We start from the raw sequence: 72,089 nt of genomic DNA on the forward strand, positions 1-72,089 counted from the left end.
TAATTGGATTTGCATTAATTTGGAAAGGATCAATATGATAAAGATACATTTTTATGTTTCTATTGAGAATATGATATATTTATCCACTTTTTCCACAGACTTCAATAAGATTTCATAGTTTCTTTAGTATTGGACCTGTGTCTTTATTGTCAAGTTGATTTGTAGATGATTTAGTTTTTATTGATATTGTGAAGACATTGTCAAGTTGACTTCCATTGCCTAAATTACAAAGGCTTGACCTCTCACCCACATGGTACCTGAGTCCAGCCGTTCTCTAAGTGTTCCCCAGTTACACTCGGACACTTCCAAGGACTCTCTGGTCTGGCCTTGCAGTTGCCGGAAGGCATCTGTCTTTCTTCCCCAAATCTCTGGCTCTCCCTCTCTGTTCTCCACCAGGTGGGAAGTCTTCTTGCCGCCAAGGCAAAGGATCATGTTGAGTACGATGACACCTTTGCCCAGCTAACATCTCCAGGCGCCTCCATAGGTGTCCATTCTCAGGGGCCCAGAGAGGTGCTGGGTCCCATGAGAGGCAGGGAGGAGATAGCTTTTCCCTAACGTCATGCCACCTCTCATCACCTGGTCCCAGGTGGCTCTGCTCGGTCTCAGAATCTCCTGAGGTCACACCTGCACAGGCCCATCAGCGGGTGGTCCTCATCCCTCATCGCTTTCCCTGCTGGGCGAAGGGCCAGAGAAGAACAGCCTTTTCTCCTCTCAGCTCAAACCCATTTCTTCCCAAAATGAAAGTAGCATAGTTTCTTCAGGGACAGTAACTTTTCCTGTCCCACTTCTGTGTTTTTAACTCTTTGGGTCCTCAGCACTTGTAATGAGCTCCATTTCAGCAGGAGGTCACTTGGCTTCCTTATAAAAAGCTAAAAGGCTGAGTGGGTTCTCCTAGATCAAGGACAGAACTGTCCCAGAGAGGTTTAACCCCCACTTATTATAACAGTGTAACTATTGAATATTGAAAAGTCTAGTTTTCTTCTATCATCCTCATCAAAGTTTTGAAATTCAAAGATGCAACTTTCCCCCAGACCATATCCGCGGTCCTGTGTGCCTCCCTGCCCCCCAGCAGCCCCTGCCGGGAGGAAGTTTCTCTGGAGCATGTATATAGCCCATGATGACAGCGTGGACTGTCAGGGTCATGATACAATTTATCAAGGATCTCACATAAATATCTGATTCGGTCCTCATACCAATCCTAGAAGATAGAGCTTACTTTCCCTCATTTCACTGATGAAGAAACTGAGGCTGAGAAGAGCTGAAGGAATTGTGCAAGTAGTGACAATAACGGAATCCAAACCCAGGTCTGACTCCACAGACCAGCTGTTTTGACTGTTTTAATATATCTCCTGGAGGGAAAATCCTACTATAAACCTTAGTTAATCTGAGTACTCAGTCCACCCACTCTCCTTGGAGTCCCGAGGCCTTGAACAACTTCTTGTGCTAAAGCGCCTGGTCTGCCATGTCCCTTTTTCACCAGATGACGCTGACCCTGTTACATGGTATTTACATGTGGCCTAATGATCTTTATTTTACAGCTGACTACAGGAAAGCTCAGAGGGCTTACAAAAGAAAGGGAGCAGGGTGCATATGGTAACATGCACATTGAGAATGAAGGTAAAGAATTGGCACACAGCATCAACTATCACATTCAGTTATGGTCAGTCATTTTACTGGTTTTAGCTTGTCGTTGAACATGTATTTGATTTGTAAATGTCTGTATTTTGGGGCTTTATTTAACTTATAATTTTGGTTTCTAATTTTATAAGCTTAAGGAATTTACACTCAGTGTATTTTTGTTCATATTTAAGTAATGCTAAATAATAATAATAATGATAATTATTATTATTATTTAAGTCAACATTAGAGGCTCCATGAAAATATTTCCCCTTATAAGCCTATCACCTAGAGAAATACTAAAACCCAGCTTCCCCTTGGATCCTCCCCTCAGCCCTGTGAGGCATGTATTCTCACACCAGTTTATGGATCAAGAAACAGGGGCTTGAGTAGACATATGCCCAGCCCACATGAGCAGATCCAGGAGGTGATAGGGGCCGGACAGAAAGCAGGGTTGAGCCAAGGTCTACAGCCCTTTTCTTGAAACTTCTCCTTCTTACCAATGAGACTTTATTTCACACATTCGGCAGAAATGTTCTTTGTTAGATGTGATGTGTCTCATCTTAAAAACAATGATATTCAATCTTAAGGAGTTTAAAAATAATTCCTCTGAGAAGCCTATTTCAGCAAGCCTGACAAGGCATTCAGCATTCAAATTAGATTTAGTACAAAGGCTAAAACATTTTTTAAAAGTCATTTGAATCATATTGTGCCCCATGTGGTGTTTTGGTGGTGATGGCGGGGGGGGGCGGGGGGCGGGGATCTGGTGGGTGTAGGGAGAGCAAGGTGAGGGTGAGAGTTAGGGTCACAGCCCAGATATTCTCATCAGGGGGAAACAAAAGAAATGATTAGACTACATCAAGTTTCCGATCTTGGAAGTAGGAGAGCTACTTTCAATATTTTTAAAAAAGTCTAACATAAGAAAAGGAACAAGATAATTTAAACATTAGGCTTCTTTGTTTTGGCTATAATTCTATTAACTCAGTGAAGGTATCACTGGTTTGCTCATGCTCAATAGAAATTCAGATGAGAAGTTATATATAATTTGGGTTAATAAAGTTAGGAAAATAAATGGACTATTTACTAAATTGCATTTGTTGAATACATAAAATCTTCAGAGCCATTTATTTGTTCAATCAATAATTAGTGTGAGTTGACTAAGTGACAGGCAGTAGGTACACAAAGATGAATGACAAATAGTCCCTGTCCTCAAGGGCATGTGTGTTTGTGTGTATGTGTGTATGTTGCGGGGGGCAGGGGGTGGGGGGTTGATGATGAGCACAGGGCAGATTTCGTAATTCAATGTGAAAAGATGACAATGAAATAATGTATAGAGGATTAGAAGGCCAGGAAGAGCTGAAGAATGAGAATTCTAACTGGGCCTTAGGGATGGGGTGAAGTTGCTGGGTCAGAGAAGGCTTTCTCTGGCCTTAGGAAATGAGCTGAATCTTACAGGATGAGTCAGAGAGGAAGGGAGTGAATTCTGGCCAGAGGGAGACATGCCAGAAAAGGCCTGGAGGTGAGAAACCACATGATGGTTTGACAGGGAATTATAAGCAGTTTGGTGTTGCTGCTGCATAAATTGTGAAGCCAGGATATCTGAGAAGTCAATAAGGGGCCACATATTAAAAGTCCCTTATGTAGAGTGATCATGAAATGTATCATCCAAACTGGGGCACTTTAGAAAATAAAAGGAGGACACTTCTAATAATTATACCAGAACAACAGGTGCAAACAAGAGAACCTGGGCAAATGGCCAGCCTATTGACAAGCCGCGTCTCACAGCTTAGGTTCCTCAGTGAGTGGCGGGAACCATTGAGGGCTTCTCAGCACAGAAGACACAGGGTGAAACTTGAGTTTTAAGTAGGTTTTTATGAATAATGAATTCAAAGAGGAGAAGCTACAGGAAAAGCTCTATCCTCCAGGTGTATTTATTCAAGAAACCTTGTTTGCCAGCTGCCATGTGTTGGCACTATATAGGGGGTAGGCATCCCGTGTGAACAAAGCCAGAATTGATTCCTGCCTTCAAAAAGTTTGCAGTGAGTGGGGGAAGACGGTCAATAATCCAATAGCACACAAATAATTGTAAAAGTGCAAATGTGAAAAGTCTGAAGGGGAGGAAACAGATGCTATAAGAACACATCGTAGGGCATGGAGAGGTCAGAAATGAGTAGCAGAATCTGACTGACTGAAGAGAAGAGGGAAGGACAGAAACAAGAAGCTACGCAAAGACCCTGTGGTAAGAGGTGTGGAATGTCTGACAACACAGAACTAATGGAGTTTGGTGTGCAGCCAAGAAGGCATTATATGGTGACAGCACAGTATGTGCTTTTGTGATCCTTCCCCGGGCAAACGGTATACTATGGATGAGTCTCAGCTCTGAGCTCCTCTGACCTTCTCACTGTGAGTAGCTAAAGTGACAACCCAACTTCTATGCCTCCTCTGAGGAATTAGAAGGCCATGGGTAGCAATGTTTATTTCCTACCTTTATCTTGGATTGATCCTTTACACTGTTTGCTGAGCCAGTAGTAAACTGATGTTAAACCAACTAAAGAAACCAAGACGAACTCATCATCTTTTTAGATCTTCAAACCCAGACCTGCCTTTCTCGACTGACCTGGTGCAGAGGGAGCACAGCCATCTAAAGGCCAGTGTGGCTACATTGAGGAAAGCAACAGGGTGTGAGGGGGAGTGTGAAATAAGACCAGTCTAATGAGATTGACAGGGGCCAGACCAAATAGACTTTTCGTGCTGTTGTGAACGTAAAAACATTCAAACCTGTAAAGATTTTTTGTGAGTTTATTTGAGCCAAACTGTCTACAGTTGCCTGGAAGCAGAATCTCAATGGACTGGGATAATTCTCCAGAGAATGGCGGTTTTTTATCTATTTTTATACATTACAATCAAAGGAGGAGACTAGGTGGGTTACATGAAATGCATTGGTGATAGATTAGGAAGGCAGGAGAAAGCAAAGCAGGGAAACCTCTGGGACTGGATAAAAAGTAAAGTGATAGACACATACTTCTTTTACTTAGGTGGCTGCAGGATAGTTAACAGTCAACAACTAACATGGTAACAATAACAATGAAGGAATTTATGGTCTCTGTCCTGGCACCCAGGAGCATTTGGTTGTGCCCTGAGGGGTCCAGAAAAAGGGAAGTTACAAGTTACCCAGACATTTCACAAGGATATTATCTTTTTTAAAAAATATATATTTTATTGATTTTTTACAGAGAGGAAGGGAGAGGGATAGAGAGTTAGAAACATCGATGAGAGAGAAACATCAATCAGCTGCCTCCTGCACACCTCCTACTGGGGATGTGCCCACAACCAAGGTACATGCCCTTGACCGGAATCGAACCTGGGACCTCTCAGTCCGCAGGCCAATGCTCTGTCCACTAAGCCAAACCAGTTAGGGCGACAAGGATGTTATCTTATATGCAAAACGACAATAGGCTCAGTTAAGGTAAAAATTTACCTTCATAAGGAAAGATACTGGTCTAGGACATGACTACCCACTATAAACTGCTTTAGTTAAAGTTTTAATTTTTGATCACCCTTTGTGGTTACTTTAGATCTTTGAGTTTGCAAAACCACCATGAGCTTGTCAGGTTAGCATGTGGCATTTTTTTTCATCCACACTGTTAAGAATTTGTGGTTAGATCCTATGACTAAAGGGAAGCCAATGTTGACCTTTTAGGTCTTCAGTTAAGAAGACTGTTCTAGAAAGAAGAACTAAGGGATAGGTAAGAATGGAAGATGAGATACCAGTAAAGAGGTTATTCTACTGGTCCAAATCAAAGATGATAATAGTTCTGTCTAAGGGGATGGGATAGAGATAACTGGTACCTACCAAATATTAATTGTGTCTATGCACTTCCTAGTCTACATTGTAGTTAAATAAGTTCATGTGATTAGTTGTAGCTAATGGCATCTGAACAGCTTGATGAGTGTCACTTCTGGGCTATTCAGAGGCAACAGGTGAGCTGGCCTGTCTCTCTCTTCCCTAGCTGTGGTGACCTTGGGGAGCCTGAGTTCATGTGGCAGAGTTCCAGGATGGGGGAGGAATGGTTGATTTGTATTGCATTGTAGTGAGGAATAAAGCTTTGCTGTGTGAAGGGGGTATATTTGTGACCAAAGCATGGATTATCCTCGTTTGTTTAATATAGGAATAGATAATGGAGAGAAAAGTGGATGGACTTGATTGAGAGGTATTCTTGTCGCAATAGCAGTGGGCCTAGAGAAGATGGATTAGAGATGGAGCTGTGAGGAAGAGAAAGGTGTCAAGGATGGCACCTCAGTTACTGGGTGAATATTTAAGTGGATAGTGGGATCTGTCACTGAGATGAAAGACAATCAAATTTCTAAAGATAGATCAGATGTATTTATGTCATCTCTGAAAGGAACATGAACAGTGGGAAGGATCACACGATCCCAAGTAAAAAAACTGGTAGATTTTCAATAAGTATCTATGACTAGTGACTTATTGTTGCTAATTAGCTATTCTCTTAGGTAATTTGCTTTATTTAACATGGTCTTAGTTACCTAAATGAATATAAAGCAATAGAAATCTGTATCTTCTTTAAAGATTATTTAATTTGAAGAGAAGATGAAGTAATATCTGGTTATAGGAATAGAAGTATTTGTTGGCACTAGTCATCTCCTGGAATATGACTAATGACTCATAGCCTATTGTCAAGAATTCTTAGAAGTAGTTATCGAGGGAAATTTTGTTGAATAATAATCCACTGTAATGATCAGATTTTATTTTTAACCCAGGTTTCTCTCAACCTGAGTACTATATTAGCTATCAATTGCTACATAACAAATTACTGCAGAATTTAGCAGCTTAAAAGAACAAACATTTATTATGTTACTGTTCCTGTGGGTCACAGATCCAGCTGTGGCTTACCTGGGTGCCTCTGGCTCAAGATCTCTCATGAGGTTGCTGTCAAGCTGTTATCTGGGGCTATGAGCTCAATTGGGGAGTATCTGTTTCCCAGCTTATTACTCTGGTTGTTGGAAGACCTCAGCTGGTCTGTCCCCAAGCTCACTCACATAGGTGTCTCCATAGGGCTGCCTCACAACAGGGCAGCTGGCTTCCACCGAAGTGAGCAAGCCCCCAAGATAGAAGCCACAGTGTATGTTTAGCTCATCTTGGAAATGACATCTCATTACTTCTGCCGTATGCTGTTCATTGGAAGCAAGTCAATGAATCCCAAGGGAGTGGATTTTACAAGAGCCTGAATAACAGAAGGTAGGAATCACTGGGGGACCATCTCAGAAGCAGCCTGTCACACCAGTGGCTTGACTTACATAGAAGAAAGAGTTTATCAATCTATTTGGCTGAGAAGAAGTGTTACTGTTTTCTTTTCATCAAAAGTAACCATCTATGAGCTACCAAAGTTATGAAAATTCCAGGTGAATTATGTAAACTCCTGGCTCATTGATATTTTGTCCAGTTTATCTTGGGCTAAGTTCTCAAGAGATTCGACAGCTCAGATTTTCCTACCAAAAACCCAGGGGCACACAGGCAACCATTTGCCACGTTCCTAGAATGTTGTCTCTCATGAGGTTAGATCCATGGTACTCAGAGTCTTGCCCAGGAGCTTGACACTGGGAGAGTCTACGGGGGCCCAGGCATTTGCTCCTAGCTTAGAGAATGGGGTGAGCCAAAATGCTTTCTTCCTAATCGGCAAGTCTTTGTGCTGACAAGGAACTGAGATGGGGACAAACGGGTCTTTTTCTTTCTTTTAAAAATTCTTTTGCTGTGACCCATCTTTGGCTATTTATTTATTTATTTATTTATTTATTTATTTTTGTAATGTAATAGAGCACGTGGTTATAAACCTTTGGATTCTAGAGAGTGAGAGCGCAGAGGAAAGTCTCGATTATGCCTCTTCCTAGCTGTGGAATCTTAGCTGAAGCTTCTGTAACAAAGGGAAACCGTCAGTGTTTACCACACAGGAGTAAGTTAATGCATGAAAAGCACTTAAAGTACCTGACACACAAAAGACACGAAAAAAATATTCAGTATCCTTATTGCTCTAACTCTTCTTGTGTCAAAGATGTTATCTGTCTGAGATGCCAGACAGCACTGCAGGCAAAGCTATGAAAGAATAGGACAAAAGCAATGATTCTTCCTTCCTCCTTACATCCTGTTTGCCCCCAGAATCCACACACTTTACCAGTTCCTCCTCCCATTCCTCAGCCTCCTCCCTCTCCCCACCCTCCTCCTCCTCCTCATCTTTATCCTCCTTCTTTTTCTCTTCTTTTAACTCTTTTAAAAAATATAATTATCTTTCATTGTATGGCACAGAATTAGAATTTGAATAATTATTGTGTTAGATGTATGAAAGGACATGGGAATATTTGTATGTGTGTGAATATATAAATGAAGAAATAAATTGCCTTTCTCTTCCATCTCTACCTGATAAAATACTCTTTTTTAAAGATCCATTTAAATTATTACCATGTCTAAAAATGTCTTCCTAAGTCCCCAACACATGTGATCACTACAGTTTCACTTTCTTTTTTTAAAAAAAGTGTTTATTTAAGAGAGAGAGAGGGAGGGAGGGAGGGAGAGAGAGAGAGAGAACAGGCACTGGGGATGTGCCCTGACCAGAATCGAACCCTTCACCTTTTGGTGCACAGGGCTATGCTCAAATAACTGAGCCACATTGGCGAGGACCCTGTCTTGCTTTCTATAAACAACCTAATTGTATTTCCCTTGAGATATTTGATGTGCTATATTCAAATTTTCAGCCAGTGGAAAGCAGTCACTGCTTTCAGAATAGCCAAAGACCCCTTCATCCTGATTTCTCTATGCCCACTTCATATCCTATTTAGTAAAAGAAACACTCGTAAAACACTTTGTCCTAATAAGTTGGCAATGCATCAGCCACCCTTACGAGTCAAATGGAAAATCCCCTAAATGTCACTTGTCCACTGGGGAATGTGATCCACCGGGAGTTGTGTGGTGGCACCTCAAATTGGGGCCAGGGCACAGTTCCTGCTTAAAACTCACTCTCCTGAAATTCTTGAACACATCCACTTCTAAAATTAGAGAGGACACCTAGCAGAACAGCTTGGCAGGGTGTAAGGAAAGGGATGAATGTTTCCCAAGGAGAAATTTCTAGGACATCAAGCCACAGAACAGGAAAAAATAGGACAAACAGAACAGGCCAATCAAACGGAGAGTTCACTCCCTCTAGCCTAAAGGCACCTTATGTAGAAAATGTTATCTCTAAAAACATGAGAAACAAAGAGTAAATAAAATCAATGGTTTCAATATATTGAAAAGAGTCCAACCCTCATGATAGGACTTTTCAAAAATGATGAAGAAACATTTATCATGATTTTTAAAGCATAAGAAATGTAATGTTCCTTCCACTCTAGGTTTCTGTCAAACTCAACCGTAGTGGATGCTGTAGTGTGCCACTCAGATTGCTCCTTCCGGGTGACCCACACTCCCCCAGCAGTCAGGCGTGCTGCCTACTGACCACTCACGGTTGAGTGATGAACTACCCTTGGTGGAATGGAGATGCTTCATCCAAAGTTTTGCACCCTCCCTGTGGGCAGCCTGCATCCCGTTGTTGTGTAAGCACAAAAAACTGCCCACTTGGCTCAACCCACAGCAACTCTGAAGGGAGAGCTGAGGTCTCTGTTGCAAATGAATTGTGGTTCAACTTCTCCCTCTACCTGTGTCTGCAGCACTCGCTTCCTCAGGGGTGCTGTTGAAGCTCCTGCTTGCAGATCTCTGCCTTGTGCTCTATTTCCAGGGAATACAGCTTAACTCCCCTCTATTCTATTCTATGTAATAGTTAATAAAGAAATTTACCACGTGTTCAGAACCTGTGCTGACAACACGCATTCATTCTTTCATTTAATCCTCACAACAGCCCTATGAAGTCGTATTTTTATCCCCATTTTTACAGTTGAGAATATTGAGGCTCAAGAAGTTTAATAAATTGCCCAAGGTAGGATAGTTATTAAGCAGCAGAATCAGAACTCAAGTCAGAGTGAGGGTTAAAGGACATCACATTTTCAAACTCCTTATACGGTGCTTGGCACAGAGTGTTTAGTAAATGGTAATTATGTTTGTCAAGCAATCCTAATCAGAGATTTTAGCAAGCTGGACCATTTACCAGGAGTTAAAACCAGCTCACATAATGTACAAATCTACACCCCAGAGGTTATCTAAAATATGATGAGAAATGAGTAGGCAATGGCCAAGTGGGGTGATTGCATTATGAGTAACAACAGAGCCAGCTGTTTATCTTGTCACAGAGGCATGTGGGCTGCTTGGGGAATAAACAGGTTGCTGCTGGAAATGTAATATCTTAAAAAGCAGCGAGACTTTATATTTTTTTAAAGCAGCTAGACTTTAAAAGAAACCTGATTCGATTGAGTGGCATTCTCCCCAGTCCCTAGCACAGAGTTTGGCCCTGAGTGTGTGCTTTAGTCAGTGTTTATGAACTGCTTGCATCTGATTGGGGGCAAAATTCACTTGCCCAGTTCAGAGGCAAATAATGAATATCTCTGTAAATTATAATAATGAATATTTTATAAGCATCCATGTATGGCTCAGTGCTTCATTTATTTCATGCAAAATTAGGGGGGGGGGGGCTATGCTACATTTAAAAAGCTCAATTTAAGCCTATCGTATTGAATTTTAACAAAATAAGGAGCCCATAGTTAAACCGATGGTGCTGGTGCGAGTGAGGAAAACATATTTCATCTCTGAGGACTAAGGGGATCCTCAGAGCCTTTCCATGGCCTTGATGGATATAGCCACAGAGCCTTGAAATGACAGCCAGCTTTAAGTTGTAGGTCCAGTGCTAGGCTGCATGAGAGGATTCCTCATGATAGGTTAAACTAGATTAATTTCCACCATGTCTGCTCACGTTTTCTGGTTGGAATTAGTGGATGCAAATCAAACAGCTTATTTGGTTTCTATCTTAGTGACAACGTCATTCTACTATTATGAGGGAAAGAATCAAGAAGCAGCTAAATTCTAAGTGTTCATGAGGAGAGAGCACATTTCAAGTGGCTCATTCATTCATTCGTTCATTCATTCAACACTTATGGAGAAGCCAGCAGTTACTGGGCCAAATACTAGGGATAGAAAAAAGGAGAAATATCACCCTTTTTCTGCCTTTGAGGCCCCTACAGGGGTTCTCTCAGTAAACTATACTTACAATAATGTGTGGTAATAAAGAAGTATAATGGATGTGTGTGCAAATGCTCAGGGAGCCCAGAAGAGTGGGGAGGCGGAGGAGGCTGCACAGAAGAGCTGGCACTAGGCTGGGGGCTGGAAGATGAGGGAGGGAATTTGCGAGGAAGAGAAATATCAGGAGAGAATTCCAGTCCAAGGTGTGAAGACTTGAGAAATGATACCCATAGGTATAACCCCCATCCCAATCAGTTTGAAACTGATCTTTCTTTAGTTTGCTGATATCTGAGCTGTTTCTTTTAGCCTTTCTGCTTCCCAGGCCCAGAATTTGTTGGGTCCAGTTCCACAAGTTTCCTACTGTAAAATGAGGTGTTGAATGAGATGGTCTCTATAGCTCCTTCCAGCTGGAATATTCCATGATCTTATGATTCCATGATTTTATTCCAGCTCCCACTCCTCTGGAGAATTAATTCCTTCTGCTCCCAACTCATTATTTACCTCTGTTTTCCTTTCTTCTTCTCTTAGATAGATTCCTTTGTTCACATGCCATTTCCACCTCTAAACAGGGTCAACCTGTTGCTTGCCTATGGGTTTCTTTTTACCTTGCCTATCTCTAGAGACTATTTGCCCAATACAAATGGACATTTTTAGAGCACTAATGTTGAGATGAGTCTTTCCAAAGGTCAAGAGGGGCCAAGAACAAAACACTTCTGCCAGACATTTTGGCAACTCCAAGTTATCAATTAATTGAATATTTATTTAGCCTTTCTCATGAGCCAGCAGTGGGCAGAGGCACAGACGAGTATATAGGGAAGAGTAAGAAAGAACACCTCCATTAAGGCCTTATAGTCTAGTAGGGAAAGAAAGTAAGTATACAATGACTATCACACAAAAAGGAGCAATCATCACTCATTCAATGCAACGTCAACAACAGTAAAAAATAATGCACCGAAATGTATAAATAGTAAATTATTTGAAGCATGTAGAAAAAAAAAACCACGTAGTAATTTTTAAAAGTAGGTGATTGGTAGTCATGATATTTTGATGGGCGAAAGACAGAGGTACAGTTCTCAGCGTTTTCTGCTCAATGTAAGGAAAAGGAACTAGAAATAGCAGGGAGAAGAAGAAAGCCATTAGGAGGAGAAACCACTTGACCCTTTAGTGAAAAGTCCTAGGGAAAAGATAGCACACAAGTAAGAGTGGCGATACCCTGTTATGTGCCTATCCTGTTGAGATTTAACCACATGCTCTAACACAAGCTGTTCATTTGCTCCATACCCTAGTCAGTGGCATCATCACCTACAGGCCACAGGCTGCTGAATTGCAATGATGAATATCTCTTGAACCATGTCCTACTTTCCATTTCTATTGCCCTGTCTGAGGTTAGATGTTCTCTCTCCCCTGAATTAAAAAAACAACAACAAACAAACACACACAAAAACCCAGAAAACAGGCTGTTCTGCTTGCTTCTGCTCCATCATGTATTCGGCTTCAGACAGAGTTTTCTAGAGTGCCTCTCTGACTCTAGTTCACTATTCAGAAATCTTATGGCCTCCCAATGCCTATGGGGGAAAAAAAACAACGTAAACTTCTTAGCCTGGCAACCAACACTTTCTATAGTTTGGCTTTTATCTTTTTTTTTTTTCTCAACTCCTTCATTCGTCTGGTATTTAAACTGCATGATGTATGCAGTTTCCCTTTGTACCTCTAGGTCTTTGTTCTCTCCGTTCCATTTATCGGACTATCCCTCTTCTCCATTCCCACCTTCCAAAGTCCAACTGCCTTAATTATAAGGATCCAGGAGTAAGAGGACTCTTAGGCCTCGGAGAACAGCTGTTGCCAAAAAAGTGGAAAGGCAAGGAGGTTTCCTCTCTCCCTGTGAGCCTCTCAAATCAGGCTATTGGGTACAAAGCCCAGGCTTTTAACAAACAGGCTTTAATGGGTTTATAAGTGTCTGAGAAATTCATTTGAATCGATGGGGCTCTGCCATTGGCATAAAGAGTGACTTAAAGAGGCTTCCTGTTGTCTGCATCATGAGCCTGAGTCTGCTGAGCACTCTTGAGAAAGGCAAGTGCAGGGATTGGCTTTCTCTGCCCACCCTCACACTCTTTGCTTAGTGTAAGGTGAGAAATTGTACTCCCTCGCATTAATTAACTCAAGCTTAAGCCCATCACAAAACAACAAGTACTGGTATCTAATAGTTTGATGTTGATAAACATTTTAGTTTTCTCCAAAACTCAGCTGGTTTCTGCATATGTCGGTAGCCTTCAAAAATTAGGAACAATATACAACTCTTCATAAAAAGTTCATTCACTCACTCATCCAGTATTTACCGATCATATGCATGGCAGGCATTTTATGTAAGGCACACTATCTACCCTGCAAGGATAGAATTACTGTGACCATGAGCAATAGCTGACCCTGGTGGAGTCATCTCCTCTAGCCAAAGGTGCTCACATTGCAATGGAGAACCATAGATTACTCCTCTGATCTCGACCTTATTTTCCCATAATTTCTGAACATTCTTAGCCTTTAGTGCACAAGAGGATGGCATGGTTGCGCAAGTATTCCTCCTTTTCCCTACTATGTAATTGACCCTTTTCCTCAAGCCAGTCAGGGCCAGTTAACCCTGCCAATATGGGGACTACTCCCCTGCTGGTCCATGGACATAGGAGCCCCAAACTACTCTGGTGGCATTTGGAGCTTGTGGTTCAATGAGACCTTAGTTGTGCCTGCTGACAAGAGTGTGCCCTCTTTGGGAACCAGGGCTTCCAGCCCTATAGAGCCCAGAGTTGTGGGGATGGGAAGGATAAAATCCCCAAGTGGATTATTGGGAGTAATACTAAGTGGGCCACTCTCACTTACTTACACATCTTGGTTCCCAGACCCAGGCTTCTTCCAGTGCGGGCCACGGCATCGTATTGAGTTTCTGATTTAATGCATAGACTGCTTCCTGAAGGAGAGCGCCCCACACCTCCTACCATGTTCACTAGCCCAGGTCTTCCTAGAAGCAGACGCCAAGCTGGGATTAGATACTAGGAGAGAAAGGAGGAAGGAAGGTCTTAGACCGCAGTGCTGCTCTCAGAAAATTTTGGCAAGGTCAATACGAAGTTCCAAATCTCTCAGAAATGGGGTTCCTTAATATCCCTACTGCATACAGTCTTTGGTTGGAGGCAGGCAGTGAGGAGAACAGTTACCCGGAGGTGGATGTGACCAGTGGGGGAGGGGAGGGGACATCTGTCAATTACACTCTTGCAGTAGGAAAGCTGAGAAGTACATGGTGCATTTTCATGGGCACCACAACACTGTTTTAAGCACTAGGGACACAGGAGTGAGCAAGAGAGATATGGCCTCTGCCTCATGGAGCATACACCCTAGTCGGAGACAGAAGCAATCACAGCTCAGAGCGACAACTGCCATGAGGCAGGGTTCAGGAAGGGCTTCCTGGGGAGCCACCTAGAAGAGCAGTAAAGGGCCCAAGGCGTGGATTGGAATCCAAACCTCCCTATTTGCCAGCTCTGTGTCCTTGTAACCCCTCTGTGCCTCAGTTTCCTCATCTACAAAGCGGGGAGAATGTAGTACCCATTTCCTAGGGGGCTTGTGGTGGTAAAATCCCATAATATGGACCACTGAGAAGAGTTCCTGGAGCATGGTGTCCAAGGGCGCTGCTTGTTACTGCTCTGAGACCGGAGGTGTGGGCTGGCCAGTTCACAGCAGAGCCTGGTGTGCAAACTAATCTCTAGTCATTTTCCAAGAGCCAGAGAGCAGCGATGCCTGCCCAACAGGGGACTAGCTATCCGGTGGCGTTTCAGTGGCTCTCGACCTTCTGGCCCTTTAAATACAGTTCCTCATGTTGTGACCCAACCATAAAATTATTTTCGTTGCTGCTTCATAACTGTAATGTTGCTACTGTTATGAATCGTCATGTAAATATCTGATATGCAGGATGGTCTTAGGCGACCCCTGTGAAAGGGTCGTTAGACTGCCAAAGGGGTCGCGACCCACAGGTTGAGAACCGCTGCTTCTTAGGTCCTGCAGGGATGGTGGCTCCAAGTTGCTAGAAAAGCTGTTCTGGCCGAGGCTGAGTCCCTGTCTAGGCATTATCAATGCCCTCCAGGCAGGGAGAATCTGGGCAACCCGAGTGCTCACTCCTCCGTTAGAACCTGGAGATGTTGACGAAGCTGCTCTGGACTTATCCTCAGCCAGTGCCCCGCTGACCTGAGTCAGCCTCTCCCAGGAAAAAGGGTCAGGTGGCCCTCACCTGCATATGCAGCCCCCTGGGGCCTGTGAGCCTGTTGGCCCTTTTGGTTTTAGCTCTTTTTCCCTCTCTTGTTGTTTAAAGTTCGTCTTGTTCACACTTGTCTGACAGCTTCTGTTTATGCTTCAGTGCTCAAGTCCAGATTTGTTCATGTCCCCCTCCCATCTATGAGGTCTGGGAAACTTGCAACATTACCATTAAAAAAAAAACACGAAACTTTTTGGTAACCCATTTGGAGGAGGGATTTTCTTCCTTTCTGCTAGCTTCTGATATTCGAGAGCCCAGGGATCTACTGGCCTGAAGTTCTGGGCCCCAGTGGGTCTAAGCTCCACTAGTGAAATATGTGTTCTGGATTTTTTTTTCAATCAAGGACCATTTTAGCACAAGAAGCAGATGAACAAAATCTCATTTTACTTAATCTCTGACCCCAAATGTGAATGACTGGTATTTTCTCCAGAGCTCTGATTCACTCTGCAAAGTTCAAGTTGTTAGAACTGCTGAGCTCTCTTCCATCACTTAGAACCCTCGTGGGAGCTGGGAGAAGGTACAGATGAGGACATGGTGCCTGCTGCTTCTGAGCCTGGAGGAGGGGAAAGAGGGCAAAGGGAATGTGCACTTACTGAGCATCCATAATGGTCCAACCTTTGTGAGAGGTAGTTTGTATTTATTCTCTCCTTAATCCTCATAACATCCCTAGAGTCATATACTTTGACATCTGTTCTTTGCAGGAGCAAATAGAAATTCAGGAAGAACAAATACGTTGCTCATTATCCCACAAGCAGAAAGAGGCAGATCTGGTATTTTGAGCTCCAAAGCCCCTAATGCTCTTCCCCTAGTCCCCCTACTTGATTTTACTCCTTCTGCCCAATCACCTCCATTCTACTCCTGATCATCTAGCTCTAAAGCCTGTTATATTCTCCTCTGTTTTTCATTCATGTCTAATTGCTGAGTCCTGGCATTTCTTCTTTCTACATTTCTTGTATCCATCCTCCCTTGATGGCACCATGTTGGTTCAGGCTCCTGTTTTGAAATAACTGCAATAATGGCCTATGCAGTCACTCTTTCTGCAGCCCCCATCCTTGTCATCCACATTGTAGAAGAAACTCCCTGCTGGTAAAATTGAATTCTGAACTTACTCCCTGCCTCAAACCCATCAGTGATCTTTCTGCCAAGGTCACACAACCCCAAACTTTCGTTTGACATTTAGGATCCATTTCACTCCTTCTTTCCTATCTCTCATGATTTTCCCTAAACACAAAACCTCCGCTGCATTCAAACAGGTCTGCTGACCATCTCCAGAGCACAGCAGGAGCATTCCTGTCTCCTGGCTTCTGGTTGTGCCAGCCTCTCTCCTAGGACACCCTTCTCTGTCTTTCCTCTCTAATCGGAAGCCACCCTCCAGGCACCAGGAGGACATGCTCTCAGCCTAATTGGAAGCCCCTCTGCATTGAGCAAAGACGGCTGATAAATTTGGCTGCCGTTTTACAGCTAAGGCCACTTCCCCTGGGACATGGTAAGTGTGTGAAGATGAGGACTTGAATTTCTACCGAACTTCCTTTCTTCAGTTGTGGCTGTCATTAAAACCAGGTGCCTGGTGAGTGCTTCATTAAAATGAGTTAGCTGCTTGTGAGAATGGATAGGCAAGACTTAGGGAGACATGGTGGGCCTATATCTAGCCCGGTCATGCTGGAGGCCAGGGCCCGTAGAAAATGACAACCCTGTTCTGTACCTTGAAGCCAGAAGCGCCTCCCTGAATGGATGCAAGAACACGTAAGTGGCCTCCCTTCTTCCAGCCTCTTCTCACCAAGCTCTCCTGGCATGACCAGGCACCTCCTGGCGATGCAGGGTTGACCCGCTCTGACTCATTGCTTCTGCTGCTCTTCTCGTCCTTTTTGCTGACCATCTCGTTACTCCTTTCTTCCACCCTTCTCATGCCTTCCAAAAGGCTACTTTGAAGAGGAAGAGGACAGGATCTGGCATGATCAAGCCTCTGGGAAGTCACATTCCAGGCTTTTCTAATCAGGACAGCTGTCCTGACTTATCCCAAAGAGTTCATGTGGTTCCCTGAGAACATGGGCCAAACCCCAACATTGCCGGGCGAGGAGTGTCTGCCTCAGAGAAGACGCGGAGGATGATGGCAGAGTGCGGCTGAGTTTTGGGTTCGTGTGTGCTTTCTTTCTCTGTGACTATCAGCCTGCAGAGATCCCAGCTTCCCGCAAACATTTCTCACAAAGAGACAACACATGAGGATCTAGGGCAGGGAATATGCAGGCCAGATACTGTATATTAAACTAGGTTGCACTTAAATATTTGTTAGTTTTGTTTTCTGGTTTCCAATCTATTTCTTTCTGCCTCCAGCCTTAGCCCTAGGCCAGGGCTAATGTACTCGATGACGTAACTATTTATCACTATAATAATTCATCAGGTACTATGAGAGGCCTCTGCAAATGTGTATACATGGCCAGGGCCCCTCGCTGTAACAGTAACTGACACTTGGACGGCATGCTCCAGATTGCAAAATATTCTGTTACCTCCAATCTGTGCATCAGTGCTGCGTGGTCGGCCTTCCTGTCCACAGTTTACAGATTTGGAAACTGAGCTAAGGTGTGGGAAAAGGGAACTTAAAGTTATTTAAGTTCTTATTATGTGCCAGGCACCGCAAGCTGCTTTGACACATCATGTCATTAAATCCTCAGAGTCCCTCAAAAGTAAGGACTGGTATCCATCTGAAGAGAGAGCTACCGACTGCTGAGTTTACTGTGTCCTGTGTCAGACACTGGGCTAAGTGTTTTATATGCATTCTCCCAATTACTCCTCTTTGGCATTCACACTATTCCCATGTTACTGATGCGACAACAGTCACTGAGAAGTTTCATAACCTGTTACGTTTCCACAGCTACTAACTATCGCAGCTGGGATTCTAGGTCTGTGACATCAGAGCCAGCCCTTTTCACGACTCCACTGAGGACTTATGCTGACGTCTTCCCCCTGCACTGCTGCTTTGCTGCTTCCTACTTGAACGGGACAAATGTGACCTTGTCCCCGCACACCATGCTGCTTGCTGCCAGGTGTGAGCGGATACTATAACTTTCACAGGTCTAAGAACAAGTGAGAAAAATAACAGCAATATGGTGAGCTTTTCATGAAGTTACATTTACTCAATTTAAGAGCTTCACCTTTATTCTGAGATTAGGCCCTTTCAAATTTTGGGTGTTAAATGTACCTTCTTTTGTGAAATGCTGATCGTATAAGGAAGGAGGGTTGTTTGGTGGTGGTGTGTTTTTCTTTTGTTTGTTTGTTTGTTTTTATCCTTTAAAAAGATAATGGTTTTTATAATGGTTTTTCAAAAATAAAATGTTGGACTCAATTTTCTCTCCCTTCTCTCCTCTAAATACATTAAATACCCTGGAAATAGTTCAACACACACCCATGAAAGGATCTGAGAAGAGAAGCAGCAATGGACTGGCGAGGGACCTTGGGACTTGAAGAAGTGAGTTCTCTGGATTTTCCTTTCCTCTTGTGTGTATCTTGGACTAGGCACCTGACAGGTCTGAACCTGAACCAGTCAACAGATTCAAAATTAACAATAGATGAAAAACACAAAACAAAACAAAATAAGCAAAGCCTGCTTTCTCTGGCCAAAGGACTGGGAAAGGGAAGGCCTGGCACAGCACGGACTTAGCATGGACACAGATCCATATCTAGTGGTAGCAGAGCTGGAGAGGGGACCCTCCCATCCCTCGCACCAGGTGCGATTTCCCATGCTCCGGCAGGCCTGGGGGATCTTGGCCCTGCTGAGTAGCAGAGTCAACCAGACCTGGTGGCTCCTGGCCCATCACTCAGTGAGTGGCAGGAGAAGATTCAGGCACCGCCACACCTGTTCTATGTGGCTGGAGGACAGTTCAGGGAAACGTTCTCTATCCCATGGGCGGGGATAGATAGCCTTAATGCCATCAGGCATTCTAGGAAACCACGTTCCAGCCCAGCATCAGCAGGAAGCCAGTGGAAACTCAAAGAAAGACAGAACAAAGCAGTCCAGCTTACAGTCTAAGAGCTCAGAAAACTAAGCTTTCATGGAACTACAGCCCACGAAAGTAGTCTGTACCCTACATGCTAAACCCAAACGGGGTGATCACCTATTAAAATGAAATATTTGAATAGGATCAAGAATCCTCTAATGTAATATCTAAAATGTCCAAAATACAACTAAAAATCATCTGTATACCAGGAACCAGGAAAATCACCAACTGAATGAGAAAAGACAATCAACTATTATCAACACTGAGATGAATCAGATGCTACAACTATCTGACAAAGATTTTAAAGCAGCCAGCATCAAAGTTCTGTAGCAAGTAATTAAAAACTCTCTCAGGGAAAGAAGAAAAAAGAAAACATCAGCAAAAACATAAAAGTTGTAAAGAAATCAAATAGAAATTATAGAACTAAAAAAATAGAATAATAAAAATAAAAAAACCTCACTCGAGTGTCTCAGTGGTAGTGTGAAGAAAACAAAATCTGCTCATTTGAGAACAGATCAATCAAATTTATTTAATCAGCACAACAGGATAAAATAGACTAAAAAATTTTAACAGCGCTTGGGGTTCCTGTGGGATAACAAAATATCTAACTTTCATCTTATCAGAGCCCCAGAATGAGAGAGCAAGAATGTGGGGCTGTAAAATAAATCCAAAGGAAGCTGAAGGAAAGAAATAACTTTAAAAAAAATCAACAAAATTGAAAATAGGCAAACAGAAAAATTAATCAATGAAATAAAAACTTGGTTCTTCAAAAATATCAATAAAATTAACAAATAGATAAACTTCTAACAAGAGACAACAAAATCATTTAGACACAGTCCATCTGCTTGGATGGGGAAAGCAAGCATCTTCTGCAGCAACTGACTTTATTTCTGGTTTCACAGTTCTCGGGTTTCGTTTGTAGTTCCCTTATTAAGGTATAATTTATATATGATTAAATCCAGCATCTGTATGTGTACAATTCAATGATTTTGGTAAATTTATAGAGTTGGGCAATCTTCACCAGTTTGAGAGAACATACTCATCATCCCCACAGTTCTTTTGGGCATGTTTATAAGTTATTCCCTGTTCCCACTTCCTGTCTTAAGTAACCACTGATTTGCATTCTGACTCTATAAATTTGCCTTTACTAGAATTTCACATAAATGCCATCACACAATATGTAATCATTTACTTTAGTTTTCTTTAACTTAACATCATATTTTTTAATTAAATCTTTATTGTTCAGATTATTACATTTGTTCCTCTTTTTTCCCCCATAACTCCCTTCCACCCAGTTCCCACCCCCACCCTCTGCCCTCACTCCCCACCCACTGTCCTCATCCATAGGTGGACGATTTTTGTCAAGTCTCTTCCCACATCCCCCACACCCCTTTCCCCCGCCAAGAATAGTCAGTCCATTCCCTTTCTATGTCCCTGATTCTAATATAATCACCAGTTCATTCTGTTCATCAGATTATTTATTCACTTGATTTTTAGATTCACTTGTTGATAGATGTGTATTTGTTGTTCATAATTTGTATCTTTACCTTTTCCTTCTTCTTCCTCTTCTTAAAGGATACCTTTCAGCATTTCATATAATACTGGTTTGGTGGTGATGAACTCCTTTAGCTTTTTCTTATCTGTGAAGCTCTTTATCTGGCCTTCACTTCTGAATGATAGCTTTGCTGGATAAAGTAATCTTGGTTGTAGGTTCTTGGTATTCATCACTTTGAATATTTCTTGCCACTCCCTTCTGACCTGCAAAGTTTCTGTTGAGAAATCAGCTGATAGTCATATGGGTACTCCCTTGTAGGTAACTGAGTTTCTTTCTCTTGCTGCTTTTAAGATTCTCTCTTTGTCTTTTGCTCTTGACATTTTAATTATGATGTGTCTTGGTGTGGTCCTCTTTGGATTCCTTTTGTTTGGGGTTCTCTGCGCTTCCTGGACTTTTTTTCACCAGGTAGGGGAAGTTTTCTGTCATTATTTTTTCAAATAGGTTTTCAATATCTTGCTCTCTCTCTTCTTCTGGCACCTCTATAATTCGGATGTTGGTGTACTTGAAGCTGTCCCAGAGGCTCCTTACACTATCTTCGTATTTTTGGATTCTTTTTTCAATTTGCTTTTCCGGTTGGGTGTTTTTTGCTTCTTCATATTTCAAATCTTTGACTTGATTCTTGCAATCCTTTAGTCTGCTGTTGGGGGTCTGTATAATATTCTTTATTTCAGTCAGTGTATGCTTAATTTCTAGTTGATCCTTTATCACAACCTCGAGGGTCTCACTAGATTTCTTGAGGGTCTCATTAAGTTTATCGGCGGTTTCTAGAAAATTCTTGAAAAACCTTAAAAGTGTGGTTTTGAACTCTATATCCAGGAGTTTGCTTTCCTCCATTTCTGTTATTTGTTACCTATTTCTTTGTCTCCGCATTTTTTATGCTTCCCTGTGTTGGTAGAGTGGCATTGTGTGCTAGGTGTCCTATAGGGCCCAGTGGCTCAGCCTCCCCAATTACCTGAGGTAGACATTCTTGGTGCACCCCCTTGTGGGCTTTGTGCACAGTCTTGTTGTAGTTAAGCCTTGATTGTTGTAGGTAACACTGGGAGGAATTGACCTCCAGGCCAATTAGCTGTGAGAATCAGCTGTGTCTGCAGTGGGAGAACTTCTGTGCTGAAGATACCCTTATGGGGCAAGACTTGCTTCAATGGGGCTTTGGTGCTCTCTGAGTCTGCCCTCTGAGTGTGTCCCTTATGGATCTGAGGAGTTGTAATTGGATGGTCCCACTCTGACCACTGGGTACACTGGCTCTTGGATCTAAGGAGGTACTAGTCTAGCCTCTGCCTGAGGCTACACAGCAGAAGCCAGCTGTAAAGCAATGCAAGTTGCCCTGGGGCCTTGGGGCAGCTGCAGTTTGTTAGGTAATTTTCAGATTACAAAGGGCCAGGCCTTTCATATGCAAAAGCCTCCGTGCATGGTTTGGGTGGGGGGGGGGGGGTCCCAGGGGATCAACAGGGCGGGCGGAGCGAGCAGTATGGCTGCTCTCAGTCCTGCCCTCAGAGGCCCCGGCAATCGCTGCGAGTGCCTCCGAGAGAAAGCCGCCCTCTAGTTCCGACCGATGCCCGAAAGTCCCATTTCTCCCATATAAGTCTGGGTCCCCAGAGACTCGCCCGGAACTGGAGCTCAGAGCTTGAGACTCCCTCCCGATTGAAAAAGACTATTGTGTCCTCAGCTGCCAGCCCTCTCCGCATGCATCTCCATACCTTTGTATTTTATTTCTGCACCCACCTCCTCTGAGTCTCGGTATGCTTTTCTCTTTCCTTCCAGTTGTAGAATTTCCACTCAGCCAGCCTTCCTGTGGTTCTGGATGATGTCCGTTCCGTCTTTTAGTTGTATTTTTGAAGTGGTTGTCCGGTGTTTACCTATGCCGCCATCTTTGTTTTCTGAACATCATATTTTGAGGCTTATTGTTGTTGTGTTATGTGTCAGTAGTTTGTTCCTTTGTTTTGCAGAATAGTATTCCATTGCACGGATATGCCATATTTTGTTTATCCACTCATCGGTTGGTGGATATTTTTTCATTATAATGACTAATTCTGTTATGAAAAATCACGTAAATAATTCAGCCTAAACATTTTTTCATGTCTTAAATAGGTTTTTAGGAGTAGAATTAATGGATTTTATTATGTTTATATTAACACTAGAGGCCCAGTGCACGAAATTTGTGCACGGGTAGGGTCCATAGACCTGGCTGGCGATCAGGGCCAATCAGGGCCTTCCTTTGTTCCACGCTGCCCCCTGGTGGTAAGCACATGTCATAGCGGGTGGTTGAACTCTTGGTCAGTCGAACTCCCAAGGGGACAATTTGCATATTAGCCTTTTATTATATAGGATTTTAAGAAACTGCCAAACTGTTTTTTATGGTCTGTACCAGTGGTCGGCAAACTGCGGCTCGCAAGCCACATGCGGCTCTTTGGCCCCTTGAGTGTGGCTCTTCCACAAAATACCACGTGCAGGCACACAAGTACAGTGCGATTGAAACTTTGTGGCCCATGCGCAGAAGTCGGTATTTTGTGGACGAGCCACAGTAAGGGGCCAAAGAGCTGCATGTGGCTCACGAGCCACAGTTTGCAGACCACTGGTCTATACCTTTATTGTTTTCCAAAATAAACATTTCAAAAAAGAAACAAAAATGTTTCTCAATTCTATTGCTCATAAAATTCCAGCTAATATTCACTTTAAATAAAATGTATGCATGTTGTAAGACAATATAAATAGTTCAAAAAAGGATTAAAAAAGACTTTCTTTTATCCCTAGGACAATCTCCTTAAGATTACCACTGCTAACAATTTATTTTTTATCTTTCCAGAAAAATTTCTGCATACACCAATATATTTTTTAGATATGGGTTAGTGACTCAAAGGGAACCAACATATAAATTGCTTTGCATTTTTTTAAATGAATAACATTTTGAAGATCTTTCCATATTAGCACATATCACCCCACCTCTTTCTTCCATTTTTAACTGCTTTATTGAAGTACTAGAGGCCCAGTACGTGGATTTGTGCATCGGTGAAGTCCCTTAATGTAGCTAGCCTGTGGGGATCAGGCTGAAACAGGCAGTCCAACACCACCTGTCACTTCTTCCTGCTGCTCCTGATCATCCCAGCCCTGCTGTGCCTGCTGCTGCTGCCACTCCACTGTGGTCTCCGGGCTGCTGCAACTAGCCGTGAGTCCTGTGTCTGGTGCCTGTCAGCCAGCTGAGCAGCGCTCCCACTGTGGAAGTGCACTGACCACCAGGGGGCAACTCCTGTGTTGAGCGTCTGCTCCCTGGTGTTCAGTTCATGTCATAGCGACCGGTCGACAGGTTGTTAGGTCATTCGGGCGTTCGGTTGCTTAGGCTTTTATGCACGAAATTTGTGCGGGGGGGGGGGGGGGGCTTGAGCCCAGGCTGCACCCTCTCCAATCCAGGACCCCTTGGGGGATGTCCGACATCCCTCTCGCAATCCAGGACTGCTGGCTCCTAACTGCCTGACTGCCTGCCTGCCTGTCTGATCACCCCTAAACACTCTACCTGCCTGCCTGATTGCCCCTAACTGCCTCTCCTTGCCGACCTGATCGCCCCCTAACTGGTCCCCTGCTGGTCTGGTCACCCCCTAACTGGTCCCCTGCCAGCCTGGTTGCCCCCTAACTGACCCCTGCCAGCCTGGTCGCTCTCTAACTGTCTGGAAGGAAGTCAGACATCCAGAAGATGTCTGGTTGACCCAGTCTAATTAGCATATTACCCTTTTATTAGTATAGATAGATAATTGACATATAATAAACTGTACATATTTAAAGCATACGATTTGCTAAGTTTTAAAATATATATATATCCATTAACCCATCATTGCAATCAAATTAATGAATGTATCTATCACTCTCCTCAAGTTTCTTCATGCCCCTTTTACAATTTTTCTCTCTCCTACCTCTTTGCCTCTTCTCCATCCACAGGTAACCACTAGTTCTACTTTCTTTCACCATACTTCTGTCTAGAGTTTTATATAAATGGAACCATGCATTATATACTCTTTTTTCCCTTTGAATTCTTTCACTAAGAATAATTCTTTTGAAATTTATCAATATATATCAGTGGTTCATTCATTTCTGTTGCTGATGGTATACCATTGTATTGATATGTCACATTTGTTTACCCATTCACCCATTGATGGCTGTTTGGATTATTTATAGGTTTTGACTATTACAAATAAAGTTGCTATGAACATTTGTATACAAGCCTTTATATGAACATATATCTTGGATAAGTACCTAGGAGTAGAATAGCTGGAATATATGGTAATTATATGTTTCCTTTTCATGTTTAACTGCCAAACCTCTTTCCACTTTACATTTCCACTAGCAGGATATGAAATTTCCAGTTACTCTACATCCTGTTTATGTATCTAGAAGTTTGATTTGGTTCTTTTTTATATATTCAATGTCTTAACATTTTGCACATAGAAAAGGCAATTATAATAACTGTTTGAAAAATTTTTTAATATATATTATTTTATTGATTTCAGAGAGGAATGGAGAGGGAGAGAGAGAGATAGAAACATCAACGATGACAGAGAGAGAGAATCATTGATTGGCTGCCTCCTGCACACCACCTACTGGGGATCAAGCCCACAACCCTGGCATGTGCCTTTGACCAGAATTGAACCTGGGACCCTTCAGTCCCCAGGCTGAGGGTCTATCCACTGAGCCAAACCCGCTGGGGCTGTTTGAAAAGTTTTGTCTGCTAATTCTCATATCTGCTTCAGTTCTGGGCCTGTTGCAATGGATTACTTTTTCTCTTTATTATGGGTTGTATTTTCCTTCATCTTTGCATGCCTGGTAATCTTTGATGAAGTACCAGACATTGTAAATTTTATCTTGATGGGTGCTGTGTATTTTGTATTTCTGTAAATACCTTTAGGCTTTGTTCTGGGACAGAGTTGAATTACTTGGAGACATTTGATCCATTTGGGCCTGTTAAGATTGTTAAGTGGGACCAGAACCATGTATAGTTTAAGGTAAAACACTCCCCACTACTGCAAAGCCCTTCTTGAATACTCTACTCAATATTCTGTGAGAGATAAGATTTTCCAGCCTAGCTGTTGGGAACAGGTGCTACTCCCAGCCCTGTGTGAGTACTGTATACTACTTCCTCTAACCCTTTTGGAGGTTCTATCCCCAATGTTGGGTCGTTTCTTCACCCACATGTGCTGATCGGTATTCTGCCGGATATTTGAGGGGGAACTGTTGCTAATTTCCAGAGTTCTCTCTCGGCGCAGCTCTCTCCTCTCCTGCACTTTCTGCTGTGAACTCTAGCTGCTTTGGTCTCCCCAGATTCCCAGCTCCATCTCTTTGACCCAGGTATCCAATATTTTGGATGTAATATAATTTATTTAACCAGTTTCCTCTTGTTAGACGTTTGGGCCGATTCTATTATTACTCTCTTATAAACTACAACCAAGATTATCCTCATACATATATATCCATAGATTTTTGTAAATACAACCATATCAGAAAAGTTACTAACTGAATGGATATATACCTGTTTAGTTATTGTTAGGTTTGATCAAGCAATTGAATTGATACCCCCTCCCCCAGGAACTGGCTTTTCAGGTCATTTTTCTACAGACATTCCCTTTGCTGAGACCACATTCACTTGTGGTGTCCACATTCCATTATCTCCCCTCCAGATATGCATAAAGAAGTCTCCGCCCAGGAAAAAGCTCGCCAAAAGTCCCTTAAAAGCCGCTCACTGGGTGCTGGAGCCATCCAGGCTCAGCCACCTGGTGTGTGGATGATTGAATATGGTAAATTCATAATCTCTCACCATTCTGGCCTTGTGCATTCCTCCTTTGGCGACCTAATAGTTATGATAGATAATACTAAATTATTTGTCAGAAGGCTGCATCAACTTATACTTTATGAAGGTATATAATAATGACTTTTGGCCCACATCCTTACCAGCAAGGGGTATTATTAAACAAGATTTTTGCCAAATCTGATTGGTTACAAAAAATGGTATCTCACTGTTGTTTTAATTTGCATTTCTTTGGTCATGAATGAAGCTTACATCTCTTTATATGTTTTTTTGGCTGGTTTCCTCATTCCCATCCAGACACTACTATGGGTAAACGACTCATAGGCACACCTCATTGGTAACAGCCTGCAGTTTATTCTCTGATGGCTCATCTCCCTCAGCTGCACACATACAGTGGATTTCCTAATTCCTAGGGATTCCTAGATATTAAGTTCTGTGCCCTCACTCTGGGGGCTTGTGCACTGCCCTTCTATACTAATCTGTCTATTACTGTCATGCTACAAATTACTGCAATTACCAACTTCAGGTGGCTATTGTTGCCTCAAGAGATAGACCTCCGAATGTCTAGAAACCAGCAATGTAGCCGACCTCTAACTCTCTGGCCATTAGAACTCTCAACAATGATGACCACAACTTCTGACATTATTACTGAAGATTCAGTTCAGTTCTAAGCTCTGTCATGTCAAATCATTTAGAATTTTGGGAGTTTCTTGGCCCAGTGGATGAAGAGATCGGCAGAAAAGGACCCTGCATTTTGTCAATTCCGGATTCATGACAGTATGGCATTAGCCTGTATTAACTTCTAGAGTCAGCATCTGCTTAGCTTCTAATACTATAGCCACACTCATGAGGATGGAAAGAGGTACCCTATAGAACCCAGGAAGTAAGGAAAAGAGGTTGGATTAGATGACTCTTAAGACACTTCTGACTTATTCTTAACAAAAACTGCTATCTCATTAGCTTTCATAGTCATCACATTCCAGGTCTGCAGCAAACTCCTGGAATTCAAGAACACCTGCCAATTTGTATGCACTAGTTCCTTCCTCCTTGGGGGTACCTGAGCCACCCCCTTTGCTTCTAGACAAGCCTTCAGACTGAGTCCCCTGTCAAGCCCTGTCTAAGATCTACCTTTACAGGTTCTTCTCGCCAATCGCATTGTCTTCCCTGTCTTACCTTTTGTAACATACTTGGAAACACACTTTTTACAAGGAAGAAAGTAAAGATTCAATTTCAGCCACAAAATTCACATCTGCTCAGTTTTTTTCCACTGGGTCCTCAGGGCATTACTTACGTATTCACTATAACTGCATTGGCTTAGGTGTAGTAGTAACAGGAGCTCTAGCCAGGCACTGTCCTAGTCACTTTATGTGTGGTATATCTTACTGCCACATAACTCCTATAAAGTAGCTATTAATACCGAATTTTTAAGATGAGGCAGGTAAGGATAATTTAAACTAAGTCAAAGTCATGCAGTCAGAAGATGGCAGGGGCTAGGTCTGTCAAGCTTAGAGACCACGCCCTCTCCATCACGCTGCAGTATTTAATCTGTGCACAGCACTGTGGGATACAGAGAAATGTGATCTTCCCTCGATTTTTTGAAGGTTTAATTTTTCTGGGGAGATGATGCTGACTCTGATGGAAAATTAAACACCACTGAAAGATTACATGGCTGGAGACGTTCGTGACTGTGGGGTTAACAGGAGAGCGATCAGAATGGCTAGAGAAGGCTTCATTTGAGACATAAGACTTACGCTGCTCTGCAAGGATGCATTTTGGGGAATTTGTTAGATATTTGGAGAGAATTGCAAGGTGGAAGAAAGGTGATTGAGAAGAGTACATATGGAATAAAATATGAACTCTGTCTACACACAAACATATACATGCACTCACAGACTCAACCAGTTCACTTCACATAGCAATGCTTCTTCTCACTGCTCACAAACAGTGAGCTCATTTGGCAAATGCTCATGTCCTTTATGATCAATTCATTGCAGTTTATTAATTCTTTCTAAGATACTCATAGTCCAGGCCCTGAATGATGCCATAGGCATCCTCAGTGAGAAACAAACTATACTCAGTGTATAATCTGAACGATGGGTCTTCAGGGCAGGACTGGAACTGACTATTCCAGTGTCAGAGACAAGTCTGTTCTTCTGACCCATTTCCCCACCTACTTCTCTGCCAAGGTGATTTCTACATCTTATCAAGGCTGGGAGCACAGGTTTTTCCAAACACCACACAGACAGCACCTCCTCACAGAGCTGTGAGAACCTAGACATGGATCACTGGTCATAGACTATTAATGCTGGAAGGGCCATTATAAATCATTAAAGTAGAAGTTTTCAAACTCTTCTTTGGAACTCTGCAAGGGCCCCTGTGTAATGATGGTTGGAAGGTTATAGAGGATGACAAACTCAGGAAAAGGTCAGCATTCTAGCCCTACTTCTGAACAGCCATTCAGCTTTTACCTACTTAATTTGCCCGTGTTTCTGCACAAAATACAATTCTGCAACTTTAAAAACAAAGTTTGCAGAGATCTGGTTTCTCTTTCAGGTAGTAGACAAAGACCAAGGCCCAAAGAGGTGAAGGGACCACCCAAAGTTGGCTACTTACTGGTTAAGCAGGATTTAGTTCTCTCGGTTGTTGTAATCTCTTCTGAAGCTTAGTCACATGACATCTACCTCTGGGATCACATTTTTGGCACTGACAATATCACCAGGAGATTACTGTCACAGAATTCGGATTCAAAGAGTAATTTTTTACATTTTTCTTTATTTCCTTCTCCCTTTCCTTCTCTTCCTCCCCCTCCTTTTACTTGGGTAAAGGCCTGTTCTAGATCAACATTCTTCCTTGATTGCAGCACGGGCACCAATTCATTCTAAGTTACTTTCCCCCTTCCTTTATCCCACAGTTTCTTCCTCTTGCCATCCAGCTATCCAATAAATATATAGAGTGGCATTAAGAGGGCACTGGGAACCTGAAGACTGATTGTATTGGTAGATGGCAAGGTGGTAAACTTGATTCCTCCCAAGGATTTGGATCTTCCCAACATCCCACCAGCTTTGGCAGCAACTCTTTTTCTCTTCCCACCCTTGCCTTTGCCAGGCATCCCCTCTTCTACCACTTGAATTAATAATTAAGGCCCTACAGCCAGAATTTCAAAATGCCTAAAAATTGTGGAGTGCACAGTGTTACACAGATGGCAAGTTCAAAGCCTTCCTACGTGTAGAGACCTGAGCCCAAGCTCGAAATAGCTGATGAAGTCAGCAATATTGAATGGCAAAATGCAGTGAGCCAAACAATAGCCTCCAGGTTAGAATACAGACCTTGCCAGGCATGTGACAGAGAAGGTTTGTTATATGCCCAAGGATGTGTTGAAAGCTCCATTGTGTGACGTGCTGAAGATCAGCACCTCCTCCATAGTGATGAAGTGGGCTAAGCAGAAGAGTGTGTGTGTGTGTGTGTGTGTGTGTGTGTGTGTTTTACTGAGTTTAAATATTAATGGAGCTCTAGCCTGTGACCTCTGGATAACCTTTGCAGAGGAATTGTATCATCAAACATTGGCGGATTCTAACTACATTTAGAACCCTTTGATTAAATAAAAAATTCCTGAGTACCTACTGTGTATGCTACACTCTTTAGAAAAATACCAGATTATATAAATCAGGGATCAGTGTCCTAGTGTTTTCCCTTTGGTTGAAGAAATAAGACTAACATACCTGAAATAATTAGAACACAATTTATATTGTTTTGGAAGCTACTAGCTTTATGATTGTAATTTTCTACATATTCACAAAACTGCTCTGATTTTCAACCTAACTTAAGAATTTATGGCTTACATATTTTGTACTATGTACTATGTATTATAGTATAGTTTCATGTGCACAAGCTTAGAGTTAGAAAGACCTGATTTCAAATTCTGATCCTGATATTTACTAGGTGCATGACTTTAAGAATCTTTAAAAATCTTAGCTTTCTTATTTGAGAAATGTGGGTAATAATGCTAATCTTTAGGATTTTGTTAAAATTATGACTCTATGTATGAAAGACAATAAAGTGCTTATTAGGTGTTCAATGAATGTTGAATGTTATTATGCTGGGCATTGCAAGGATTATAGAAATGAGTAAATCATAATCCCTGCCCTAAATTCTCCTAACAATTATAAGCAAGACTGTCAGAGCTGAGTAAAGGTGACCCAGGACATTTTGCCACTTCAATAGATATTTGAATTTGGTTCTGTATTTGCTTTGAAGGCTAGTTAGTGCTGTACTTGTTTTGCAACAGGCAAGGCTGTTACAAGGAGAGAATTCCAGCTTTCAACAACTTTGTCATTACTACTGCTAGGCCTACCATCGCTGGAGAATGCAGACGCATTTATGACTCAGACCAAATGGAAATAAAATTCAGCTGACCTTTGGTCATTTTTTATGTTTTAAGTGAGGACATTCTTGTATTGTTCAGGACTCGTAGTGAAAGTGACAGGGGTCAACACAAACTAGCTTAAGCCAAGTATTACCTATGGTAGAGTATTACCTGTGCTTAAGAAAAGATCTTCAGGATTAGTCTAGCATGGGTCCTATGTCTGCCATTGAACCATTTCCTTTAGCCAAAGGGGATGGTGGGTCTCTGATCGGGTCAAGTGCTGAGTCTAATAGTTCCCCTCTGGCTGTTGCTTGATTTCCAAAAACAATAGCCATCTCACTGAATCAACCCTGCCTGGTAGACTACAAGTTTTTTTACAGTTGAAACACCTGAAGGAGAACTTGGTTTCTTGAGGTCCTGCAAAGCCTCACTGATGCTACAAATTCAAGTGAGGCCACTGGCCTTGAGGATATTTTGTTGTAGGAAGCCTACTACCTTAGACCAGGCTGAAGACTTGAGTAGCCCATCCAAACCTGTTACACAAGAATTTGGAAGAAACATAATTTCATTGACTGCTTCTTTTGGGAAAACAAGATAAGTTTCCTTGAGCCAAACGCTAAATGTAGCTGCATTAACACTAGGCAGAAGAGAAATGTTGTAAAAGCCAAACACCCCATGCGCTGGCATAGGCTAATGAATCAAGAACACAGTAAGTTTCTGGAATTTTCTTACAAGTCTGGGCTAGGTCTGATCTTCCCTTCAACTCACCACAACCCTACATCCAATTAATCACCTCCCTTTCCTAAAATGTCCAAGATACCCTACTATATTGTCTGAAAGTCATATTTTGAGGATCCTTCTTAGGGATTTCCTTGAGGATGAAGCCCAATAGAACACTAGGCTGAATCAAGTTTAAAATGTTCCTGTATTGGCTTTGACATCAACAAAACGTGCAACAAAATGTTGAACAGCCCTCTCACTTTGGAGAATCTCAGTTTTCTCAACTATAAAACCAGGGGCTCAGATGAGGGCATGTGAGATCCCTTTGGGGTAACTTAATAAACTGCTTGGCAAGTAACAGAAACTTGATGAGGGTTGGTTGGTCTTGGCTTCTCCTTTCCTCTTCCCAGATTTCCATTCCATGATTCAGTATCTGAGCCTGTTGGCCTATTCAACCATTACAGAAAAAAAGAGATCAGGGAGTGAGATCCAGGACAATCAGATTTTGATTTGGAGCAAAGAAGCAGTGAAAGCATGGAGATGTCTTGGGTTACTGTCCAACAACTGCCTCTTTATAAAAACCCCTCTCCTAACCCTGGTAAACATGTCAAATTCTAGAATGTGATTGGAAGTTTAGAGGTTATTCATCAGCCACCCTCACCCTGATTATAAAACCTTTTTTTCCCTTATAATATAATTTGTCACAATAAATGTTTAAGGCTTTTAGTGCGGAGTTTCTGAGGGGGGGGTAAAGGGGGGGGTATTATTGAGAGAGGGCAGTTGGTCGTGGGTGACTAGCATGGCACACGGGCAAATGGCCAGTGGAAATTCCTGAGTCGGGGACACTGAAGAACAATTTAAAAAGGGAGATGATTAGTGTTTAACTTAAACTTGCTTTTGTTGGCTCTTTAGTTGGGATATTAAAATCATAATTATTATATTTACAAATGTTTTCAGTGTGTAAGGGATTTGTTTATTTTGTTTTGCGTTTGTCTTCAAAATAAAGGAAGGAAATGAGATTTGTTTCTGAGTTGCTCTAGTGTGCAACAAAGAGAGCACATTGGCGGCAACATAAATTCCCCTATTGGCAGAAATAATTTTCTCAAAGGCTTTGAACTTCCACAAGCCATGGAAGAGCCATTCTAACTGATATCTCCTAGGTATGAAGTTACTGACTCCAGCTGACATTTGGGTCACACATGTAAGGCATCCAGCATAGAACACACAGCAGCCAAGCTGAGTAGGTAGCCTCGCCTCAGTGCTGCGGAAGTGCGTGGTGTGCCCAAAGAACGGCTGCAGATTCCAGTCCAGCTCAGATACCAGCGTGGCCTAAGCCACTTCGTCCTCTGCCTCCTTCAAGCCTTCTTTAAGTCTTTAATCAAGTGGTCAGCCTTCCCTTTCCCCACTCCCGCACAGAAACTTCAGATTCTGGAACACTATTATCAATAATCCACCTGCCTCTTTGCAGATGCTTACGGTGTGCAGAGATGGAGACTGGGACCACGCCACAGTGCCTTCCACCTTACCCACCTGTGAGTGTAGGAGTGTACCTGACACAGAGCAGGTTAATGTATGTAATTGATTGGGTGAGTCGTCATTGCCAGTTGTTGTCTGTGAGCTGCACTACCAGGTTTGGGTTATAGTGCCTGGGCTTGGGCTGGAGTTGCAGGTCTCCTGCAGGAATTGGGCTTAAGTGGTGACTCCCTGTCACATATTCCCACACACACTAATATCTCTTCCAGATTAACCAGTTCCCAGGCTGGGCTCTTTCCACTGTGGCTGGCTGCATCCTGGACTACAATGGTTTACTATATGCAATTAACATGAATCAGATAGTGTAAGAAAGATAAAAACCAAGTTGGAAATTTGAATCAGTGAGAAAGAAATGCCTCTCTTGAGGAAGGTAAAAATGAAGATAAAAAAAGATAAGTGGATGGACAAACTTATATTGTTCCTTTGGCTCACCTATCTTATGAAAGAGCATCCGTAGATAAATAGATTTTAAAAAGCTTTGGTACATTCACACAATGAAACACTACTCGCTGTAAAAAAGAAGGAATTCATACCCTTTGCAACAACACTCATGGACCTGAAGAATATTATGCTAAGTGAAATAAGCCAGTCAGAGGAAGACAAATACCATATGATTTCATTCATATGTGGGTTCTAATGAATAAAATAAACTATCTAACAAAATAGAAACAAGCTCATAGATACAGAGAACAGACTGACGACTGTCAGAGGGGACTCGGGATTGGATTTGAGTTAAGGGATTGAGTAAAAAACCCTCATAGACACAGACAATAAGATGGTAATTACCAGAGGGAAAGCGGTTGGGGGAGGTAGAAGAGGTTAAAGGGAGTATAAATGATGATGGAAGGAGACTTGACTTGGGCTGGTGAACACACAATACAAAATACAGATCATGTATTGTAGAACTGTACACCTGAAACTTATTTAATTTTATTAACCAGTGTCACCCCAGTAAACTCAATAAATAAATAAATAAATAAATAAATAAATAAATAAATAAATAAATTCTATCTCTGAGGAGGGGATAAAGAGCTCCTTTGTCCCAGAAAGATATTGCCAAGTATCCCTTTGGCTGTATAGTCATTTCCTCCCTCCCTCCCCTCTGGTCTCTTATAATTGCCTTGCCCAGCCTCCTCTTTTAGGCATTTTAAACTCTAGTTCTTCTTCAAGGCAATGAAGCTTTCCCGACTAGATTGTAAACTCCAGGAGGGTGAAGCTCTATCTGTCTTGTTTATTGAATATTCCAGTACCTGGCACAGGCTCTCCATATACTATAGTGTGGAAGGAAGAAATTATACTAGCCTATACTATCTTTCCCTTGTTTGACATATAATATAATATCATATCACAACAATATTATATTATATATATTATATATATTATATTATATTATATTATATTATATTATATTATATTAGAGGCCCAGTACACGAAATTCATGTGGGGAGGGGGGTGTGTTTCTCAACCCAGCCTGCACCTGATCCTGCACGGATCCCTGCGGAATTGGGCCTCAACCGGCAGTTGAACATCCCTCTCACAATCTGGGACAGCTGGCTCCTAACCACTCACTTGCCTGTCTGCCTGATTGCCCCTAACCACTCTGCCTGCCTTGTCTGATCGCCCCTAACCCCCTCTGCCTCAGCCCCTGCCACCATGGCTTCATCCAGAAGGTCGTCCAGAAGGATATCCAGAATGATGTCCAGAAGGTTGTTTAGCTGTCTGGTCTAATTAGCATATTACGCCTTTATTATTATAGATTATATTATATTATATTATTTGATATTTATAGTCACTACTTAACAGTAGAATTAAGGGCAGTTCATTGTTTTACCTGGTTTTGTCGGTACCCTAAAGGCAGAGTGATGTTTCCTCAGTATTCAGCCCCTTTCCAGGACCTGACAGATTCTTAGTAAATACTTACTGACCAAAGAAGGTTCTGTTTAGAGACTTCATTAATGGGCTATAATTTGCATGAGAATTTACATAATTTACATGTAAACGAGAGGCCTCAGGAACCAGCCAGTGTTTTCAGCAGTCTGTATTGTGGTTCTTTGTTAATAACACCCAGTCTGATTGGCCCCTCCCAGCAACCTCAGGGCCCTTGGAGCTGCTGAGTGAGACCCAGAGTAGTTGCCACACCCCCTCTGTGGAAACAATTCACAATGACACCACCCGCTAAAACTTCAGGCTTAATGTGATATTTTTATGGCTACCGTTTTTTTCTTATAGAATCACACAAAAACAATGAGTTTTTATTAGTTTCTGTTGGAGTACTCAAGCTGCAGCTGCTGGTTAAGGGCCGTCTGTCTTCTCCTTCCAACCCCTTTGACCTGGAGCTTACATGACTCTCTAAGCCGGGTTCTTTATCTCTAACACAGGCTGTGGAGTGTGTGGAAAATGACCAGGGCCTTGGCCCTTTTAATGCAACAGACCCTTCTGCACTTTGAGCTCCCGGCCTCCTTACACCACCCCCTACCTGCCCAGGTAATTCAAATAAGTTCCCAGGACCACAGTCTATTTGCCCCTTCTGTGGATCTCTGCGCACAGGTTTCTACTATTTGCTTCTGACTCCTTGGTTTGGAGACCTGCTCAGACTCCATTCTTGGGACCCTGTTTGCCTCTAGGATTCTCAGCTACCTTCACTCCACCTCTCTCCAGTTTCTGGAAACACCCACCTTTCATCAGTCTCACACTGTGGGAAACTTCAGATGGAGCCAACTCTTGGGCCACACTGCCTAGGGGAGGAGGATAGAGACAAGTTTTATGTATCAGGTTGAAGACACATTTGGGCAGAGATGAGTTAGTTCTGTCTTACCTGGCTCCTTGAAACTGACAAAGCACCCCACAAAAGATCTACAGCTGCCCATTTCCCACCCCTGATTCATCATGTTATTCCTTATACTCCCATATTCAGTCTCACCTCAATATTCAAATTTGGCCCCTGACTCTATTTTTGGCTCTAATCTTGGCTCCTCTCAACAAAGATTCTGATCTTGCCCTTGGTCCTTTGACTCAGGCTGTCATATGCCTCCCTGGGCCCTGACCTCTGGTTCCCCTGAGAGCTGGAAGGTCATTTTTCAGCTCCTGAGTCCAGAGGATCCAGTAAGAATGGTTGTCTTGTCTAATGAAAGATTCTAGGGCATGGGTGGGCAACCCCTGGCACGCGTGCCAAACATGGCACGCCAATAACTTTTACTGGCACGCGAAACCCTCTCTTATAATCTTTCATTTACAATTGTGAATCTTTGTTCTCAGTGATGAATTTTGTTAAGTCTCATAATAGGAGTAGCCTGACGGATGAAAGTAGTAGCTCGTGCATATCTCTGAAGGTCATGAAATATAAACCTGATGTAAAATCTCTGTCATCAGTGATGCAGCAGCAAAAGTCCCACTGATAATATCAAACGGAGTCATAAAGTTTTCTGTCGGACTATCAGTGTACATGTATACATTAAAAAATAAATGTATTTTTCATCATCATATACTGTGTTTTTGTCACTCGAATGAATTTTATTATTTCTTCAAGTTCTTCACATATGTACACCTTAAGAGATATCAAGTAGGCGTAACATGTTCTCAAAAAATTAGGGTTGGCACGCAGAAGAATTTTGAGTCAGAGATTTTGCTGGTTTTGGCACGCACTCACAAAAAGTTTGCCCACCCCTGTTCTAGGGTTTTCTGAAGCCCAGGTTCAAATGCAGGTAGAAAAGTATAATTTTGGTAACGAGAATCATTCTATCAATTTAGTAGCTTGAGTGACAGGTTGGAGACAACAGGAGAAAGACTGAAAGGAGGAGAGAAGAGGAGGGTGAAGATCATCTGGGAGGTGAGAGAAGAGGAAAGAACAGAATAATGGCTCCTTCAAGGTATGTTAGCATGTTTAATTTTCACTCGGAAAACTAACAAAAGTAATGTTTGGACAGAATTTCTAGGTGATAACATTACCGAAATAGTGGGCTTATGAGCCTCGAACTGGTAAGTATTGTGGGCACTTTGGTCTGAACTCAAAGAAATAGAGTAGGGAGATCTTTGCTTTTCTGTTCCCTCCTGCCTTCTTTCTCCTTCTGTTGCCTGTCAGCAATTAAGGCTGGGGGCAACGTGAAGCTGTTTTTGTTTTTGGTTTTTTTGAGGGGGGCGGGGGAGGAGGACTGTACATACTTTATCAAATAGTCTAAAAATCCCAGAGAAACTGTCACTTGATCACTGTCAAATAATAAGATACTGTGGAGTCACAATTTTGTTCTTCCTTCAAATGCCAGAGAGCACCACCATAGGTTTGTGGGAAACCAGTCCTTTAATCTGAATGAGCAGACGGGCACAGGGTGCTGCAGTCAGCACCTAAAATGATCTCAGTTCCCTTTGTCTGCTGTCAAGGATCCCTCTCTCAGGTTAGTGCCGAGTCGGTCTCTGTCCACAGGGAGGCTACATGATCACCTACATGGACAAAGGGGTACTGTGCTTGCAAACGTGCTTATACATGTGTGTGCACACAATGTGTGGTGGAATCAGTCAAGGGAACTGCTGCTGGGATGTGTATTTAGTCATCAAGACACATATGGCTATACAGTCCATTGGCCCAATCATCCTTAAGTAGACTCTATTCTTCAGGAGGCTGCAGTTAGCTAAAAAGATGCCACGTGGTGGGTAGGGGTTTTGCCAGGGGAAGTTTGACTGGCTGGCTGCCTGCTGTGACCTAGAAGAATAGTGAACTTATAATGGACCAAGGTTCTGATTCTCAGCCTTGATCAGACGAGCTACTATTCACTCACTGCCTCTTACCCCAGCCAGCGCCCAAGCTAAACACTTTCATACATGACTTCATTTAGACCCTACAGCAAGCCTGCAAAGTGGGGATTATTAGCTTCCTGCGACTCGGAAGGCTAGGCGACCTGCTTCAAGATCCATGGCTCATATTATACAGAGCTGGACTTCAGGCACACACCTTTCCGACTACAAAGCTGGCATGCTTAATTACTGTGCAATACTACCTCTTTTTGCAGGAACCAAACCTGCAGTGATTAATATACTAAGATTATTAGACTTTTGCTGAAGGACAAGACTTATAGAACTCACAAGAGACAGCTGAGTAAGCCACATGGCTCATTTGCCTAACTCTCCAGTGGCCAGAATGCCAGTGGTCCCTAGCAGTGTGGAGGTACTCAGAGCTGAGTCAGAAATCAGGAAATTACAGTTGACCCTTGAACAATGAAGGGGTTAGGGACACTGATGCCTCCCCTCCCATACACACACAGTTGAAAATCTGCATATAACTTTTGATGCCCCCCCAAATGATACAATCACCCTTGGAATCTGTGGGGGGATTTGTTCCAGAATGCTCGTGAATACCAAAATCCACAAATGCTCAAGTTCTCTATATACAAGGCAGAGAACAATACATATAGTCAACTCTCTGCACCCTCGGACTCCCAGCAACAGACCGAAAACACTATAAGTATTTCTTTTTAAAAATCTGTATAAATGGACCCACATTGGTCTAAACCTATGATGTTTAAGGTCAATTGTATTCTTTTTCCAGAAGATGATGAGGTAGGCAGTTCTGAGAGCACTCAGGTGAACAGGGGGCCTGGGCTTCTCAGGAGAGATTCAGAGACCTTTTCCAGGCACAGCTCCTGGGAACCCTTCCACTGCTGGCCACTATCTTCTAATGACACATCCCATCTTCTGTGTGCTCACATTTCCTATCAACAGTTAATAACAAACTCTTTATTATAAGTTAACAGAACTAATAAATGGCAAGAGGACAATTTCGTTTTCCTCTCCCAAAGTTCCTGTGGGAAGACCAGCTCACTATGGCCCATAAGACATTGGTGGGCACAGCAGGTTGCCCATCCACCATCTTTTTCCACCCTCCTCCTTCCTGAGCCTGTGCTAACTTTGGGCTTCCTTCCAGTGAGCTGAGAAAGCAACTTGTGTTCTCTAAGCTATTTTGAATTGGGCTTTTATTATTTGCAGCCCAAACCATCCTAGCTGACAGAGATACTATTTCAAGAATAGATTTAAGTAAGCCTCACTCCTTCACTAATTCCTTTAAAAGTACTTTTGTAGCACCTCTTCTATACCAGGCCCTGCTCTAGGTACTCAAAATATGTCAATGGACAAAGATCCCTGTCTTCACGGGTTCACATTTCAGTGGGAGAGGCAGTCCATAAACAAAGGACAGGTTAATAAGTAAATGGCAAGTACGTTAGAGGAGATGTGCCACGAAAGAGAAAAATGTAGACCAGGGTCTCAGTTTGGGAGTCACCCAAAAGAAGACCCTGAGACAAAGGCTTTGGTGCCATGAGCTTGTTTAGGGAATAACCCCACAGAGCACAAGTGAGGGAGAAGGGAAATAGAGGCAGGAAAGGGGGGACGGCCAATGGACTGTTCATGAGCAGTTTGCTGCTCTACTGAGCAGGGGCCTCCATCCTGCTGGAGACCCTCTGCAAAATCATGGAAAAATTTATCAAAATTGTTCCCCCAAGGGCTAGGGAGTCTGGGTTACTTATCCACAACTCGGTCCTCGTTAGGGGCGGGGCACCTCTGAGGACATCAAATCTTCTAGCACCCAGCAGCTCCGCCAGCCTCAGTGGTGGAGAAACCCTCCAGAAGTGAACGAAGCAGGAGGTGCCCAATGAGGAAGGCTGTCGGCTGTGGGGACGTGCCCACCGCAGCTGCAGGTGGGAGCCCAAGGTGGGCGGAGGGCTATGGGCATGAGGGCTATGGGCACGATATCAACAGCACATGCTCCCGCAGGGTAAGGAGATGAGAGTGCAGGGGGGTGAGGAGGCTGGTTGTGGTTTGAGAGAGAGAGAGTGGTCAGGATGGGCCTCATGAAAAAGGTGACATCTGTACAAAGACTCGAAGCTTATGGCTATTTGGAGGAAAGTATTCCACCCAGGAGAACGGAAGTACCAAACCCCAAAGCTGGAAATGTACCTGGAGTGTGTGAGAAAGCAGCAAAGCGACCAAGGGCTGGAGTCCAGTGGTCCAGGTGAGAGGTTGAGGGGTAATGGGTCCAGAGCACGGAGGACGCTGTAAAGATGTTGGCTTTCAAGTTAAGTGAAATGGGAGGCACTGGAGGGTCCATCTGGAATCTGCATTGTTGTAATTGTCTGCAGCTGAGAGATTCCCCAGGAGGAAAGCGAGTCAGTGCTTTTGGGGGGCCGACTTGCATTGTCATAGGTGCTGGAGCCAGACCACTGTGAGCAAAGAAGTGAGGCGCCCGGCAGCCCTTTCTGGTCACCCAGCGGGGGATGCGGAACAAAAGCAGACATTGCCTTTTCTATCAAGAACACCTAGTGAGCTCTATCAATTGGAAACTCGGCCTTCAGGTTCACTATTTTGAGGGTTTTTCATGTTGGCCATTTGCCAATTGTGGGAGTTGAATGCTGGGCTTCTGGGAGAAGTTTCTGGGATGTAAGACAAAAAAAATCATCTCAGTCATTACCATCTACATTACTTTTTTACTGTGTTTCTTGAATTAGGACCATTTACTCCTCTTTCTTATAATGTCCTGGTGAGGAAGGTCTAATTTTATATTCTCAGCTTACAATAAGGAACTTGAAGCACAGTGAAGATTGTATCCAATTAAATTAGCAAGTGGCATTGTAAGTTTTCTAGATCCCAGTTATAATCTTTCCTTACAGGTTTGTGGCTCCCTGACCCCTGCAGTGTGTCCTGCATGTTACCCAGCACCCCGGTCCCCTTTCTTAAGGTCAGGGCTGTAGCATGTCTTAGTGGCTGGTGAAACATTTACAGTAGGAAATAGAGACACAGCGATGTGTTCAATTAAATAGGAAAAGCCAAGGTGAATCCCCAGGATTAAAAATTAAAATTTCCAGGTTTTTTTTCACTGTCAAGTGTCACTGAACATCTTCCCATCCCTTTCTTTTAACCATTCATTCTTATGCATAGCTGTTCAGATTTTAGTCTCAAATACAGTTTTCTACTAAAAGGGATCATGCATTTTGGAGAGTAGTTATGGCAAAGACTGCTACTAGCTGTCCACCGCAATCTGTCGTCTCTTGCTGACATGTTCACAGCCAGGGCCATGACCAGACTGTGTTTCCCCATCTCCCTTCAGTTAGATGTTGCCATGTGACTCATTCTTACCACAGGATGTGGGCAGACGTGATGCACACCTCTTCTAGGCATAAAGCAGGCATGCCTGCTCCACACTTGTCCGCTCTGCCGATGGGTGAAAATGACAATGAAGCCAAGGCCTGGAGGATGGTAGAGCCCCAAGGTGGAAGGATGCTGGGCCCTCATCCCCACGTGGAGGAGAGTGACCTCAACCAGAGTGACTGCCTTGCACCAACATATGAGTAGAAAGAAAACTTCTATTGTGCCCCAGCCATTCCACATTTTTTGTCTATTTATTATCACAGCCTAGCCTACTCTATGTAATACAGTGCTTGATTCCCTTTCTTGGGTCAAGAAAAGGTCAAGGAGGTTGTGGAATGTTTTTTTATTTACACTATCCTAAAATACAGTATATATATATGCTGTGTGTGTGTGTATTATATCTTCGGTTAAATATGGGGCCATTCCTAAAGTATAGATATGCAATTGTTTCTATTTGTGTAAACGGGAAAGAGTGTTGAGTACACCTAGTAAAGGTAGGAACTGTGTCAAAAACAGGAGGGACTGATAGCATTGTTGGTCACACCTGATAATCAAGTAGAAAGGGGATCTAATAAGTAAACAGAGCCAGTGGGCACACACCATAACTGAACAGAAAGCAGGTTCAACACTGTGTTCCAAGAAGATAAATTAACCAAATGTCCTCAGGAGAAAAGACAAGCATGCAGACTTTATCTCTCATATCATAGGAGATAAAAACTTTTGATGGATCCTATTAAATTATATTAAAATATTAATAAAGAGTATAAATGTTTTTGTAATCCTAACACAAATCAGAGCTATATATTGCAAGGATACGTAGAACAATGGATTTTGTAACTCTGGCCAAGAAAGATTTAAGTAATGTATGATTTTGTGGTGAGACACAAGTTAAAAAACACACACAACAGAACCTGGGTCAGTGTGTACCTAAAAAGTCTCAAAGATGTAACAAGTTAAACTTAACTAGAAAAAAAAGGCAGGATGATGTGTGGAGAAATGTAAATATCCAATGTACCTGGGAGAAGAGGAAACCAAGATGAGAGAGTGTTACAAATCTCTATTACAGATGCTCAATCACAGGGGAAAGTGTTTCTGGGAAGAAATGTACTGTGATGTGAGTCAACGACTTTCACTAGGATAAACGGAAGGATGGACAGAATCTAGGATTTTTATTAGGAGTATTTCTCCCTTTCCCCTTCCTTCTTTTTCCAGACCTCGTTTCTTTTTCTCTCTTTGGAGAATACCGTAAAAAAATGTTTTTATTGATTTCAGAGAGAGGAAGGGAGAAGGAGAGAGGGATGGAAACATCAATGATGAGAGAGAATCATGGATCAGCTGCCTCCTGCACATCCTCTACTGGGGATTGAGCCTGCAACCTGGGCATGTGCCCCAACCAGGAATCAAACCCAGACCTCCTGGTTCATGGGTTGATGCTCAACCACTGAGCCACACCAGCCAGACTGGAGAATACTTCTTGATTTCTTTGTTTGTAATACTGATGTTTTATGTAATGAAGGATTTCTGGTATATGCCATATATTATATGGTGCACTTTCAAGGAAATATGTACCGTGGTCACTTGTCTATCAAGTGCTCAAAGTGGGCTTACAAATACCCTTCTATCTAGATCTCGTGTACCATTTCCAGCCCCTACTCTCACACATGCTCAAATTTCAGTAAGTAAAAGGAGCACCTGGAAAGGTTATGAAACAGACTCCCAGGCCTCTTCCTCACAGATTAGGATTCAGTACATCTGAGCGGACCCAAGAACTTGTGTTTTAATAAGTGGCCTCAGGTGATTCTGAAGCAGGACCACTTCCTCAGGAGTGCTCCCCAGAAAGGAGGCACTGAAGCCCAAGTCTTGACTCTCCACATGTTTTGTGAACTGATCATGTTCCCACCTCAGGATCTTTGCCCAGATGGTTGTCTCAGGCTGAATCATTGTTCTCTGTACAGTTTTCTACCCCTACTTCGCTCTCCTAACCTGGCTAACTGGTGCTCATCTTTTGGGTCTCACAGATGTCACTGTCCCTGGGTTACTTTTTGAAACTCAAGTCCTCAAGTCTGGGGTTAGAGTGTTCCCTAGCAGTGGAAGCTAATACCTTTATATTAGCACTAATCTCAGCATGTGCTAATTGCATGATGACTATTCTTATCCACTACTAGACTACAAGCCATTTGAGTGCTGGAAACACATCTCTTACATTGATCATTATCCCCATTTCCTACTGTAGTGACTAGAACAAAATAAGTGCTCCAAAAAATGCTCAATAAAAGAAAGATACGGGAGAATTACTTACAGGAGGGTAAGGGCAAGGGATCAGAAAGGTCATGCAGGGAATCAGTAGGGCTGACCCAGCTGGCAGGAGGGTGATATTCCTTACAGTTTGAAGGGTATACTTAAAGTGAATTGGACATTTCATATGGATCCACAACATATTGTTGTTTAATGGGTTGAAATTCACATGAATCCCAACTGTATCTTCCTATTCAATTTCCACTTCTGTCATAGCCATCACACAAAAATAGCAAAGGCAATGAGAAATAATAATAGAAATTTTATGTTCAATGAAATTAAGAGACTGGTGCCACATAACTACATAATATCTGAAAACACATTAGAATGGCAAGAACTTTGCAGAGTGGAGTAAGCCATAACTGTCAAGGGAAACACCAAAAATAAGAAAACTCTGTGGTCCTTAAGATCCTTGGAAAGCTGAAGAGTTGGGTGGAAATAATACCGTGAACTAAAAACAGGAGTATTGTTTAGAAATCTCTTAAAGAAGCGTTAGAACAATACTTCCCATGTCATAGTTGGTTGTCAATCTTTCCTACAAACAAAAAATGAAAGCTTTTAATCATTGATGAAATTCAACCAAAATGGATATACCTCATCAGACATGGAGGAAGGGAAAGATCGCCAACTGAAAAGAGAACTCATATTAAGTGGTGAAAGCCCCATCATTCCTCCCCCCATTTATTTTTAATATATTTTTGTTGTTGATATTACAGATATCTCCCATTCTCCCCACCTCATTCCCCCTGCCCAGCCCCTACCTCCTTCCCCCACTTAGCTCCTAGAATGCCTGAAAACCAGCCTTATACTATTAGGCAAGAGGATATTGGCTCTTTCTCCGGAAAAACTAAAGGACCCCAGAATTAAGAACTATGGGTTTGACATTTAGGACAATCACCAATTAAAAAGCTGACTTGATACCAAATCACTCTATAACAAAGCTATGCTAGTGCACAGGGAATTTCAAGTCCACATTTTCAGTGCTTCACAATTAAATATGAGTGACAAGAATGCTAAGACAATTCAATGGGGGACAAAGAAGGCCTTTTTCAAACAAACATTGCTGCAACAACTGGATATCTTTATGGAATAAAAACAAGCTCAACCACTACTACACTCACAGGAATAATTTGATATGGATTGTAAATCTCAATTTAAAAGAAAAACCAGGAAGTTTCTAGGAGAATATCTTTACTACCTTTGGGTAGTTAACAGATTCTTAAAGAGAACACAAAAAGCACAATTTACAAACGTTTAAACCTTAGATATGGTACCCACCTCCAGTACAACATTGTCTTTGGAACCTGTAGGATTATGTGCGCAAAGTAGTCTCACACTGAGGTGTTTTGTTTTGTCTGTTTTGTTTTACTTTCTACATCTGATTTTTTTAAAAAAAAATATTCTCTACGATTGGGATGTTAGCTATCACTTCTTATCATTTCTTCCTTGGGTTCTAAATTCTACTCTGGAAGGCAGGAGTTGGGGAGATTTTAAATTTATTTTTTTATACCTTCATTTTGTTTTTAACTTTTCACAGTAAGCATAAATTTTTAACATGAGAAACATGTTATATAAAAAAAGACTAATACAATATCTACCCTCTTGATTTCTGTTATGGCACTTATATTATCTTATAATTACTTATTAGTTTACATGTGTTTTTTTTAATATATTTTATTGCTTTTTTACAGAGAGTAAGGGAGAGAGATAGAGAGTTAGAAACATCGATGAGAGAGAAACATCGATCAGCTGCCTCCTGCACATCTCCCACTGGGGATGTGCCCACAACCCAGGTACATGCCCTTGACCGGAATCGAACCTGGGACCTTTCAGTCTGCAGGCCGATGCTCTATCCACTGAACCAAACCGGTTTTGGCATAGTTTACATGTTTTAAAATATTTATGTCTACTTTCTCTCCCCTGCCCCTGCCCCCCCCTCCCCCGCCAAACCCTCCAGATTACATTCTTCATGAGGGCAGACTGTTGTTTTTTTCATCATTGGATTTCCACCCAGCACCTAACACAAGTGCTTAGAGCACAGAAGCAACTCAATCAATACTTGTGGAATTAATGAAGGAATAGTGTCAGGCAAACCTGGAAATCAACTAAACTGCTTAGACTTTCCATAGAAGAAACATTAGAAGGGTCTGAGTAAAGAGCTTTGTTCTTTGTAATTTGCATGAGTTTTAGAATATGACATTTGTGATACCTATTCTGCATTTTCTGGGATCTTTTTGTCTACTCCTTGGTAGCTACTCTGGTTCCTGGGTATGTAACTATTAAAGAAATTTGCCAGATACATGGTTCCAAATAGGTCAAGTGTAACAGCATTGCCTTGCATTGTTTAGTAATTATCTCCTGCTGCATAATCAACACATGATAAGCTGAGCACCAGCTATAAGCTTAATAGCATGTAGGTGTTATATATAGTAGGAAGTAAAAGGCAGGGTCTCTGCTTTTAGGAAGCTTATAGTAGTGGCTGAGAAGACTATAGGATTTCAGAGAAGAGTTTGAGATAGAGTTTAAGCTTCTAAAGAAACTTCTTTTATATCCTCTCATGCAACTCCTAATCACAGTGCAGTGCAGTCACCAGGCTCATCCAATGGGTGCACATTTAATGATAAGGCCTATTCAGTGCCAAGCCCAGTTGTAGGTGCTGGGCATACAGGGTGAATAATGCAAAGTAAGCTCTGTACTCCTGATGCTTATATTCTAGTAGGAGGAGACAGACAATATAGAAATAAGTATAATTAAAGAAAAATGATCAGTAGGAAGCACTATTTAGAGAAGTAGAAGAATGGTGCAATGATTATTTTAGTTTGAGCAGTTAGACAAAGCTTCCCTAAAGAACTGGCATTTAAGCTGTGAATAGTAAGAGGAACCAGTCATGCAAAATCCGCGGGTGTATGGGGGTGTAGTAGAGAAGACACAGTCCAGACAGAGGAACCAGCCAGTGCAAAGGTCTTCAGACAGGAGCAAACTTGCCCTGTTAGAGGAACCGAAAGGTCAGGCAGTTGAAACTTGGTGGGTGAGGGGGAGGAAGGAATGAAATGCAGTCAGAAAGGTGGTGGCCCAGTCTCGGGGAGCCAGGGGCAGGGTGGAGGTGGGTCAGTGCCTTGGTGCTAGTTTCTAAGGGTAATGGAAAGCCACTGCAGCCCTTTAGGCAGGGAGACAGATGATATGATTTATTTTACAAAATATTGCTCTAATGTGTGCAGAAAGGAAAGGAGCAAAAGTAGAGCCTGAGAAATGAGTCTCAAACTTACCAGGGAGAGGTGCAGGGGACTTATAGTAGATCAGACGAAGAGTGAGTGGATTCAGGATGTGTTTTGAAGGTAGAACCTATAGCATTTGCTTTGGGAGAGAAGAAGTGGAAAGAATCAAGGATAGAGCCTAGCGCAGTGGTCGGCAAACTGCGGCTCGCAAGCCACATGCGGCTCTTTGGCCCCTTGAGTGTGGCTCTTTCACAAAATACCGACTTCTGTGCATGGGCCACGAAGTTTCAATCGCACTGTACGTGTGTGCCTGCACATGGTATTTTGTGGAAGAGCCACACTCAAGGGGCCAAAGAGCCACACGTGGCTCGCGAGTCGCAGTTTGCCGACCACTGGCCTAGCCAATTAGCTTGACTACCAGTAGTATTATTTTCTGAGGGTAGAGTCACAGAAGCTAAGAGAATAAAGTTTCAAGATAGTGGGAAGATAGTGGCCACTATGTCAAATATTTCTGATATGGAGAAGTAAAATAAGAATAGGCAAGTGCTCTCTAGGTTTGGCAACATGGAGTCCTTGGTGACCTCAATAAGAACAGGCTTGGTAGCATGGCTAGGGCAGCAGCCCTTCTGCAGTGGACAGGGAGACAGCAGGGGAAGCACAGGAGCCATGACTATAATAATCAACTCTTTCAAAATATTTGCTATGCAGGGGAGTGTGGGGAGGCAGCAGGAGTTAGAAAGAATATGGAATTGAGTTCTTGTATTATTTCTTTTAAGATAGAGATATTAGAGCATGCTTTTATGCTGATTGGGGTGAGTCATGCAGAAGAAAGAAGGAATAATTACAGGAGCAGATCCTAGAAGGTGAGAAAGTTGAGATCCAGTGTAAAGGCAGAGCTATCACCTTTGCCAGGAATGGAAACCCTTTATCCAAACCAACATGAGGGAAACAGTACCTCCAGTGCAGACATGTTGGGAGTTAGTATGGGAAGACAAGGGAATTCTTTGTTTAGCATCTGCTTCTATCTGTTTTCATAAAATATAAGACAAGTTAAAGGGTGGAAGGGCACAGGTGCATGAAATTTGTGGAGAGAGAAAAAAAATAACCAACAGTTTTAAAGAGTGAAAAACTGTTGCTTATCTACTTTCGTGTCTATCTGAAGTTTGTGGCTATATGGTATATATTTTTTTAACTTAGAAATGGTCAGCTCTGGGGATTTCAAGCCCCGAGTAAATGATAACAGGTTTTAATCAACTTGGGACTTAGCCTGGTTGGTGCTACAGAAGGAAGGAAGGACTGATGAATTAAAAGTATTTACAAAGGCATGGTTATAATAATAGGCCATGGGCTTTTCACTAGATAAGAAGGGAAGGACATGAATGGGTTGACCAATTGAACCACCAATAGATTGGTCATTTGATGAGGTTAGAGAATTTTGGGAGTAAGATTATCTAGAGGAAGTGAATTAGAAGGTCAAGAGCTGGTAATCAGAAAATAGGGTACATGACATTACAATATCAGAGAAAACCACAAAGTTGAAGGCATAATTATGACTTTGGGTAAATGAGGTGAGTTGAAAGAGTAGCTCACTGGAAATGAAGAAGTTGAGGAATGGGCTGGGCAGAGTGACGGATGGATGGATTATCCACAAGTTAAAAAATATGGTAATGAGTGTGGTAGTGGAACAGAAGACTGGTGATAAGTTCATCCCAGAAAAAGGGAGCACCAAGGGGTTGGTAGTTAATAGTAACAAGGAGGAGTAATGGGGTGGTTATAAAGGACCTGGAGATTTTGAAGGTAGAAGGAAAATGATGAAGTAACAATGGGAAGTAAGGATTCAATATGAGAGAAAAAAATAGCCTCCACTTATGAGAGCCAGGATTCAGTAAGAGCTGTTGACACTGTCCAACTTCAGAACTACTCTTTTCATAGGAGACAATGTGAATAGTACCATTCTGGGTTGTGAGACATGGCCACAGTGCAAAGGGTCCATTCAGAGAACTTGAAGATGCAGGGGCATTTTCCAATGATACAAGCTGAGTTTCATGAGGCTCAGTGGAAGGGGTGAAAGGGTCAGATACCCAGGTATACAGAGATGCCAGGGAATGAGGGTCCAACGGGTCAAGGGAGCTTGGGAGACTCAAGCTTCCTGAGCTTTGTAACCACTTCACCCACAGACTGACCTAGATTTCTAAACCCTTGGTGTTGTTCAATGTAATTTTCCTGGGCTGCTTCTCAATGACATTTTAAAACATGGGATTGGAGACATCTTATCTCCAGAACTCTATTTTCAGTCAGCGACAGCCTGAAGTAATTTGCGTGCAAGAGTTTTGGAATCAGACAATCTCCCCAGCACAGGCAAGATCAGGCAAACTTGTGTGATTTTTGGCCATTGCTGCTCTTCTGCCTGCCTCCAGAAGCATGCAGAAGAAGATCATATTACTTGGATAAGTGCCCAGCTGCCCATGGGGGCACAGTTGTTTTCTTGAGTGTTTCTTCTGTTACCAGCCCCTGGGCATTTCCGTGTGAGTTCACCCTGAGCCTGCACTCGTGAGAAGGGTGTACAGTCTATGCCCCAGCATATACAGTGCTGCTCCTTTCCAAAGGTGGTGACTGGTTTCGTTTTCCTAGAGTTGTTTTTTTTTTAAATCACCAAAAAGACCTGGTAAATGACAGTTGCCTGTTTTGAAAAACCTTTGCAAATGACGTAGGAGTTGTTGAATTGCTAAGATGTGAGTCCAGAATACAAAATCCTTCATAATCTGAATCTCATGGTACCATGTGCCTCCCTCTTGGAAGTGCTCATTTATCACAGCTATGATTCTACAGTTGTTTGTAGAATTTAATCAGTAATACGTCTCTGAACATGACTGTCAGCTTCATGAGGACAGAGACCAGGTCTTCCCCTCCTGCTCACAACTATTCCCAATACCTGGGACATCCGTGGATAGCATTTGTGGATTCCAGCAATGGAGGAATGCCTGCACTTCCGCTTCCCACGCCATTGCCTGCCTGGTAGCTTCTCACACTGTCCTGCGCTCAGGGCCCTTAGCTTGTTACCTAGCTGCCATCCAGACCCTGCCTCACTCAAGGGTGCCCTGGGCTCTGAACCCCTCTCCACCGCCTTCCTCTGAAAGTTAAGTTCACACCGAGCTAGCAAGGTGCCCTTGCACATTCTATCCGCTCAAACAAGACCTGTCAGTGATGGCATTAGGACAGCAGCCAGTGAAAGAAATCTTATCCGGGGTTCAAATCCTTCTAGCACTTAACTAGCTCTGAACTTGGGCACATGACTCAGCCTCTGTGAATCTCAGGTTCGATGCTTTGGTAATAACAGCATTACCAACTTCGTAGAGCTCTTGGGATAACTGAGCTAGAGTATACTGTATAGTAGTAGTTATTTAATCTCATACCAGGGGCAGGTAAACTCCCAGTGACTGACTCACATGATTATTGTTACCATGATACCTGACAATGAACAGCATTTCTGGACAAGGCTAAGGGTTTCTGGGAAAGGAGGAAATAGCCTTGGACAGGGTTCTCCTGAGTCCACACCTTCAGCAGCCTCTCAGCTCCTGGTAGAGGATGGGAGAAGGGAAATTTCCTCTCTCTGCCTCTTTGTGAACACCTGGGCTGCAAACTGCAGAGAACATCTCTCAGAATAGCAGGTGGGCTCCGAAGGGCAAAGCAATGAACCAATGACTGAACTGTTGAGAATTGTCCCTTGGCAAAATGTTTCAAGGGACTGTTCTTTTAGCCTTTGCTGACATGCAATTTAATAATTATACAAAAAAAGTGAGGACAAAGCTTTTTTTCTATCAGGCACAGAGAAGGAGGTGTCTGGCTCCCACTTTTCATAGAAGACAAGATAAATGAGATAAAGCATGGTAAAAACCTAAATTCTATGCAATATCCTCCTTCCCACCCCTGCCCTTAACTTGATTATCTTTATCTTGCCTTTATTTAATGTGCACTCATTCAACTATCATCAAGTTTCTGTTAGGAGCTGGGGTGTCAGGCTTGGTGTGTAGATACCAAGATGAACCAAGGGCTGTGGCTTCCTGATCTACATTGTGCAATGGAGTCAGTGGTCTATGAGGTGCAGGGTAAAAGGCAAATTGTTCCTGAACCAAGAGGGGAGGTGAAAGGGGGAAGGAAAAGGAAGGACATGTTTATAAAGCACCGACCATGTGCCAGGCCCTGTGCCCAACACTGCCCCATCTGATCCTCATGATGACCATATGAGACAGGCAATTTGACTTGACAGCCGTGTAGAAAGACAAATGAAAGAGCGGAATTTAGTGACAGCACTGTGACGACAATGAGGACATTATAACGAGACTTACTAGTGTATTCTCTGAATATTGTTCCTGTCCTGACTTCAGCTCATTTTCCTATTGTAATAATAGGAACAAACACCCATTTGTCTTTTCCTATGTGCTGGGTACTAAGTTTTAGCCATAAAACCTCATTCAATTTAGCTGAGGGAGGTATGATAATCCCCGTTCTACAGGTGGGCTAATTAAAGCATAGAAACGTCAAGTTATTTGCTCCAGGTTGTGCAACCAATCAGGAAGGCAGCAAGGCTGAAATACTCTTGGAATCTAAGCTGCTAACCACTCTCTATTGCCCATTTCCCCAGTGATTTTCTTTTCACGCTAATTTCCTGATGCTTAAAAATTGTTTATATCTATCTGTAGATCTCAATTCCCCTTTAAAAATAAAAATACAAGAAAAAATAATAATGTGTGTGATGTCATTGCAATGCTTTTTTCTTCATCTAACATAATCAGAGCATGAAGGGGAGGGTTAGAAAAAAATTGGGAAAGAGTTCTCTATTTTATTTTTCATTCACTTCTATCTTTGCAAAAAAAAAGGATGCGTACATTCACAAACATTAACTCAAATACACTCACCAAATTCTAGAGCAGGGGTGGGCAAACTTTTTGACTCGAGGGCCACAATGGGTTCTTAAACTGGACCGGAGGGCCGGAACAAAAAGCATGGATGGAGTGTTTGTGTGAACTAATATAAATTCAAAGTAAACATCATTACATAAAAGGGTACGGTCTTTTTTTTTTTTTAGTTTTATTCATTTCAAACGGGCCGGATCCGGCCCGGGCCGTAGTTTGCCCACGGCTGTTCTAGAGCGAACTGAGAGAAACTAAGCAGAGAGCTTACGCGTGATATGCTCTGGAGCACTGGCAGCATGAAGCAACACAGTGCTTCTCTGGTTCTTGGTTTTTGCTTCTTTAATTCATTTTTTACTTCACCTCTTAGGGGATTGCTGTGCATATGTGTGTGCATGTGTGTGTATGTGTGCATATATGTGTGTATGTGTATATTTGAGCGTGAGTTTTGTTGACTAGACTCTGCATTCTCCGAGTTAGGGAATATATTAATCATTTTCTTACTTTGAAACACACTCTCATTCAAAATATGCACACGTACTAGTGCACACACATATACATATTCTTTCCCCAAACACAGAAATCTGAACAAAGAAGGCATTTATGGCAAACACCACTGGTATCCACCCAATAACCCTTCTCCCTTTGTGTTTAGTTAGTCCAGCCTTTATTTTGAGTGGTAATTTGTTCTTCATGGATGTTTCCCAGCCTCCCTCCAACTCAGGATGGTTGATGAGACCACGGCAGAGATGTTGGGTTGGAATTCTAGGAAACCTTCCCAGAACCACATACTCAGCATTCCCCATTTCTTCTTCCTCCTTTCTGCCAAGAAAGAGAACATGGCAGATAAAGCTTTGGTAGTCATCTTGGACCACAAGGGAACTTTGAGGATGAATGCCCTGAGTTACAGTAAGAGGAAAATTGCACAAGAGGCTTTAAAAAAATGTATTTTTAAATTGATTTCAGAGAGGAAGGGAGAGGGAAAGAGAAACATTAATGATGAGAGAGAATCATTGATCAGCTGCATCCTGCATGCCCCCTACAGGGGATTGAGGCATGTGCCCTAACAGGGAATCAACCGTTACTTCCTGGTTCATAGGTTGACACTCAATCACTGAGCCACCACAGCCAGTCGGACTTTGGGCTTCTTTTTACATGACAGTGGAATAAAGTTTTCTCTTCTTGAAATCACTATCCTTTTAGGTCTCTGTGGTTAGAAGCCAAATGAAATTTGTAGCTGAGGAAGGATTAAATAGTTTGTTAAAGTGAATGAAACAAAACAAAACAATGGATTTTCCAAAAAAGAATTTAATATTCCTCCTCCTCCTCCTCCTCCTCCTCCTCCTCCTCCTCCTCCTCCTTCTCCTCTTCCTCTTCCTTCTGGATCGAAGAGTAAATTCAAAAGATAATAAGTCAAGGAAAAAATAATTATGTAAGCTGACAGGTATTAACTGGATTTATTGTGGTGATCATTTTGCAACATATGCAAATATTGAATGGTGAAATTGGACACATGAAACTAAACTAATGTTATGTCAATTATACCTCAATTTAAAGAAGAACAATATTTTATTCTACAGAAAAAGATAATTAAAACTTTAATGCCCTACCATTAGGAAAAAGGAAGTCTCCCAGATTTCCAGTGAAATGTCCATTCAGTTTAACTAAGCATTTTCCTCTCACCAATTCTTTCACTTGCGTTTATTAACAGAATCTGTCAATTATACATGGTATCTTTAAAAACTACCAGCTCTCATCTAGTTGGAGACCTCCTGGGCTCTTAGGATTTGGGTAAATCACAGAACAAGCCACCCTCTCCTCTATTGGCACTTAAGGAAAGCCTTGATTCCTCCTTGTGAGAACCAAATACTTTTCAACATAACTGGTGTTCACTGAGCAGGTAGCAGAGTGGAGCCTGAAAACACACAGTGGCTAAGTGGATGTGTGAGTTGTGAAGATCTTAGTGTTGAGATTTTCCTGGGAGACCATGTTCTCCTCTCTCAAGATTTTTTCTCCTGGAACACCATTCATTCCTCACAATGCAAAACTGGGAACAGGGAGAGCCAAGGAATCAAGAAGAGGGAGAATAAGCACTTACCACGTGTGCTGGCAATCATTAACAAATGGCTTGGGAGAGAGAGTAAGGTAAGCTGCTCTGTGGTGGTTTCCAATTTCTGTGGTGTACGTGTTCGCCATACTGATTTCAAGCTTCCAAAGGTTTGAGAGCTGTCTTGTAAATTTCCTGGGCATTTAACAATGGGCTCTCAGAAGCCTTTGGAGCTGGCTTCAGCAATCCACTGCCTGGTCATCCTCTTTCTCAACCTTCCCACCAGCTCTGGGAGGAGGTTTTCCGGAGGTGGTGTTAAAGGTGCCTGAACTGAGGCTCGGAAGCATTAAGCAACTTGCTCACAGTCGCTAAGCCAGTTGGTAGTGGAGTCTGGATTTGTACCCAGGCCTGTCTGTTCACACACTTATGGTTCTTAACTCATACATGGAAGGGACGTGGATGAAGTGAAAGGAAAGAGAAAAGAAGAAAAAAATAAGGAAATAGTAAGGCGTAGTTTTGGGCTAGGGCCAAGTACAAGCAGTGCACTAGAATGGAGACCAGTGGGTCAAACCCAGCCCAATGAACTATTTTTGGATTGTCCAATGTTTTTTTACATTTTGAAAGGGTTGTAAAAAAAATGAATAAATAAAACACACAAAACATGTTAGAAAGACCAAATAATAGCCCACAAAGCCTAGAATATTTACTCCCTGGTCTTTTACCCCTGACGTGGCTCTTGGGCCTCATTAGCCTGAGGTCAGCTGTAGGAGCGAAGACAAGGGCAAAGGAGACCAACCCTTGGTAAGAACCTCCTCAGCCACGGGCACTTGAGATGGATTATCTAATTCGATTCTTAAAATCACCCTGAAACATGGTTTGCGTTTGCTGCCCCTATTTTAGCCTGAATCAAAGATTAGCCTCAAAGATGAATTTGCTTGTTTCAATTCACACCTCAGAAGTGGCAGAGCTCAGACTTAGACTTAGGTCTCTCCAGCTCCGGACTCTTGCTCTATAAGCAGGGAGCCTCTTTCCCCAGAATTCAGCTTCCAGACTCTGTTCCTGAGCTGCTGACCAGAAGCGCGTGGCTGCCAGAGCAATAGGGTGTAGACCTTTAATCCAGCATGTGACCAGATAATCCCTACAATAACCTCAGGAACCAAGGACACATTAGGGGCACAGAGGAGGAAGTGATTCCATCTGTGAGTGATGTGGGCTCAAGGCTGCACAGAGGGGGTGATGTGAGCTGGCCCTGAAATGAAAAGGCTCCCAGCAGGGCACACTGTGAACCCTCTCAGGGAGGTGTGAAAGGGCGGGCGCTCTGTAAACCGGCTGGCTCTCTGTGCTTGCAGCATAGGGCTCACGGTGGAGCGATGGCAGGGCCTTCCCTGGACAGCTAGATTGGAGCTAGATGAGGAAGGGCCAAGTGAGTTCTGAACCCAACATCCTGGTGCCCCTCAGTTGCTAGGGGTGAAGACCATTGAACAGATAGGAAGGAAATGGAAAAACAGCATAAATTATTTGGAATCAAATGAGATTGCTCATGTGCAATGTATATCAGACATTTGATAAGATGTCTAATATAATAAGATGTGTCTCTAATTGAAACATGTTAAAACTGAGAATTAAGTTATTTTGTACAAAATATTTGATTAAATAACCAGGATTTCTCATATAATTAATATTAATGCCCAGTTAACATCAATTCCAGTGGACTACACACTCTCTCTCTCTCTTTCTTTCTTTCTCCTCCTTCCCCCTCTCACCCCCCCCCCCCCCCCCCATGTAAGCACACAGCAAGAGGGTAACCATCTGCAAATCAGGAAGAAAGCTCTCACTAGAAATGGACCATGCTAGCACCCTGATCTTGGACTTCCAGTCTTCAGAACTATGAGAAAATAAATTTCTGTTGTTTAAGCCACACAGTCCATGATATTTGCTATGGCAGCCCAAGCAGACTAGGATAACCTACTAAAGTAGAAAATACTAGAAAGATGAAAAATCACTCTGAGTACTGAACCCAAAGAGACTTTGAGCCAAGGAATGAATGACACAAATGTTAGAAAACCCGAAAAAGCCAGCAGGGACAGTGAGTCAACTCATAGATTGATGACAGCAGAAGCTGCTGCCACCCCCGGACTGCAAGGGAGGAGGTGGGGTTTTGAGAACCCAGGGACCATCCTGGGCTGAGAGGAGGAAGCAGGAACTCTGGAGGAGATGAAATTGTTGCTGCAAACAAACAGCAAGAGAGAGAAATGCCCTCACTTCTCCTTCCAGACTTCTTTCAATGCCTCTCACGAGCTGAATCCAGTGAGGCCAGGGGACACTGGTCTCTGATGACAATCCCCTGAGTTATGCAGCAGAGCAGGGAGGTGAGGACTGGGTTCAATAGCAAGCAGGCCAATTGGCAGAGTCCACCAGTGTCTTTTCTTATGAGGGCACTAATCCCATCATGAGGGCTCCACCTTCAGACATCATCTCATCCAAATTATCTCTCAAGGGCCCCACCTCCAAATAATGTTACATTGGGGGTTAGGTCTCCAACATATTAATTTTGGAGGGCTAAAACATTCAGTCTATAACATAGGTATTATTATTTTTCATATTTAATGCTGCTTTGCAGATTGGGAAACCGAGACTAGGAGAGGTCAAGTATCTTTCCCCAAATCCTAGCTAACGAAAGTGTGATTCAGATCCAGGTCTAGCTGCCTCTAATGGGGTACTATAAACTAGGATAGCAGATTGCTTCACAGTGTGTCTGCATAAGGCCCCAGTAATCAGATGTGTACTTGATGTGCTAATGCAACTCCACCAAATGCCTGTGACTTGTACTAGCTTGTGGGAAATGGACGATGCTAATTAAATCATAACATGATTGATGGGACACTTTAAAATATAGAAGCAACATCTGTATATCTCTTCACAGTTCACAAATCGCTCACCTACCCATTATCTCATTTCCTCATTCGATCTTCGCAATATGCTTGTCAGGATGGAAGATCAGATCTAGACAGAAACTGAAGGTCAGAGAGAGTAGGTTAGATGCTGCAAGTCACACAGCTAGGAAGTGATGGAGGAAGAGGACACTTATCCATCACATCAGGTAGAACCGCAATGCTCCTTAGAGATCAATCATAATGACGAAGGCCCATGGAGTGGGAGCGGCTCTTGCCATACAGACTTTCTGAGCGTCATCAGATTTATTTACTGGCTTTTCAGATAAGGGATCTGAGGGCTTGCCAGTGCACAGTGCTGCCTCTTTGAAGTTGCCTCCTTTAAGAGATGCTCCACTAGCCGGGAAAGGGGCTCAGCATGGTGGGGAAGTGGGGTTTGCAATGAGAACGTCCACCTGAAGCATGTGTTTGGTGGCAGCAGGCTCTACCGATGTTTCAGTGACCCCATCTATGTGAAAATAGGTACAGCTAAAGCATGTGAAAGCATGTTGTGCTCTTAAAATAGGTTAAAAACATTCCTCGTTTTTGTTTGCACCCCTAGTTTGCTCAGAAAGACCTCTTTCTTCTTAGATTCTAGGGTTTACAGCAGAAAGTGAATTTAAAAGTCTCTTTAAAGATATTGGGAAAACTGAGGGATTTAAATGCCTTCTTGGGACATAGAATATTTGATTAACTGATACATTTATTATTTGTACAATCAATACATTTCACTGTACAAGGCAGTTTGGGGAGAGAGATGGATTGCTAAAAAAAGGGGGGGTGGGGGGAGTTCTCAGGAAATGCACCTTCTAACATAGGGGTTTAGACATGCACAACAATCCCTGTATATAAAAATTAATTATAATGTAATGAAAGACATAACATGGGCAATAGCAGCAACTCAAGGCCTGCCTTTGGCAATGCTCACCAGTCTTGACTTAGTACTAAAATAGTGTTTTAAAACATTAAAAAAAAATCTACCAAAGATGAGTTAAGGCTCTGGTGAGGCAGCCCCAGTCCAGGCCATCTGTGGCCTTTGGCTTTATCCATCTGGCTTGTGGGAAGTTTTCTAAATTAAGTGTTGGAGGCCTCCTCCCTTAAGGACAACAAGTACAGAGCCTCTCAGGTCTGCTGGGCCTCCTCCTGCTACATGTCCTGTTTTGCTATTTAACGAAAAGATTCATTCTCTTGTGGCCACAGCAGGTGGGAGGGAGCTGGAGCCTGGCCTTCTTGGTCAGTGTTATGCACTAAATGGTTTTGTCCCCCCCAAGTTCAAATATTGAAGCTCCAATCTCCTTGCCATCCCCTCGCCCCCCCCCCCCCCGCCCCCTGCCACCCCAGTGTGGTTCTCTTTGGAGGTGGGGCCTCTAAGAAAGTAATTAAGATTAGATGAGGTCATAAGGGTGGAGCTCTGATCCCACAGGATTAGTGTCTTTATAAGAAGAAACACTAGAGAGTTCACTCCGTCTCACACAGAGAAAAGACCAGGCGAGGACATAGAATGTGGTCACCTGCTCACCAAAAAGAGAGATCTCACCAGATACCTAATTTGCCAGCATCCTGGTCTTGGATAGTACTAGCCTCCAGAACCATGAGGAAGTAAATTTGTTTGACTTAAGCCATCTAGCCTATGGTGCTTTGTTATGGCAGCCCAAGCAGGCAGCCAAGGAGGAGAGATCTGACATGCATGAAGTGTGCTTTGTGGAAATCAAGGCATAGGCCTGAGTGGGCTACATGGGCCCAGTAATTTGACCAGCTTGGGTCAAAGTGGGGATGGGACTCTAAGAAGACCTGGAGGATGGGTATAGGTAGTTACAAGAAGTGCAAGCCAGGCTAGATGAGTTTTTTTTAGGGCCAGTTTGGGGAAGGCATTGATTTTAAGGCTCTTTGTGGATGGGGGTAGTGTCAGAGCTGAGGATCAGCAAATTCTCTGAGCAGCACCACAGGGAGCTGTGGGATGGGAACCTGGCTGAGGAGTGCTGTCTTGGCTTCTTTCTTCTCAGAACTGCTTCTTCCTCCCTCTTTCCAGCAGGGGCCCGCTCCCTCTCGGAGCAAGCCTCCTTTCTTTCCTTGATGTAAATTAAATGACTTGCCTCTCTCCCATCACTTGCACCCTTACTAACTCCCTCAAAACTCAAACACATGCAAATGCAAGCATATGTATATGTAATTCTTACTGAATGATTCTTGGTCTTCAGTTTGATTTTGGAGAGTAGTGCCAACTCCCAAAGCTCTGTTGAAAACTTATAGCATCAAGAAAGACCTATGTATCTATCTATATGTATGTATGTATATATGTACCTATGTTTCTATCTACAGGTATATATGTCCCCTTGTCTTAAAGACTTGTGCTGGATAGACTCTAAGGTAGCCCATGTTCTCGTGGGCTTTGTGTAAGCCCCTCTCCTGGAGTGTTGGCGAGACCTGTAACTTATTTCTAACCAATGGAATGTGGCAAAGGTAGTGGATATACATGATTATGTGCAGGTATTACATGAGCGTAGTGCCTATCTCGATTGAGTCTCTCTCTCTCTCATTCATTCTCTATCTCTCATTCATTCTCTCTCTCTCTCTCTCTCTCTCTCTCTCTCTCTCCCTCTCTCCACTCTGCACCCTTGGTTGAAGAGGGAAGCTGCCATGAAATCGACATATTCAAGGAAGTATATTTTGCCAATAACCTGAGCACTTGGGGATTGGGGGGGTGGGAAGTCCCTCAGCCCGGCCTGAGCCCTCTCAGCGGCCTTAGCATATCATTAGCATATGGTCTGTTGGAGGACATAGACAATAAGTTAAAATTACTAAAATTATTGTATAATCACACTTATGATAAGAGGTGTAAAAGAAAAGGACAAGGTTATCTGAGAGCATTTAGTGGGGGAGCTATCCTAATGAGAGGGGTCAGGGAAGGTTTCCTGGAGGAAGTAACACATAAACTGGGTCTTGACACATAAGTAGAAGTTTGACACTAGCAGCTGGTGGGAGGGTGGCTTGTGGGGTGAGATTCTGTGAGAGGAAATGGCATGTTTAAGGCAAGAGAGAACTTGGCGTTTTCTAAAGAGCTGAGCAGAGACAGTGGGGCAGGAGCATGGTGAGAACAGTAGGGTAAGTGGGTGGAGAGGTTGGCAGTGGCTGGCTTATGCAAGGCCTGGTGAAATCATCTGTGACCTTGTTTTTATTTTGAAAACTTTTAAGTGTGTTGATAAAGGCTGATCTTCTGTATAAGGGTCTCAGCTTTCTGGCAGGGTGTGAGGGAGAGCGCGGCGGAGGGTAAACTGAGTTCATAGCTGTGGGAATTAGGACAGAAAGAAGACAGGCTTCTTAGGTAGATGGCAAATAAGTTCAGTGTCAATGAAGAGAAGTGGGAAATTATAGGACCCAGGTTCCTGGGACAGCTTGAGAGGAAGGGAGAAGAGCTATAATTCAGCATAGGAAAGACATTACTGGCTTCACAGGTATCCAACAAGGAGGACTGCAGGGAACCTTTAACTAAGGAATTATGGTAGGTTTTGTGTCTTGTGAGGAAGAGAGTGACATTTATGACCATTTCATGTGCCTGGAGCTATACCCAAGAATGGTCTAGCTGACGGACTCTCCAAATATGAAGGCTAGAGGCCTTGGTGTCCTGGCTCCCCCACACAACCAGTGTGACCTTAGGCCAGTCATTCAACCAGTCTGGCCTCAGTTGCCTCTCTGGGTACGGGAGTAGATGAGCTCAAAGGTTCCAATAGGAAGGATTGTTCACATCTTCATGGGCCATCATGCCAGTGGCAGTCAATCTCATGAACACTGGCCTGAGAGAATAAACGGTGGGGAGAATGACACCTCAGGAACGAAGCCCCAAGGCTGTAGTGATGAGAAAGAAAGTCAGCCTGGGCTGGCACAGGGAAGGCAGGGCGCTGGTATCCCACAGGGCCTGAGACTCTGCAAGGTGCTCCTCTGACCACTTAGCTTGCATAAGTAAAGATATTGTCAAGTCAAATGCCCCACAGATTCTTAAGCCACTGTTATTGCTTTTCCTTTAAACTGCCAATCTTCCCAAGGGTTCAGATTGCATTATTATTATTATTATTATGAATTCTTTCTTCATAGCACAGTTCTTTTAATTAGTTTTATTTTCTGTTCTCTTCCCACAGGGAACAGTATATGACATATGATGGCACCTGCATGCCCAGGAAGGCTGGGATAAAGGGACGGACTCTGTGAGCTCATATCTCTGGGAGAGGGTGGCATAGTCAGGGTGGGGAAGCTGTTGGGAGAGGAAGGAAGAGCCCAGCAGACAAAGCCCACTCTGGCTGCGGCTTCCACATTGGCACTCAGTGACCCAGCCATGAATAATGCTGTTGGCCTGCAAAGACCACCCCTTAACTGAGTCTGCAATATTTTCCTTGCCTTGCATCAGCCTTGTTACTTATCTCATTCTTTGTTTCCTGGATGGTCTTGGCTGGAAGAACTTTAAGAGTTGATATGCCAATCTAATTATAATTCATAAGGCCAAAGGCTACTCTTGATTTTCCTACCTTGCAGATGGAATCAGGCCTGACAAATAAGGAGCCTGTCTGACCTTGGTGACCTCAATGTCAACCATTTTGGGATGTTCCGTGGGAAAGTGGATTGCTGCATTTTTTTAGGATTCAACCTTTTTTTTAAAAATTTCAGACAAAAGTCTTCCAAAGTTCCAGGCCAAAGAACAAGATATAGTGTCCATTGTGCCTCTCAATAGCTGTATGTTCTTGGCCAAATTCTATAATTCATCTAATCTCAGTTTCCTCCCCAGTGAATTGGAGCTAATAATAATACCTAGCACATGGGAAGGCAATGGGGAATAGATAAGATAATGCAAGTTATGTGGCCAAATGGCTACATGTCACCAATAGTCTAGACCCAGGAAAGCCAAAATCAGCACTGTGAGGACTGAGTGGCAGGAAGGAAGAGGGAGGGGTAGGGCAACATAGCTGAACCTCAATTAGGAAAAAGCATAGCGTAGTGGGCCTAGAACACAAGTTTTATAGTCAGACCTAGGACTAACTCCCACTCCCACTATTTACTACACGGGCAGTACTTTCTTTCCTGAGCCTCATTTTGCTCACCTGCAAAATTGGAGTGAAAATAGTACTTGTTTTCTCGGGTTATCTTGAGAATTAAATGAGATAATGCATTGTGGCAGAGACTTGCTAGATACACATCTTATCTCTTCCCTCTTCTTCTGGGGTCATCAATAGACTACATTTCTCAGCCTCCTTGCGTCTAGGTGAGGCTGTATAACTCAACTCTTGTCAAAGGAATGTAGGTAGAAGTGATCTCTGATACGTAATCTATGGCCCTCTCCTAAAACCTCTCTGTGATCCTTTACACTCTCTTTTCTCATCTGCTGGGTGGATACAGAGGATTCAGAGCTCATTAAAGGCAGAGCTACTATATGGAAGGAGCCTTGGTCTCTGAATGACTGTGTGGAGCATAGCACTCCTCCTTCTGCCCCTATTGACCTGTGTTGGGTCATGGCTTGAACTACTGAGACTTTTAGAGGTTTTTGTTACAATATTTAATCTGTCCTGATTTATTCATTCTCATAAAGCACATAGCAATTCTTCAATAAATGTTAGCTATTATTGTTGTTTGCTCCCTGACTGGAATGGATGAGTGGGCAGTGCTAAGCGCACCATACGCAAATAAGACTGAATACTACATGTGTATTTTTGTTCTCTCCTCTGGCTAGAAGATGGACTTCTAAGTCTCTCCATTCTTCCCCAAAATAAATTATATGATTCATTCCTTCATTCATTTCTCCAATCAATAAGCATTCACTGGATTCCTATTACTTACATAGTTTGATCAGGTGCTAGCAAATGCAGAGATGATGGCACCGTCTTCATGGAATCTTCAATTTTATAAAGAGGTGGACCATATTATCATGCAGAATCAAGTGCGTGACTTCGCTGTCACCTAATCATCATTAGTTGTGGCTTATGACAATTTACTTGATAAGAAATGAGTAATGTTCCTTCAGAATTCAAGCCAGGGCAGGTCTATGGGAAAGTTTTGCCACTTTGCTATCAACCTTCACCTTGACCTTACATGCTCAGGGAAAGAGCAGGGAGAAAGGTTAAGCAGGAACTGTTGTTTCATTGAAAACCAAATGTGTGCCTGTGTGGTGCTGCTCTGTGGCAACTTACAGCCTTCCCAGCCCTTCCTTTCCTTCCTTCCTCCCTCCCCAAGATTGAGGGATCCTGGACGCCTGCTCCTTCTGCACTGGGCTCTGTGTCCTGCTTTCAATTGTGACAGCCCGGTCATGCTGGTTCTCCTCAACGTGCCACGACCCTTCTTGGAGCTCAGCTGTCCTATGTGTTGAATAGACTGCCAGACTGGAACTCGGTCACTGGACATGCAGCATTCCCTTCCATTCATTACAAACCACACTGAGGCGTCAAGGCACTCATTTCTGCTGAGCCTGAACTCTGCAAGTCATTGCAAGCTTCCTTCCTCGATACAGATTTCCAGACAGCTGCAGCAGTCAATCACTGTTGGCCCCAACGTGAGATGATCTCCAGGCATCTTTGGTAACAACAAAAATCATCTCTCACCCCCTTAAACTTATTTTTAAAGCACTTTTAGATATATAACCTCATAAACACCTTGAGGGTAGCATCGTGTCTATTATTTCTGTACCCTTCCCCACTGTGCTTGGCTCTCATGAAGAGCTCAACAAATATTTGAGGATTGAGGAGGGACACCCCCCAACACACACACACACACACACACACACACACACACACATTCCTGTTCCCCTCCTCTGATCTTTGCTTCTATTTTCTTACCAATAGATTCTTTCTCAATCACAGGAACCCATCTCATTAGCATTGCCTGCTTGACCTGGAACTACATGACCTCATAGATTTATCTAGTCTATCCCTCTGCCCCCAAATAACCTATTTCCACAGTCATTCCAGGACGGACAAGTGCTGAGTCTGTTGGAGAAGGTCAGCTGTCAAGGCCAAGAATTCATTCTTGAAATGTCTGCTGATAAAATCAATGCAAAGTGTTTGGATCTGTATGCTGAAGACTAGTGGCCCAAAGGATTCCAAATCCTGACCTTGGATTTTTATTTCTGAATATATCTATAGGTCTGATTCTGTGCCAGACAGGCTCAGCGGCAAGACTCCATAACTGTGCCTTTTCATTCATTATTATTTTCAGGGCAGATCTGTTTCTTATTGACGGGGGCTTATTGGACCCCTCCCTTACCTCGTCCTGCTCAGGGCAGTCCACTTGACAACCCTCCAAGGACCATGCTTTCCTGGAGGTGCTGTCGCCTGCCTCTCCGAACTGGCAGGTACAGGCCTGGGCTAAGGCTGCCTTTGTTCTTTCACAGTCGGTTGCTTTTTCTTGAGCTTGGATGGCTCAGCAAAAGTTATTGGATGCTCTGCAGGGTGGGAGCCCTGAGCTGCACCATTTATGTTGGAAACTGTGTACATTGTTCTGGGTTAATCTTGTGGTGCCTGCATTTTTCCTTTTTTTCTGACAGGGTGAATGGTATGGAATGGGAGTGGGGTGGGGAGGGGTCATGCACAAGTCAATGCAGTCTGCGTTGTATCATGGAGGGCTCGTTCCCAGCACAAGGGGAGGGGGAGCCAGTGAAGGTCTCGGTAAGACAACTGTTTAGACTCAATCAGTAAAACTGTAAAGCTACCCTCCAGCACAGGCAGGGGGAGGGGGAAAAGAGAGACAAGATAAAAGGAAAACAAAAGAAGGCTGTGGATCAGGGAGGTAGGGAAGAAGGTAAAAAATGGGAGCAAATGCTTCTTCCATAAATCCCATCAAGATTACTTCAGCCATATCATTTGAGGTCCTATAGAATCTCTTATAGGCACCAAATAATTCACCTCACACTGTACACAGATGTGTGACCTAAATGCCACTCTAGGCCTGCTTTCCCCCCAGAGATTGTACTGCTCTTTGGCCTGAATTCCACTCCACGGCGAGTGACCATCGAGAGCCTTTGGCTGTGCTGTCTGTACCTCCCAACCTACTCCCTCAGGCTTCTCAATGTCCCCACTGCTGAGACTGCAGCCTCCCCAAAGCCTCTTCAAAGCTGCTGATTTCCTTGGGGGAAATAAAATCCACTTATGCCAAGAATCTCATGAATGCAAAAAGCTCACTGAGAGTTGGAGGGTAAGATGTTATTCTAAGTCCACTTCTGGCAGCCATCTTGCCATTAGTTCACTTTGTGCTTTGGCATCTTTCTCCTAGGTCTTTGCTTCCCTTTCCCACATTTCCCTCAGTATGAAGCTAACTCCCTCTTCCCCCCTCAGACACTATTTGACAATGGATATTTCCTCAGTTATTTCTCTGGAAAATAAATGTCCTTATAGCACTTCACAAGCCCCATTAAAAATGAATCTTCAAAGCAATCCTACGAAATCCAGATACTCATTTAGTTCCTGGTAGAAGTGGGCCTTAAATCTAGGTTGTGCTACCCCATGCCCAGTGTCCATCCACCTCTCAGGAAAAGCCAGGGACTTCTGTAGAGTGAGAAAGGGGAAGTAGAAAGCTGGGCCTCTGAGGTGGCGTAGAGGATGAAAATATATGAGGAGGTAGAGACCAAGGCTGTGCTCCATACAAATCTCACACACAGGAAACTTCTTGGTTCCTCGGAGACCTTCTTTGCCTATAGCTTTCTTGGTGTCTTTACTTTCATTTTCTCATTCATTGTAGTTTCTGATCATGGGTACTCTTCACTTATCCGTTTCCTCATTCACTCACTTTTTTACCCAATATTTCTTGGTGTCTACAACATTCCAGGAGAGGTATTTCTCTTTCCTTGTCTTTTGGTGGAGGAGCATGGGCCCCTGTGTAGCCACAGGGCCAATGCTTCTATCCCAGGAGCCAGAGACAACCTCTTGGAGAATTCTAGCAACAGGAGGTAAATGGGGCCCTCCTCTCCAACAGCTCAACCTCCTGATACCTTCGGGCAAAGACCAAGGCTACATGTTTCTCTATTAATAAGGACAAGATTAAGGGAAGAAATCTTTTCATTCCAGAGAAACACTCCAAGGCTTCCATCGTCCAAGAACTCCTCAGATGGAAGCTGTATGTGGTGGTGATCCAGCTTATTTGCTCAGCCCTCCTTTAGGAGCTTTCCACACATGGCTTCCATTTACATGTCACCTTGTTTTCCCTCCACCTCAGTGGCTGTTCTTTCTCAGGCTTCTGTGAGTTTTTCTTCTACTTCATGTTGGAGGTTCCAGGGCTCAGTCCTTGTCTTCTCTAACTATACTCACTGTCTGGGTGATCTCATCCAATCTTCTGCTGTTAAATGCTACCTATGTGCCCCAACTCCCCCCCCCCCCCCCCCCCCGACACACACACATTTATTTCTTTACATCAAAGTCAGGCTGGTGTGTAACTGTGTAGCCAACACTGACACTTTGATGTTTAATAGACACGTCAAGCTTAGTCGTCTAACAGAACTCTGAATCATTCCTCATAGACCTCCTTTGCCTATAGCTTTCTCCACTTCAGCTGATGGCAACTCCACTTTTCCATATGCTCAGGCGAACAAACTTGAAGTCATCCTGGATATCTTTCTTCCTCTAATTCACATCTAACCTAGTGGTTGACACTAATTTCATGTAGAATCGCCCACTTCTTACAACTCTGCCACTAGTATCATTTCCCAGGTCACCATTAGCTCTTTCCTAGTTTGTTGCAACACTTCCTAACTGGTCTCCCTACATCTTCCCTTGCCCGCCCCCTCCCCTGACCCCCAACCCTCACTGTCTATTCCCAACACAGGTGCCAGAGAGACTACTTAAAATATAAGTTGAATCATCTGAGATCCCTCTTGCCCTTAATGGCAGACCTTAATGGAATACCGTGGTAGTCACAAAGTCTACAATGGTTTGGTAAACTGATTGCATAAGTGGCTGCAATTCTTCACCCCTCCCTGTAGCTGCCTCCTTTGCAAAGTAACTCTACAGCTGCTCCCAGCAAGAGGTGGAGTCTATTTCCCCACCCCTTGAATATGGGCTGGCCCTGTGATTTGCTTTGGAAGGATGTAGTATAAAAGAAAGTGTGCCACCTCTGAGCCTGGGACTTTCTTGGAACCCTGCAGTGCCCATGTCAACAAGCCCAGGCTAGACTATAGGTTGGTAAGATAAATGTGGTCTAGTCCACTCCTTGCTCCAACTGGCAGCCAGTCAATGGTCAGACATGGGAATGAGGCCATTCTAGAAAAGCAAGCCTTGGCCCAAGCTATCACCTGACCCTCAATGAGCCAGTCTAGCTGAGATAAGCTCAGCCTGATCAAGACCATCAGAGCCCCGCTGAACTAAGAACTCATGAACAGTAGCTTATTGAACTCATGAGAAGAAGCTTATTGATTTAAACCACTAGGTTTTGTAGTTGTTGTTTTTTTGTGCTACATTTTTGTGACAAAAAAAACTGATAAAAATAACCTACAGGGACCCCCATGATCCACAACTTCCCTTATTTCTCTGACTACATCTTCTACTACTTTCTGGAAGCCTTGCTCACCATACTCCAGCCACAGTGGCCTGCCTTCCTGGACTACACCAAGTATGCTCTGGCCCCGGGGCCTTTGCACTGCCATTTCCTCTGTCTATAACACTTTTCTTTACACATTCCAATGGCTACTCATATCATTTTTTCCAAAACATGCTTAAGTAACACTTAAGCAAAGGTGACATTCAAAATATTTTTAAAACGTTATGGTATGAGGACAGACCAACCCGAAACAGTCGAGGTCACAGAGCGGGATCAAGGTCCTGGCTGCCTGCCTGCTGAGCTAAGAATTCATCTTTTCATTGTATTGTGGGGGATGTTTCAACAGAGGGGCCAAGACAGCCACTTCGGTAGAGAGGGTAACAATAGAGGGGTTCAAGCCTGTGCCTTTTAAACAACTGGGAAGGAAATATTTTAACAGAGAGAGCAGCTCTGATTCCCAGGAAGATATTCCTCCACCACCCCATCTGCCATCTTCCTCACCACAGTGTACTCTCTAGCCACCTTGTTTTACTTTACATTTCTCCAAAGGTTAACACTATCTTGTCTATAATACAGTTGTTTATGTACTTGCTCATTGCATTTCTACTCTTCTCGTCCCTCTAGAGCAGTGCCGTCCAAACAGAAGTTATGTGATGTTGGACATGTTCTGTTTTGAGCGGTCCAATGCAGTAGCCATGTGACTATTGAGCACACTACTATATCCTCAGTGCTCAGAGCAGAATGTGACCCAAAGCCTTGTTGAGTGAATGAATACATAGTGAATGAATGAATTTGGCAGGTTGGGAGGACAGTCGATTATAAGAGGAGATGTCCACACCGAATGTTCTAAGGTCCCTTGGAGACTGTAACCATGATGGAGTATGGTTTAGGGATACAGAATATGGGCTTCTCACCAGCTCCCCACATTAACCTCAGTTTGGCAAGATGTACTGAGTGGGGGAAGATTCCTCCCTTGCATTTATTTTTCACTCGGTTGTCTACTCAACCAGTTGACAAATGAGATGGGTAGAATATCAGTGGGAGAAAGAAGGACCCCGTGACACTGAGACTTTATTAGCCTATCTTTAGGCTATAGCTCAGATGCTGCAGGATGACTCCCCTACAACAACTGAGAGAGCCTGTACTTGGGAACTGTGCTTGGAGCTTGGAGCCTCGGGCAGTGTTCTGTGACTCTAGTGGCCCAGGGAGCTAGTCCCAGGCACACCAATGGTCATTGACTTCCAGCCACTAGTGCTTCCATGCCCAACCCCATGATCAATAATACTAGCTAATATTATATCCTTGCTACACTATCCATCCCAGTTTGCTTGTGACAGCCATGGTTATACCTGTTGTCCTAATGCCCAGTCTCTGTAGTGCGCCTTTCACTGTCAAAAGTGTCCAGATAAATTAAAGAAGATCATAAATTATATGGTCATCCTACATTTAGTGACATTTTACTTTGCATTTACTAAGCCTTTGAAACATTCCTTTTTTTTGCATTTACACCTTGTAGCCCATGGGGCAAATGTTACCTCCACTATCCTAGCGCATGAGAGACTAAAGGATTGGTCTGCTGTCCTGAAACCAACAGGTTTAGACCTTGGTTGTGACCAAGTAAATAAGCACCAGGAGCCTCATTCCTGGGGCTTTCAGGAATGTAACATGGACCAAGCACCTCCTCCCTCCTCCTGAAACATGTTTCCATTGGAGAGGAGGCCCTGCCAGGGAAGAGTCTTTCCCATGGCAGATAATTGCTTCTCTCTCAATTGCTTCTCTCTGCAATCAGTACCAGGATAATTCCCAGGGTGAAGGCACGGTGTCTGCTAGTGTGGGATCATTTCCCGCATCCAGTAGAACAATGCCCACACTCTGGCCTTATTTCATGAGAGCTGATGTTTTGTCCATGGGAGGATTCAAAACCCTTGGGAGGAGATGGAACCTTCCAGGGTGAGGTCCAAAGAAAGCTAAGGAGAGGCTCCAGTTCATTCCAAACCGGGTGTCTTCCCGACTGACTCTGGGCATGTCAAGTCAAAGCGGAGGAACAGCTGAGCAAACCAGAATGCACCAACCTCAGTGCTGCGATTCAAAGTGGAATCAAATTCACTCGTGGAGTTGGATGATTGCCAGATTGCTTATAAATGTCACAGAAAGGCAGTAGCAGCTCATGGTTATATTCCCTCTTTTTTCACTTTGGAGTCTTTTAAAAAGAAGCTTTCAGCTCAATGTATCATTGAAAATGATAACAATGGCTTACCACTGAGTAGCTCTTTATAATACATATACTGTCTTTCACATCTATCATCTCAATGGGTCTTTCCTAGACCAACCTGAAAGTAGACAAATCTGTAATAATAACTTTGTTTTGAAAGTGAGCGCACTAAGGTTCAGGGAGGTTAAGGGGTTTTGCTCAAGTTCACCTGCGTTATGATAATAATAAGTATCATCTGCTGAGTGGTTAAGTGCTTTACATACATTATCTCATTTAATGCTCAGGGCCCCACTCTGAGGTGGAGATGTTATCCTCTCCAGGAAGACTTAGGCTCCAGGAGGGACCTGCCCACAGTCAAGTCATCCGGAGAGGAAGAGGGGGAGCTGGAACAGGAACAGAGTCCCCACTCAGAAGCCCATCTGACTTGAAATCCTCTGTCCTTTCCCATAAGCAGGGGGTAAGAGCTCTTTCCAAAGCATTATTCTAAATGGGAGGAATTGTCTTACTGAGAAGCCTGAGGTTTTTATTGGGCAAAGCAAGGTGGGTTAGAAGGAATCCCAGAGAGGAGATGGGAAGAGGGAGGTAGGTTCTGAGAGGTGCAGCAAGGAAGCTGATCACGCTGCTGAAAACACATATGCCTGTGTAGCCACCGCCACAATTAAGATTTAGAACATTTCTGCCATCCTAAAAAGTTCCTTATACCCAGTCCAGTCTCTTTTTATCCGCTCCTCCCCCCCCCCCCCCCACCCGGCGTCTAGTTGCCACTACTGGGACCCTCAATGTCCTGTAACTTTTTAACAGCCTTGTGATATTAATAGGTAATATTTTTATTTTCCAGCATATAAAAAAATGAGGCTCATATTAAATCACTTTCCCAAGAAAAATCAGGACTAAATTATTAGCCTGGAAAGGAGATTAGAGTAAGAGATTATGATACTTTGTAGGAAAGGGTTGGTGATATCAAGTAGTCTGGCCTTCCTATGGCAGAAGCAGGCAGGAGCGCGATTATACAGGTCCTTAGGCCATGCTAACCAACAATGACCTCTGTCTAGTAATTACAGTTTTGTTTCTCTATGTCAAAATGATGTGTAAGCAGACAGGAAGCTTCTCTCAGAGAGAGAGAGAGAGAGAGAGAGAGAGAGAGAGAGAGAGAGAATTACATATGAATGGGTTTGCCATAGAACCTCATCCAAAAATATTTTTTATTGGCCTGTTAGCTGCCTAAATTATTATTACTATTGTTTGTTTTTCTTTGTATATAACTTAATGCAGTTTTTTTTTTTTAAAAAAAAGAATACAGAATTAGGATTCAGAAAAATTGAATGAAGAGTTGTTCATTGTGTCCACGCTGTTTCTCTTCCCTGTTTCTCATAAGCCTCCTTGGTAAAATGTGTGTAATAATAGTTGTCCTGATGGTGTAAAAATTCTTGAAAAAGTAAGAGCCCTTTTACAGCTGGTTCTTGTGTCCTCCTGAACAAGGAACTCAATCCTTCCCTTTCCAGTCTGCTTCCTCCAGTTCAGAGAAAGGCCTACTAGTTGCTGCTGATTCATCATTTAAATGGAGAGCAAACATGTCTCAAACGTGGACGTAATATCTAGAATGATCCCAGGCTTTCCCTCAAGGACATTTGTTTTATCCCTTGTCAAAGCAAGGAGGGGGATGAAAAGAAATTTCTAATTACAAAGAAATATGCTTGAAAGGAATAGCCATTTTTTGTGGTGAAACTATGGCAGGGTCTAGGGCAGTGATGGCGAACCTTTTGAGCTCGGCGTGTCAGCATTTTGAAAAACCCTAACTTAACTCTGGTGCCATGTCACATATAGAAATTTTTTGATATTTGCAACCATAGTAAAACATAGACTTATATATATTTTTTAAAACATTTCTATTTTTTTAAATTTTTTTAATATATTTTATTGATTTTTTACAGAGAGGAAGGGAGAGAGATAGAGAGTTAGAAACATCGATGAGAGAGAAACATCGATCAGCTGCCTCCTGCACATCTCCTCCTGGGGATATGCCCGTAACCCAGGTACATGCCCTTGACCGGAATCGAACCTGGGACCTTTCAGTCCACAGGCCGACGCTCTATCCACTGAGCCAAACCGGTTTCGGCTAGACTTATATTTTTGATATTTACTTTATATATTTAGATGACATTTAACAAAGAAAAATCAACCAAAAAAATGAGTTCGAGTGTCACCTCTGACACGCGTGTCATAGGTTCGCCATCACTGGTCTAGGTGACTTCTCTTGCATCTTTTAGCATTTCATAAGCACAGAAAATCAGAGAATCTTAAAAATACTTAAATACTTACACATACAGAGGAACATTTATAGCTTATGAGCAAAGTATAAAAAAGGACAAAAATGAACATCTGCACACTCACTACTGCAGTGTAAGAAAGGCATTATTACCAGTAGGTCATTTGAAGCCCCATTAAGCCCTCCCTGATGCACTTCCTCTCCCTCCCCAGACTTAACCACTGTGGTGACTATGGTGTTTATCTATCCCAGGGCCTGTTTTAAAACCACAGATGGCAATACCCCTTAAGTTGTTTTAAGTGGACTCATGCTGAGTGTACTCTTTTGCAACCTGCTTGTTATGTTCATGTTGATGTTTGTGAAGTTTACCTATATGGATGCATGTGAACCTACTCCAGATATTTTCAAACATATATATGACATTAATATAGTGCTGCATTCTATGAATATACTGCAAACATATATATGTGATATTAATATAGTGTTGCAGTCTATGAATATACTGCAATTCAGTTACTGTTTTTCTGTTGATGAAAATGCAATTGATTTCCATTTTTAT

This window comes from Myotis nattereri (assembly GCF_964212035.1).
Source record: "Myotis nattereri genome assembly, chromosome: 9".
In the NCBI taxonomy this organism is placed as follows: Eukaryota; Metazoa; Chordata; class Mammalia; order Chiroptera; family Vespertilionidae; genus Myotis; species Myotis nattereri.